Source organism: Homo sapiens, chromosome X (assembly GCF_000001405.40).
Source record: "Homo sapiens chromosome X, GRCh38.p14 Primary Assembly".
Classification (NCBI taxonomy): Eukaryota; Metazoa; Chordata; class Mammalia; order Primates; family Hominidae; genus Homo; species Homo sapiens.
Genome location: NC_000023.11, coordinates 718,508 through 779,455, shown reverse-complemented (window position 1 = coordinate 779,455; position 60,948 = coordinate 718,508). Strand labels below are relative to the sequence as shown.

At 45.3% G+C, this 60,948-nt stretch overlaps 7 annotated features.

Annotated features, from left to right (window-relative positions):
- Positions 12,626-12,792: a silencer, noted in NCBI's record as "fragment chrX:727399-727565 (GRCh37/hg19 assembly coordinates)". NCBI's record gives its function as "represses an EF-1alpha promoter that drives an FKBP-Casp9 reporter gene in an ReSE screen in K562 erythroleukemia cells {active_cell/tissue: K562}" and the evidence as "EXISTENCE:reporter gene assay evidence [ECO:0000049][PMID:32094911]".
- Positions 25,438-26,107: an enhancer, noted in NCBI's record as "CNE4 PCR-amplified transgene fragment". NCBI's record gives its function as "enhancer in day 2 and day 3 zebrafish embryo fin, cardiovascular system, brain, skin, muscle, notochord and ear" and the evidence as "EXISTENCE:transgenic organism evidence [ECO:0001131][PMID:21731768]".
- Positions 25,452-26,106: an enhancer, noted in NCBI's record as "CNE4 PCR-amplified reporter construct fragment". NCBI's record gives its function as "enhancer in ovo in chicken limb buds, and in human U2OS osteosarcoma cells" and the evidence as "EXISTENCE:reporter gene assay evidence [ECO:0000049][PMID:17200153, PMID:26631348, PMID:22791839]".
- Positions 25,721-25,820: an enhancer, noted in NCBI's record as "CRCNE00011095 PCR-amplified transgene fragment". NCBI's record gives its function as "enhancer in day 2 and day 3 zebrafish embryo skin, with some activity in fin, muscle and heart" and the evidence as "EXISTENCE:transgenic organism evidence [ECO:0001131][PMID:21731768]".
- Positions 25,742-25,827: a conserved region, noted in NCBI's record as "conserved region; CRCNE00011095 more deeply conserved sub-region". NCBI's record gives the evidence for it as "EXISTENCE:sequence alignment evidence [ECO:0000200][PMID:21731768]".
- Positions 44,853-45,354: an enhancer, noted in NCBI's record as "H3K4me1 hESC enhancer chrY:644837-645338 (GRCh37/hg19 assembly coordinates)". NCBI's record gives its function as "activates a minimal SCP1, AML or CMV promoter by ChIP-STARR-seq in naive H9 embryonic stem cells {active_cell/tissue: H9 hESC(naive)}" and the evidence as "EXISTENCE:reporter gene assay evidence [ECO:0000049][PMID:30033119]".
- Positions 50,286-50,786: an enhancer, noted in NCBI's record as "H3K4me1 hESC enhancer chrY:639405-639905 (GRCh37/hg19 assembly coordinates)". NCBI's record gives its function as "activates a minimal SCP1, AML or CMV promoter by ChIP-STARR-seq in naive H9 embryonic stem cells {active_cell/tissue: H9 hESC(naive)}" and the evidence as "EXISTENCE:reporter gene assay evidence [ECO:0000049][PMID:30033119]".

Here is a 60,948-nt window from a genome sequence, read left to right as displayed (position 1 = left end):
TCTATCTACCTAAGTATGTATCTACTACCATTATCTATCTATCTATCTATGATATTCTATCTACCTAAGTATGTATCTACTACCATTATCTATCTATCTATGATATTCTATCTACCTAAGTATGTGTCTATTACCATCATCTATCTATCTATCTATCTATGTATCTATCTATCTATCTATCTATCTATCTATCTATCTATCTATCTCCCTCTATCTACCTAAGTATGTATCTATTACCATCATCTATCTATCATCTATCTATCTTCTATCTACCTAAGTATGTATCTATTACCATCATCTATCTATGTATCTATGTATCTATGTATCTATGAATCTATCTATCTATCTATCTATCTATCTATCTATCGTCTTCTATCTACCTATGTATCTATTACCATCATCTGTCTATCATCTATCTATCTATCTATCTATCCATCCATCCGTCTTATCAGTTCTGTCTCTCTAGAGAACCCTGACTAATACATCCAGGTTTCCTGGAAGCTTCCCATGTTCTTCTTCCATAATCTTGTGGGTCCCAAGTCAAAGATAATTTAAATATATAGAGGCAGTCCAAAATGGAACACTGCCCTGTTTATCCTCACAATTTACTACAAGGAGCAGGTGGTTTTGGGAAGCAATGGATGGACAGCCTCCTATCCATTGCTTTGGTAAGAAAGGGTTTCTTGTGCTAGGATGCTAGGGATGGCTGACCATGGCATGTAGCACTGGAGGCATGACAGCTACAACCACATTGATTGCTCACGTCTATGCACAGATGGGGGAAGAGGACCCTTTACAGCATGCATGTGAAGTTGCATTCTAGTACAATGAACCATCAGAAGCCATGAAAGGCAGGCTTTGTAGGAACAAGTGGGTGAGGTGGCTCCTGGTTCCTGCAGAAGAAGGTGATGGGCTTTTCTGGACAATTCCATAGGTTGGCAGGGAACTGAAACCACTACTCAGGGATGAGCAGAAATGGTCCCTCGTCCCCTTGCTAAGGAGGTCAATTTGTCTAGAGTATCTTTTTGTTTGTTTGTTTTTGTTTTTTTGAGACTGAGTCTCGCTCTGTCGCCCAGGCTGGAGTGCAGTGGTGCGATCTTGACTCACTGCAAGCTCCACCTCCCGGGTTCAGGCCATTCTCCTGCCTCAGCTTCCGGAGTAGCTGGGATTACAGGCGCCCGCCACCGCGCCCGCCTAATTTTTTTTTGTATTTTTAGTAGAGACGGGGTTTCACCGTGTTAGCCAGGATGGTCTCCATCTCCTGACCTCGTGATCCACCCACCTCGGCCTCCCAAAGTGTGGGGATTACAGGCCTGAGCCACCGCGCCCGGCCAGTGGCTAGAGTATCTTATCCGTGGGAGCAGAGTGTGGGGGAGACTTGTGACTATGCTGTGAGGAGTGGGTTTCCAGTAGCTGGAGAGAGAGCAGTCTAGGGGTGGAGATGTGGCCACCTGTCAGGACTATGGCCTTCAAGAGCCGGGTGAGGCCAGCTCCTGCCATCCCTGTAGGGAGTCATCCTGAGAAGCCAACTGTCAGACTGAAGGTGGCATCTCTGTTCCTGCCATCTTCCTGGGGCTTCCTATAGACCAAATCCAGGGACACAGGAGTCCCACACACCCTTACCCTATAAGTCAGCCTGCAGCCACAGAGCAGGACTAAGGTGACCCTGGCTCTGGAGGAGCCCCAGACACTGAGCAGCATGTTAAGCTGATTGATCAAGGACTGATTGATTGATTCATGATTGATTATGGCACAGTGCTACTGGTGATGCAGAGAAGAAAACTATACAGTTGGTGTAGGTAAATAAGTGGCTCTCAGATGATTTTTAGGGCCGTGAAGCTTCTGTGTATGTCCAAACCCATAGGATGTAGAACGCCAAGACTGACCTCAGTGTAAACTACGTACAATGCCAAGAGTGACCTCAGTGTCAACTATCACCTTTAGTGAATAATAATCAATATGGGTTTATCAATTGCAACGCATGTCCTCCCTGAATTCAAGATGTTAATAATAGCAGAAACTGCTGGGAGAAAAATGAAGGGGATATAGGGGAATTCTTTATTTTCTGCCCTCCCTTTCTCTGAAACCAAAACTGCTCTGAAAAAACAAATCTATGCATTAAACAGCATATAGTCATCCCCCTTAGAGGACCTATGATCTGTTGCGGAATCTGAGGATAAAGCAATGACAATATGCCATAATTTAACACCTGTTTGATGGCAACAGTCAAGGTTCAGAGAAACCATGGAGATAGCTCAAGCTCCAACAGGTGTCAGGAAGAATTTCCCTCAAGAGCTGCCCTGGGGAGGTGGCATGTGTTCCGTGAAGAGAAATCAGCCAACACATCTCAGAGAAAAGAATGATGCCTGGGCAACCTCCAGCATGGCGGGTGCCATCTTGAGACTGTCTTCCCAGAAGGATAGCTGGAGACAGCTCCCGTCTCTCAGTAGCCCGTCTTTGGTTTCATGCCTCGAGGTTCAGCAACCCACGCCTGAATATGTAAGGTGCTTCCTACTGATCGGGATCAGTAATTTGTACACCCCAGCAGTAGACTTGAGCAGCATAGATCAAATTGAGAAAGAGGCTTACATGAGAGAAGAAATTCTCCAAAGATCACAGCTCCCTCTTCATCATTACAATAATATCTCAGTCCTCACCTTCAAAGCGCTGGACAGACTCTGACTAATCAATTAAACATGCTCTTATCTTTTCTGATTGGAGTCCTGCTAGGCAGGTCAAACTGGCAGGGCCACGTTCCTCTGCAATGAACAGTCTTTAAAGGAAAGGCAGACGTGGATATATTCTGAATTTCCTCCTTTAAAAGCGATATCAGCACAGTGAAGTCTGTGTCTTAGAAGAACGAGATTCTGTATTGAGGTTTGCTGTTGTTTTATCGTTTTATTTTTTTTTCCTTTTCGGATAAACAGATGATTTTTGGAGAAACACATTCCCACTATAGGGCTGGAGATCCAAGAAGACAATAGGTTACCTTTTTTTGTTTGTTTTTGTTTTTTGTTTTTCATTTCATTTTCTTGGATTGGTTTTGCAAGCTACAGAATGTTGCTTGAACTTTCTCCCCAGTCTTAAAGTCTCTGCAGCACACCAAGCTAGTTGCTTTCTCTTGCTGGTTAGACAGGTTTCTCTCTAGAGTGTGGTGACACCACCTCGGCTGTTCAGCTATAGACACAAAAGCCGAATCAGTGACGGCAACCGTCCGTCCTCTCAGCCGAAAGTTAAGCCTTTTCTTGGTTGCTTTGTCATTTTCTGTTTGATGTTTCATATGGCAGAGCACCGCACGTAGTAGGTACCTAAATAGCTTCACAATGTAAAAATTCTCTGGTCTTTCAAAGAGCTGCAGACGCTACTTCTTCCAAAAGGGATAAATGTATATCTGTGTGTGCTGTTGTTTTTTTCCTAGAGATTGGAAAACGGCTTGATATAGTGTATCACACAAATTACAACGTAGATTTTTTTTTTTTTTTTTGAGACAGACTCTCACTCTGTCACCCAGGCTGGAATGCAGGGGCGAGATCTCGGCTCACTGCAACCTCCACCTCCCGGGTTCAAGTGATTCTCCTGCCTCAGCCTCCCGAGTAGCTGAGACTACAGGCGCCCGCCACCATGCCCAGCTAACTTTTTGTATTTTTGGTAGAGATGGGGTTTCACCGTGTTAGCCAGGATGGTCTCGATCTCCTGACCTCGTGATCTGCCTGCCTCGGCCTCACAAAGTGCTGGGATGACAGGGGCAAGCCACCGGGCCCAGCCAATATGCTCAATTTCTAACCGCGGTATCTGTGAAGGGGACTTTACTTGGGAATAGGATCTTTGCAGATGTAAACACTCATTTATGCCTAGTGTTCCAATAATGGAACACTAGGCTTGTGGAAGTTATTGATATCCTATGGCTGAAGGTCATCACCAAGCTCTGATTGCAAAAATTCAAAAAACTTGCAACCTTGGGAATAAGTGGGTTAAGATGTAAATGACTAGGAGGTCATACTGGGTTAGGGTGAACCTTCAATTTAATGACTAGACTTCTCATAAACAAGACGAGAGAGTTCGTAAAAACACACACAGCTATCAAGACCATGAAGGTGACGGCAGAGATTGGAAAGACGCGTCTGCAAACCAAAGATGGCTGGGATCACCAGAACATAAGAGAAAGGCATGAGGCCAGGTGCAGTGGCTCACGCCTGTCATCCCAGCACTTTGGGAGGCCCAGGCGGGCGGATCACGAGGTCGGGAGATCGAGACCATCCTGGCTAGCATGGTGAAACCCTGTCTCTACTAAAAATACAAAAAGTTAGCTGGGCACGGTAGCAGGTGCCTGTAGTCCCAGCTACTCGAGAGGCTGAGGCAGGAGAATGGCGTGAACCCAGGAGACAGAGCTTGCAGTGAGCCGAGATCGTGCCACTGCACTCCAGCCAGGGCGACAGAGAGAGACTCTGTCCCCCCTCCCCAAAAAAAAAAAAAAAAAGAGAAAGGCATGAAATGAATATGCCATCATAGTTTCCAGAAGCAATCAACCCCAGGGACCCCTTCCTTCCAGCCTTCTGGCCTCCTCAACAAGCAGAGAATCTTATTTCTGCTGCTTCAAGTCCCCCAGTTTGGGGTCCTTTTTTTATGGTAGGCCCAGGGGACTCTTACAGAGATATATGTTGAGGCCACAGTGCTGGGGGCAAATGCGGTGTCCTATTGGTGAAGACCCCCTGGGTTGGCCACGTCCTCACAGGTACGCTCTCGGAAAAAAAGCAGGGGCAGCATCCACACAGTCGTCAAAAGCCCCTCAAGGCAAGTCAGACAGTAACAAAGAAGGAAGCAAGCCGTCTGATCTCATTAAGGCTGAGAGAGGGAGCTTGTGATATCTGCAGGAGCACCCTCCAACGCCAGCCCGTTCCCCTCTTTTCTCTCACACAGTATGAATAAAAACATGAAATTAGTTTTATGTCCGGAGAACAACCCCTAAGCCACTTGTAACTTATAATTATGATTTCTAAGCTGTTTGACTTGTCAGCATCAAGAAATTCACAGCCCGAGACTTCCTGCAGTTTATGGGCTCCGACGTTCTGGGCTCGCTGCGGAAAATTAACCATGAGTCTCTCATCTGCATTCTGATTTATGAACTACGGTGAGAAGCAGAAATTAGGAAAATGGACTCCCAGCTGCTGGAGTTGCCAAAGAGTTGGCCGGGAAGGATCTGTGGACATGTGTGGTGACTTTTCCAAAAGAGCAGAGATGACCGTGGGCTGTGTTCACCTTCAACGCAGCACACACACCGTCGTTTCAGAGACAGACGATCTTTCCAGGTACCAAAAAGCACAGTCAGGAGATGGAATCACATGGAGAACATGCACCTGCCATACCCACCCTGATCTTAGCTATGGACCTTCAAGCCTCTAAGTCAGCCTGTGTGTAGAAATAGAAATATCACCCAGTTCTTACCCAGCTGATGAGACAGGGGGACTCACCATGCACCTGCCCTTTCTGGATGAAAGTCCTGTTGCCTCTGAGGTTTCTTAACGTTTCTATGTTATAGGATTTCTGCAAAATTTGGGGTGGTTAGCACGCTGTGGAGTGCCAGGTAGCACTGCTCAAGGCCTGTTGCTTACCTATGACATCCCCTAACAGCCTCCACCTGTGGGCCAGGTACGTGCATCGTCAGAACCAGGCTCGGCTACTCACCAGCGGATGACCCCAGGCCCATTGCCAGACCGTTTCTATTAGCTTCCTCTATAAAATGATAGCCTGGCACTCAGAAGATAACAAGACTCTGAGAAATCAGGTATCCATCCGTCCACCAATCATCTGCCACTTTCTCCCCGTCACCAGCATGAGAAACCCATAATAGATCAATGTTCTCCATAGCTTAGGGAATCTTAATGGCCTTTCTTCCTTCCTTCCTTCCTCTCTCCCTTCCTTCTTTCTTTCTTTTTCTCTTTCTTTTCTTTCTTCTTTCCTTTCTTTCTTCTTTCTTTTCTTCTTTCTTTCTTCTTTTCTTTCTCTCTCTCTTTCTTTTGTCCTTCCTTCCTTCCTTCTTTCCTTCCCTCCCTCCTTCACTCCCTCCCTCCCCCTTGCCTCCCTTCCACTTCCCTCTCTCCTTTCCTTCTTTCCTTCTTTCTTTGTTTCTTTCTTTCTTTTTCTTTCTTTCCTTCCTTCTTTCCTCCCTCCCTCCCTCTCTCTTTCTTTTTTCTTTCTTTCTTCTCTTTCTTTCTTTCCTTCTTTCTTTCTTTCTTCTTTCTTTCTTTCTTTCTTTCTTTCTTTCTTTCCTTCTTCTTTCTTTCTTTCTTTCTTTCTTTCTTTCTTCTTTCCTCTTTCTTTCTTTCTCTTTCTTTTTTCTCTTTCTTACTTCTTTCTTTCTTTTTCTTTCCTCTTTCTTTCTTTCCTTTTTTTTTTTTTCAGATGGAGTCTCACTCTGCCACCCAGGCTGGAGTGCAGGGGCATGATCTTGCCATGCCCGGCCAATTTCTGTATTTTTAGTAGAGATGGGGTTTCATCATGTTGGTCAGGCTGGTCTCAAACTCCTGAGGTCAGGTGATCCACCCGCCTCGGCCTCCCAAAGTGCTGGGATGACAGGCGTGAGCCACCGCGCCCGGCCAATGCCCTTGTTTTCCTGACAATGATTGTGCTTTCATTATTTCCTCTTGAGCTTTTTCATCTTATGGATTCCATGATGTCATTTCATCTTATTCACTCGATCATGAATGGATTGTTGAAAGAATGGTTGACACTTCGTGGAACATCCTTGGCTGAAATGTGCCGAACAAGCCACGTACTCACTCCTTCATTCAACAACCATTCATTGAAGACCTCAAAGAGGCGGCTTATTCAGGCACAGATAGGAATAGCAAAGCCATCTGGGCACAGTGGCTCACGCCTGTAATCCCAGCACTTTGGGAGGCCGAGGTGGGCGGATCACGAGGTCAGGAGTTCGAGACCAGCCTGACCAACACGATGAAACCCCGTCTCTACTAAAACTACAAAAATTAGCTGGGTGTGGTGGCGGGCGCCTGTAATCCCAGCTATTTGGGAGGCTGAGGCAGGAGAATCACTTGAACCGGGGAAGTGGAAGTTGCAGTGAGTCGAGATCGTGCCATTGCACTCCAGCCTGGGCGACAGAGCAAGACTCCATCTCAAAAAGAAAAAAATAAAAAAATCTTAGTTCATTCTATTTTATGAACGAAGCAGAAGATTTGCATCTGAACATTGCCCTGAAACAGCTCTCAACCTCGCTGCATATTCAAGCGTCTCTGAGATGGCCTTGGGTTGACCCGTGCTGTGAAAGGTTCTTGGTGCGGTCATCACTCCTGCAATGGAAACTTCACGCTGTGTGGCCCCCAGGGCCTCTGTCAGCTCTCCGTCCCTCCTCAGCTACAGAAGCCGGCTTCGTCTGACCCCCGCCCTGTGATCCCAGATCCCTGAGTCAACCTCACCCAGATTCCCTCTCCTGACGATTTTGAAATAGTCATAGAGATTCGTGGTTGCTTTGAAGAGTGAGACTATATTCTGTGTGTTTGGAAATGCGGGGTGGGGTCTTCCATCCACTGTGGGGATCAGAGAGAGAGAGAGAGAGAGAGCAGTGGCTGGATGGTTGGCAGGGGGTGGGGGAGAGGGGGAGATTGAACAAGAAGCAGGGCTGTGATCAAAGAGGAGAGATGACAGGCAACCAACCATCAGTCAACCCCTCTTCCAATAGTTCAGGGATGCAGATGGCAGAGACGGGCTGGGGCTGGAGGCTGAAGACAGCCTTCTCGGCCATGCTCTGTCCGCCATTCTCCTGGCCCCAGCCCCTTGCTGAGCAAACGTCTGCTCTCTGACTAAGCAGGCATCACCTGGTGTCTCCATTCAGTGCAATCTGATGACAATGTTTTGAAATGAGACAGTGGTGATGGTGGCCCAACATTGGGAATGGACTTCGTGGCACTGAACTTTGCATTTTAAAGTTGTTAAAAGGTAAATCTTATGTTATGTGTATTGTGCCATAATACAAAAGAGACATATAGATGGATGATAGATGATAGATAGATGTATAGATAAAATAGATGAGAGATACATAGATGATGGTGATACTTGATAGATAGATAGATAGATAGATAGATAGATAGATAGATAGATAGAAGATAGAGAGATACATAGATAGATAGAAGATAGGTGATGGTAATAGATACTTAGGTAGATAGATGATAGATAGATAGATAGATAGATGATAGATAGATAGATAGATGATAGACAGATGATGGTAATAGATACATACTTAGGTAGATAGAAGATGATAGGTAGGTAGATAGATAGATAGACAAATAGATAGATGATGGTAATAGATACTTAGATAGATAGATAGATAGATAGATAGATAGATAGATGATAGATAGATGATGGTAATAGATACATACATAGGTAGATAGAAGGTAGATAGAAGATAGATAGAAGATAGATAGATAGATAGATAGATAGATAGATAGATAGATAGATGATGGTAATAGATACATAGATAGATAGATAGATAGATAGATAGATAGATAGATGATAGATAGATGATGGTAATAGATACATACATAGGTAGATAGAAGGTAGATAGAAGATAGATAGAAGATAGATAGATAGATAGACAGATGATGGTAATAGATAGATAGATAGATAGATAGATAGATAGATAGATAGATGATAGATAGATGATGGTAATAGATACATACATAGGTAGATAGAAGGTAGATAGAAGATAGATAGATAGATAGATAGATGATGGTAATAGATAGGTAGATAGATAGATAAATAGATGATGGTAACAGATACATACTTAGGTAGATAGATATATAGATACATGATGGTAATAGATACATAGATAAGATGAATAGATAGATAAGACAGATATGTAGATGATTGATGATAGATAAATGAGATAGGTAGATGTATGACAAGTAGATGACAGGGAGATGATTAATACATCATACATTCATAGGATAGATAGTGTTTTTTTCTTTCTTTCTCTCTCGCCCTCTTTCTGTCCTTCTCTCCCTCCTTTCTTCTTTCTTCTTTTCCTCCTTTCTTTCCTTTCTTACTTGTCCCTCCTCCTGTCCTCCTTCCTTCTTTTCCTCCCTTTCTTCCTCTCTTCCTCCCTCCCTCCCTTTTATCTTTTCCCTCTCTCCTTTCTTCCTTCCTTCCTTCCTTCCTTCCTTCCTTCCTTCCTTCTTTCCTCCCTCCTCCATGAACCAGTTCAGGACCCCACAGAGCAGCAATGTCCAATGTACCAGAATGGATCTTGTGAGAGATTTCACGTTTTCTTGTTGTTGTTGTTTTCCTTAAAGAAAACCCTTAAGATACACTTCACTTTGGGCCCCACCAAACTGACATCCGCACTGCCAGCCCAGCACAGCTGATGTGTGTTAAGACCTCCTGTGACTGGAGACCATTGTGGGGGGAGGGGAGGGAAGGGAGGGGTAGGTCCTGGAAGAAGGGTGAGTGATGGATAGGCCTGACTCCCCAAGGAACATTTGCATGGTAAATGAGGCATGCTTGTTAGCAGCAGGGAGGTCCCACAGGGCCCCTGGCAGGTGCAGTAGGATATCCTCAGGCTGGCTGGGGCCAATGTGAGGCCTCTCCACCATTTTTCTCCCGCTGCCCACCCCAAACATTCCAAACCTCAGGCTGGAAGCAATGGCAGAGGTTTTTGTTTTACACACCTGGAAATTTCTCAAAGAACCGAAAACAGAACGACCCTTCCATGGAACAATTCCACTCCTGGTTATCTATCCAAAGGAAAAGAAGTCATTCTATCAAAAAGACACCTGCAGCAGGGCACGCGGGCTCATGCCTGTCGTCCCAGCACTTTGGGAGGCCGAGGCGGGCAGATCACCTGAGGTCAGGCGTTCGAGACCGAGACCAGCCTGGCCAACATGGTGAAACCCTGTTTCTTCTTAAAAAAAAAATACAAAAAGTAGACGGGCTTGCTGGCACACACTTGTAATCCCTGCTACTCGGGAGGCTGAAGCAGACGGATGAGAAGTTATTTAATGGGTACAATATACACTATTTGGGTGATGGATACACTAAAATCTCTGAGTTCACCATTCTGCAATCTACACATGCAACAAAATTGCACTTAAACCCCTAAAATCTATAAAAATTTCAAAATAGATCGGGCACAGTGGCTCATGCCTGTAATCCCAGCACTTTGGGAGGCCGAGGCAGGTGGATCACCTGAGGTCAGGAGATCAAGACCAGCCCAGTCTCTACCAAAAATACAAAAATTAGCTGGGCGTGGTGGTGCATGCTTGTCATCTCAGCTACTCCAGAGGCTGAGGCAGGAGAATTGCTTGAACCTGGGAGGCAGAGACTGCAGTGAGCTGAGATCATGCCATGGCACTGCAGAGATAGAATGAAACTGTGTCTCAAAAATAAATAAATAAATTAATTAAAACACGCTTGCAAACAAGTAAATACATATCTGGTAGTTGTCAGTTGGATAAAAACAAGATCCCCCTTGAGAATTGACCCGATTTACTGTTTTCCTGGATTTGACTGAGGTCAGGTGTCTGGTCAAGATGGAGCTTAGGGGAACCACAAAGCAAAGAGGCATTTCACCTGGATTTCTTCCCAGCCAGTCGTGCATATAGACACTGCATGTGTGTGTGTGTGTTTGCATGGCTGCACACACATGTGAGAGCTTGTGCACTGCGTGTGTGTGTGTTTGCATGACTGCACAGACACGTGAGAGCTTGTGCGTGGCCAGAGCAAGAATCTAGCAAAGAGAAAATTAGCCTGTGCCAACTCCCAGGCATAAAAGTTTAACCACACTGTGTGTGCGTGCACATGTGTGGATGTGTGTGCGTGTACATGTGTGCACATAGACATGAGTGCTTCTGCATGGCCACAGCAAGAAGCTAGCAAAGAATAAATCTGCATATGCCTTCTCCCAGGCACGCATGTGTATCCACACTGTGTGTGCATGTGTGTGCATGCATGTATATGCATGTTTGCATGACTGCACACATGTGAAAGCTTGTGCATGGCTGGAGTAACAATCTAGCAAAGACAAAATCTGCATATGCCACCTCCCAGGCACACATATGTAACCACACTGTGCGTGCATGCACGTGTGTGGATGTGTGTGTGTGCGCATGTGTGCATGAGTGCACACACACGTGAGAGCTTGTGCATGGCCACAGCAAGAATCTAGCAAAGAAAAATCTGCATATGCCTCCTCTCAGGCATGCATGTGTATGCACACTGTGTGTGCATGTGTGTGTGTGTATGTTTGCATGACTGCACACTTGTGAGAGCTTGTGCATGCCTGGAGCAAGAATCTAGCAGACAAGAAATCTGTATATGCCTCTTCCTAAGACTGCATGTGTAATCACACTTTGCATGCACATGTGTGCATATGTGTGTGAGTGTGCATGTGTGCATGAGTGCACACACACGTGAGAGTTTGTGCATGGCCACTGCAAGAAGCTAGCAAAGAATAAATCTGCATATGCCTCCTCCCAGGCATGCATGTGTATGCACACTGTGTGTGCATGCATGTATGTGCATGTTTGTATGAGTGCACACATGTGAGAGTTTGTGCATGGCCACAGCAAGAAGCTAGCAAAGAAGAAATCTGCGTATGCCTTCTCCCAGGCATGCATGTGTATCCACACTGTGTGTGCATGTGTGTGTGTGCATGTGTGTGCATGTTTGCATGACTGCACACATGTGAAAGCTTGTGCATGGCTGGAGTAACAATCTAGCAAAGACAAAACCTGAATATGCCACCTCCCAGGCACGCATGTGTAACCACACTGTGTGTACGTGTGTGTGTGCATTCATGTATGTTCTTATGCACGCATGAGATGGCACACACACCAGGAACAAAAGAACCCTGCAGACAGAAGCCCACAGCCCACAGAGACGTTCAACAAATAGCCCCCAACCCACTCATTGCCACTGCCGTACAAATCAACTCCTGGGATCCGCCACCCCCCTCCCCGCTTCTTCCAACGGGACAAGGTCAAATGCTGTGTCCTCGTGGGCTATAAATGTGCTTTCTACAGAGCTGGCTTGCTCCCAGCCCGCCTAATGAACGCCTACCTGACATTTGTTTTCACAACGGCAAGCATCGCAATGTTCCTCACTCTAATCCCCTGCCTAATTCAATCTTTCTGCAGATCAAAATGCGCACACGGGTCCTGACAGATCTCTCAGTCACTTTCCATGAAGGACAGGGCTGCAGCCCTATATCAATTTGCCATTACACGGTCAGCCAGGGCCCGGGGAAAGGACAGGGCCTTTTCTGGCTGTCTTCCCAACGTCTCCCCCTGCTTTCTTTTCCATAATTCCTTTTTTCTTTTCTCCTTTCTTCTTTGTTTCTTTTCTTTCTCTTCTTTCTCTCCTTCCTTCCTTTTCTTTCTTTCTCTTTTCTTTCTTTCTTTCTCTTTCTTTCTTTCTTTCTTTCTTTCTTTCTTTCTTTCTTTCTTTCTTTCTTTCTTTCTTTCTTTCTTTCTTTTTTCCTTCTTTCTTTCTTTTTTTCTTTCCTTCTTCTTTCTCAGGGTCTTGCTCTGTCACCCAGGCTGGACTGCAGGGAAATGATCCTGGCTGCCTCACTGCAGCCTCCAACTCCTGGGCTTAAGTCATCCTTCTGCCTCAACTGAGTAAGAAGCTGGAACTACAGGTGCATGCCACCATGCCCGGATGTTTTTTAAAAAATTTTTATACAAAAAAAAAAAAATTAGCCAGGCATGGTGGTGGGCGCCTGTAGTCCCAGCTACTCAGGAGGCTGAGGCAGGAGAATGGCGTGAACCCGGGAGGTGGAGCTTGCAGTGAGCCAAGATCGCGCCACTGCAATCCAGCCTGAGTGACAGAGCGGTACTCCGTCTCAAAAAAAAAAAAAAAAAAAAAAAATTATAGACATGGGATCTTGCTATGTTTTCCAGGCTGCTCTCACACTCCAAGGCTCAAGCATTTTTTCTGCCTTAACTGCCTGAGCAGCTGGAACTACAGGTTTGTGCTACCATGCCTGGATAATTTTTAAAATTTTTTTATAGACATTAGGTCTTGTGATGTTTCCCAGGCTTGTCTGGAACTCCTGGGCTAAAGCAATCCTCCTGCCTTAACTGCCTGAGTAGCTGGGACTACAGGTTTGTGCTACCATGCCTGGATAATTTTTAAAATTTTTTTATAGACATGAGGTCTTGTGATGTTTCCCAGGCTTGTCTGGAACTCCTGGGCTAAAGCAATCCTCCCGCCTTAACTGCCTGAGTAGCTGGGACTACAAGTGCATGCCACCATGCCTGGGTAATTTTTTTTATAGCGATGGGGTCTTGCTATGTTGTCTAGGCTGGTCTCAAACTCCTGGGCTCAAGAGATCCTCCCACCTCAACTTTCCTTATAGCTGGAACCATAGACACTCACCACCATGCCCTGCTCATTTTAAAAAATATTTTGTGGCCGGGTGTCGTGGCTCACGCCTGTAATCCCAGCACTTTGGGAGGCCGAGGTGGGTGGATCACGAGGTCAGGAGATGGAGACCATCCTGGCTAACACAGTGAAACCCCGTCTCTACTAAAAATACAAAAAAATTAGCCGGGCGTGGTGGCGGGCACCTGTAGTCCCAGCTACTCGGGAGGCTGAGGCAGGAGAAAGGCGTGAACCCGGGAGGCGGAGCTTGCAGTGAGCCGAGATTGTGCCATTGCACTCCAGCCTGGGCGACAGAGCGAGACTCAGTGTCAAAAAATAAAATATATATATATATATATATATATATATATATATATATATATATTGTAGAGATGGAGTCTCCCTGTGTTGCCCAGGCTGGTGTCAAACTCCTGGAATCAAGTGATCCTCCCGCCTCGGTCTCCCAAAGTGTTGGGATGACAAGCGGGAGCCACCATACCCAACCTCCAAAGTTTTTTATTTTGTGTGTCTTCTGTCTGCCCCTTTCTTTCTCTCTTCCTCTCTCCAGCAGCAAATGTCTCATGTTTTTGTATTATTTTTATTATTTTGTTTATAAAATTGAGTTACAGCTTCACAATGGACCCCTCCCTGTGTTGGTTTGTCTTATTAATGGTGACTGAGTAAAACCCACCTGGCATGACAGGTGCCTGCCACCACACCTGGCTAATTTTTGTATTTTTAGTAGACACGGAGTTTCACCATGTTGGTCAGGCTGGTCTCAAACTCCTGACCCTGTGACCCACCCACCTCAGCCTCCCAAAGTGCTGGGATTACAGCCGTGAGCCACTGCACCCGGCCAAAAAAATACATTTTAGGGTAAAATATTTAGATTTCCTCCAGGTCCTGCTCTGTGTCACATAAGGGTACACCAGAGTCAGGCAGGAATTTGGTATCTTATTGCTGCCAAGAGTATGTTCTTGTGTCTTATGACCCCCTTTTTTAACCTTTATTTACCTTTTTTCAACATTAATGGTCAGCTGGGCCTAAACTCCAAGGGTGCCAGGTATAACAAGTGCTATCTGATCTCCATTTTCATCATGGCCAGCATATTAATCAGGGTTGGCTAGAGGGACAGAACTAATAGGATTGATTAATATATAAAAGCGAGTTTATTGGCCAGGTGCAATGGCTCACGCCTGTCATCCCTGCACTTTGGGAGGCTGAGACAGGTGGATCACCTGAAGTCAGGAGTTCGAGACCAACCTGACCAACATGGAGAAACCCCGTCTCTACTATAAATACAAAAAAATTAGGTGGGCGCGGTGGCACATGCCTGTAATCCCTGCACTTTGGGAGGCTGAGGCGGGTGGATCACAAGGTCAGGAGTTCGAGACCAGCCTGACCAACATGGTGAAACCCCATCTCTACTAAAAATACAAAAAATTAGCTGGGCGTGGTGGCAGGCGCCTGTAATCCCAGGTACTCCAGAGGCTGAGGCAGGAGAATCGCTTGAACCCAAGAGGCAGAGCTTGCAGTGAGCCGAGATTGCACCACTGCACTCAAGCCTGGCAACAGAGTGAGACTCCGTCTCAAAATAAAATAAAGGGGATTTTATTAGGAGAATTGACTCACCCCATCACAAGGTGAAAATCCCACAACAGGCCATCTGCAAGTTGAGAAGCCAGAAAGCCAGTGGTGAATCCCGTCCACATCCCAAAACATCAAAAGCAGGGAGGCCAACAGGGCAGACTTCGAGACCATCCTGGCTAACACGCTGAAACCCCGTCTCTACTAAAAATACAAAAAATTAGCCGTGCTTGGTGGCGGGTGCCTGTAGTCCCAGGTACTCAGGAGGCTGAGGCAGGAGAATCACTTGAACCTGGGAGGCGGAGCTTGCAGTGAGCCGAGATCGTGCCACTGCACTCCAGCCTGGGTGACAAGAGTCCCTGGCAAACCAGTGGTGCACATCCAATAGTCTAAAAACTGATGGAGCGTGATGGAGTCTATGGTCAAAGGCAGGAAGCATCCAGCGTGGGAGAAAGATGGAGGCCGGAAGACTCAGCCAGTCTAGTCCTCCCACCAACCTCTGCCTGCTTCTATCCTAGCCCAGCTGGCAGCTGATGGGATGGTGCCCACCCAGAGAGAAGGTGGGTCTGCCTCTCTCAGTCCACTGGCTCCAGTGTGAATATCCTTTGGCAAGAACCTCACAGACACAGCCTCAATGAATACTTTGCATTCTTCAATCCAATCAAGTTGACACTCAATATTCACCATCCCAGCCAGGAATCTAGTTTTTCTCTGGAGTCTCCTTGGTTAAGAGAGGGTCAGTTCAGGCCAGGCGTGGTGACTCAGACCTGTAATCCCAGCACTTTGGGAGGCCGAGGCGGGCGGATCATGAGGTCAAGAGTCCAAGACCAGCCTGACCAACATGGTGAAACCCCATCTCTACCAAAAATACAAAAATTAGCTGAGCGTGGTGGCATGTGCCAGTAGTCCCAGCTACTGGGGAGGCTGAGGCAGGAGAATCCCTTGAACCCGGGAGGCGGAGCTTGCAGCGAGCCGAGATTGTGCCACTGCACTCCAGCCTGGGTGACAGAGCAAGACTCTATCTCAAAAAAAAAAAGGTTCAATGGGTTCAAACCCTTAAGATTTCATTTTTGGCTTACACGATGACACAGAATATATTCCATCTTTAGAGAACTTCCAAGGTAATAATGCACAAATGCCTCATTCCCCTCCATCATCTGGATGTCACAATGTCTCTCACTCCACTTTTTGTCTTCCTCTTTTGTTTGTGTCTCTTCTTTTCTGCCCCTGTTTTCAGACTTATAATTAGACTGAAAACTTCTAATGCCATTTATGTATCCTCAAAAGTGATCCAAACACCTAAAACGACTGATATTCTGCCAGGCTCATCAAAGGAAAGATAATTCATGTTGGGGTTATACATTTTTCTTTTAATGATTTGATAACCATTTATGGATTAAGATTCAAAAGAATAATGACAATAAAAATCTTTTGCAGAATTCTTCTTAATTATAGAAAAAGTACTTCATAAATATTGAAATCTGTTCTTATCTGCGAATGCCCTGATTTTTCTATACTTGGACACACTCCGAACGCAATTATTTGGTGATTAATCTATTTTTTAAACTTTCTGTTCATTAGTCGTTTGATGAAAGTTTATCTAGGCAAAGATCACACAGAGTTAGTGTATAAGGAGAATAGAATATAGATCATCGTATGAACGGAAAAGGAAGACAAGAAAATGGCCTCATGCTGGCCTACTAAGGCTATATCTTTAGGGGACAAATGAATTCTCAATTTAGCATTTTGGCCACCTTCATTTTCCATCAGGAGGGATGAACACAGCTGACTCATTCATCATATAACCCCATTCATTTTCTTTCTTTCTAAAGCACTTATAAAATATAAATAGATAATGATATGTTGATAATGTAGAAAGAACAACCATTTATAATATATAATATATGATGTTATGGGTTGAAGAGGGGAATAATATATAATATTTAATGTTACAGGTTGAATAGGGGGCTCTCCAAAAAAAAAAAAATGTTGAACTCCAAAGCCCTACAACTAGGCAACGTCGTCTTATTTGGAAAGACAGTCTTTACCAATGCAGTTAAGTTAGAATGACATCATTCTGGATTAGGGTGGATCCTAAATGCAATGACAGGTGTCCTTCTAAGAGACAGAAGAGGAGACACAGACACAGAGGAGAAGGCCACGTGGAGACAGAGGCAGAGACTGGAGTGATGGGGCCTCAAGCCCAGGGATGCCTGGAGCCCCCAGGAGCTGGGAGAGGCAGGAAGGACCCTCCCCTAGAGCCTCCAGGAAGAACAAAACACAACTGCAATGGGTTGGGTGGTGACGTCCAAAAGATATGTCCATGTCCTAAGCCCAGGAACCTGGGAATGGGACCTCATTTGGAAAAAGGTTATTTGTAGATGTAATTAAGGATCTGGAGATGAGATAATCCTGGATTAGGATGGGCCCTAAATGCAATGGTAAATGTCCTTCTAAGAGACAGAAGAGGAGACACAGACACAGAGGAGAAGGCCACGTGGAGACGGAGGCAGAGACTGGAGTGAGGCGGCCACAAGCCAGGGATGCCTGGAGCACCCAGGAGCTGGGAGAGGCAGGAAGGACCCTCCCCTAGAGACTGTGGAGGGAGCACGGCCCTGAGATATCTTCATCTCAGAGTCATGGTCTCCAGGACAGAGAGAGAATAAATTTCTGTAGTTTTAAGCTCCCAGTATCTGTGAACGAGAACTTATTTGAAAATAGGGTCTTTGCAGATACAGTGAACTGAAGGAGTTTGAGATGAGGTTATCCTGGATTAGGCTGGGCCCTAAATGCAATGACAGGTGTCCTTCTAAGAGACAGAAGAGGAGACACAGACACAGAGGAGAAGGTCACATGGAGATGGAGGCAGAGACTGGAGTGATGAGGCCACAAGCCCAGGGACGCCTGGACCCCCCAGGAGCTGGGAGTGGCAGGAAGCATCCTCCCCTAAAGCCTGCAGAGGAAGTGCAATCCTGAGACACCTTCATCTCAAACTTCTGATCTCCAGAACAGAGAATATAAATATTTGTTGTTTAAGCTCCCCAGACTGTGGAAGGATGAGGGGTGGGGTGGAGAGAGGAAGAAGAACAAAAAAACAAGAAGAAGGAGAAGGAAAAGGAGGAGGAGAAGGAGGAGGAGGAGAAGGAGAAGTACGGGGAGAAGGAGGAGGAGGAGTAGGAGGAGGAGGAGAAGGAGGAGAAGGAGAAGGACAAGGAGGAGGAGGAGAAGGATGAGAAGGAGGAGGAGAAGGATGAGGAGGAGGAGAAGGAGGAGGAGGAGAAGGAGGAGAAGGAGAAGGACGAGGAGGAGGAGGAGAAGGATGAGAAGGAGGAGGAGAAGGATGAGGAGGAGGAGAAGGAGGAGGAGGAGAAGGATGAGGAGAAGGAAGAGGAGGAGAAAGAAGAGGAGGAGGAGGAGGGAAGGACGAGGAGAAGGAGAAGGAGGAGGAGAAGGAGAAGGACGAGGAGAAGGAGGAGGAGAAGGAAGAGGAGGAGAAAGAAGAGGAGGAGGAGGAGAAGGAGGAGAAGGAGGAGGAGGGAAGGACAAGGAGAAGGAGGAAAAGGAGGAAAAGGAGGAAGAGGAGGAGGAGGAGGAGAAGGAGAAGGAGGAGAAGAAGAAGAAGAAGAAGAGAGAGAAAGAGCCACATATGAGCTGGAGAGGGAACTACAGGGAGAGGCACCCACCACGTCCAGCACCTGGAGGCTGGAAAGAGCTAAGAGTGTTAGGGACATGGAAAAAGGAGCTGCAGAGTGGGCACACTGTGGGTGGGAGCCTGAGAAGTTTGCTACATCCCCATATCTGGGGCTCAAAGTCCAGGGTGGATTTATTCCATGTCCCGGGGAAGAAACAGAAGAAATTGAAGGTGAAGGTTGGAGATGGCGCTGGGCAGGTGAGCCCCAAATTGGGGCTTAGCCTGGAAGGGTTTTTGGTCTCATCTAGAAAATAACTCAAGAGTGAGCTGGTGGTGTTAGACACCAACTTTTTTTTATTATTATTATACTTTAAGTTCTGGGGTACATGGGCAGAAAGTGCAGTTTTGTTACATAAGTATACACATGACATGGCGGCTTGCTGCACCCACCAACCCATGATCTACATTAGGTATTTCTTCTAATGATATCCCTCCCCTAACCCCCCATCCCCTGACAGGCCCCAGTGTGTGATGTTCCCTTCCCTGTGTCCATGTGTTCTCATTGTTCAACTCCCACTTATGAGTGAGAACATGCAGTGTTTGGTTTCTGTTCCTATGTTAGTTTGCTGAGAATGATGGTTTCCAGCTTCATCCATGTCCCTGTAAAGGACATGAACTCATTCTTTTTGATGGCCACATAGTATTCCATGGTGTCTATGTGCCACATTTTCTTCATCCAGTCTATCATTGATGGGCATTTAGGTTGGTTCCAAGTCTTTGCTATTGTGAACAGTGCCGCAATAAAGACACGCATGCATGCGTGTTTATAGTGGAATGATTTATAATCCTTTGGGTGTGTACCCAGTCATGGGATTGCTGGGTCAAATGCTATTTCTGGTTCTAGATCCTTGAGGAATTGCCACGCTGTCTTCCACGGTGGTTGAACTAATTGACAGTCCCACCAACTGTTATGAAGTGGCAGTTCACAGCAGCAGCAGAGGTGCTGGTCTTTGCAGAGCAGGCTTACCCATGGGCACTGAGTCCAGAGTAGCAGCTCAGAGGCAGTTCCACAATCATATTTATCAATGCTTCCAATTACATGCAAATTAAGGGGCAGGTTTTGCAGTAATTTCTAGAAAAAAAATATACCCCCTTCTGGGTCATTGGGTCATTGCCATGGAAAGGAGCAGTAACATCTGGGTGTTGTCATGGAAATGGGACCAGGTGGGTGTGTCTTATTGTATTTGTAGCATGACATGGTACTGGTGGGTGTGTCCTTTCGTATTTGTCTGTTCTCATGCTGCCAATAAAGACATATCCAAGACTGCATAATTTATACAGGAAAGAGGTTTAATGGACTTACACTTCCACTTGGCTGGGGAAACCTCACGATCATCGCGCAAGAGCAAGGGACTTCTTACATGGCGGCAGGCAAGAAGAGAATGAGAACCACATGAAACAGATTTACCCTTCTAAAACCATCAGATCTCATGAGACTTATTCACTTCCACAAGAACAGTATGGGGGAACTGCCTCCATGATGAAATTATCTTCCACAACACATGGGAATTATGGGAGCTACAATTCGAGATGAGATTTGGGTAGGGACACAGCCAAACCACATCACTAATGGAGAGCTGCTTCTGCCCTAGACCTGCTTTAGCTAGTCCTCAACCTGGTCCAGTGTCTTAGCCCTGCCTCTGCGGTCATGTCCTGCTTCCTACCTTAGAGGCATGAGAATGACGTAATTTGACTTCAAAGAATATTAGCTGCTACGTGGAGAATGACTGGAAGAAGTCAAGGATGGGAGTTGAGGAGCACTTTGGGAAGCTGCCGTCTCGGTAGAGAGCATGTGGTGGCTGAAGCTTCAATGAGGGTAGCAGCATCCCAGGGAGAAGGGGAGGGAAAGCTAATGTGGACCTTTAATAATGCTTCTAGCTGCAGCCTCTACCTGAGATCATCTGTATCTGAGTCCTACACACTTCATTCTCAGCATTGTCTGGGTGTGCACGGTTCTACATTCACCCTGGGTGAAGACATCTATGACCCATAGGGAAGATCACCTGGATGCTTTCTTTTTTCTTTTTCTTTTCGTTTTTTTGTTTTTAAGACTGAATCTCACCAGGCGCAGTGGCTCACGCCTGTCATCCCAGCACTTTGGGAGGCACAGGTGGGCAGATCACAAGGTCAGGAGATCAAGACCATCCTAGCTGACACGGTAAAACCCCATCTCTACTAAAAGTACAAAAAATTAGCCGGGCTTGGTGGTGGGCACCTTTAGTCCCAGCTACTTGGGAGGCTGAGGCAGGAGAATGGCGTGAACCCGGGAGGTGGAGGTTGCAGTGAGCCGAGATCGCGCCACTGCACTCCAGCTGGGGGACAGAGTGAGATTCTGTCTCAAAAAAACAAAAACAAAAACAAAAACAAAAAAACAAAACTGAATCTCACTCTGTTGCTCAGGCTGGAGTACACTGACATGATCTCAGCTCACTGAAACCTCCACCTCCTGGGTTCAAGCAATTCTCTTGCCTCAACCTCCCCAGTAGCTGGGACTGCAGGTGCACACCACCAATCCCAGCTCATTTTTTTTTGTATTTTTAGTAGAGACAGGGTTTCACCATGTTGTCCAGGCTGGTCTTGATCTCCTAGCCTCAAGTGATCCACCCACCTCGGCCTCCCAAAGTGCTGGGATCAAGGTATGAGCCACTGCACCCAGCCAAAGATGCTTTAAGGTCGAGGTAACAAGGACTGTATCTACATATGATAAACCCAAGAATACTCCCTGGAAACTGGGCCAAAGAATCCATCATGGGAAGGATGTGATGTGGCCCCAGCAAAACATGGCTGGGTTTTTGTTGTACTCAGGTGAAGTTTCGGTTGTGAGCCATACCAGGAAAAGATATGGAGACATCAGATCTCATGCAGAGGAGGACAGGTCAAGTGTATTGAGTCCCTAGTCCTGTGTAGGATCTGGGCTGATGACGCCCTCCTCACCTTATAGATTCCTCACAACAGGGAGATTCCAGAAAACAGCCTTAGATATCAGCAAACTTCCCTTGACAATGTACTATATCACTCTCACCCTACAAAGTCCCTTTTGGTGACAGACACACTTAAGGTCATCTCCATGAACCATGGCAAAATAAGTGGTTAAATTTTCTCAGATGCGTTTCTGCTACCTTGATATGGATGTAGGTTGAGTACCCTAATCTCACTAAATGCTGTCTAGAGAGTGAATCTCCACAACTTTCATCTGCATAAGAAAGATATCTTATGATATGCTAATGATAAAGGTGGAATCCTTAATGAGTATTACAATTAAGGACAAATAATTAAATGCTTACCTTTTTTGGATTCTTTGAACATCAGCCTCAAAGCTGTCTGCACTGATAAAATATGGCATAGAAAAGACAGCTAGTTCTTCTCTTCCTGATATTTTGGCTTCAGTGACTATTTTGGGGGGCTCTGGGACTGTCCAACTCTACAGTGTTGTGGCCAAATTGGAAGAGTGGAATGAAAATGCAGGCTCTGGGCTGATGAGACCATTTTCACTTCATCTATTCCTCACACAGGGAAGGACAGGTCAAGTGTATTGAGGTCCTGATCCTGTGGAGGCTCTGGGCTGGTGAGACCTTTCTCATTTCATATATTCCTCACATGAGGAAGGAGAGGCCAAGCATATTGAGGTCCTTGTCTGGTGCAGGCTCTGGGCTAATGAGAACCTCTCACTTCATATCTTCCTCACACAGGGAAGGAGGGGCCAAGTGTATTGAGGTCCTGGTCCTGTGCAGGCTCTGGGCTGGTGACACCCTCGTGTCTTCATCTATTCCTCACATGAGGAGGGAGAAGTCAAGTGTATCGAGGTCCTAGTCATGTGTAGGTTCTGTGCTGGTGACACCCTCATCACTTCATGTATTCCTCACACAGGGAAAGAGTGGTCAAGTGTATTGAGGTCCTGGTCCTGGGCAGGCTCTGGGGTGGTGACACCCTCCTCACTTCATGTATTCTTCACACAGGGAAAGAGTGGTCAAGTGTATTGAGGTCCTGGTCCTGGGCAGGCTCTGGAGTGGTGACACCCTCATGACTTCATCTATTCCCCAGATGGGGAAGGAGAAGTCAAGTGTATTGAAGTCCTAGTCATGTGCAGGCTCTGGGCTGATGACACCCTCGTGACTTCATATATTCCTCACACAGGGAAAGAGTGTTAAAGTGTATTGAGGTCCTCATCCTGTGCAGACTGTGGGCTGGTGACACCCTCGTGACTTCATCTATTCCTCACATGGGGAAGGAGAAGTCAAGTGTATTGAGGTCCTGGTCCTGTGGAGGTTGTGGGCTGATGAGACCCTCGTCACTTCATCTATTCCTCACATGAGGAGGGAGAAGTCAAGTGTATTGAGGTCCTAGTCATGTGTAGGCTCTGGGCTGGAGACACACTTGTCACTTCATATATTCCTCACACAGGGAAAGAGTGGACAAGTGTATTGAGGTCCTCATCCTGTGCAGGCTCTGGGCTGGTGAGATTCCTCCTCACTTCATATATTCCTCACACAGGGAAAGAACGGTCAAGTGTGTTGAGGTCCTAGTCCTGTGCAGGTTCTGAGCTGGTGAGACTCCCCCTCATTTCATGGGTTCCTCACTCAGGGAATGAGAGGTCAAGTGCATTGAAGTCCTGGTCCTGTGCAGGCTGTGGGCTGGTGACACCCTTTCTACTTCATGAACTCATCACAGCAAGGAAGCAGTCTATTAAGGTAAAGTGTATTAAGTTCATAGTCCTGTACAGGTTGACCTGACCCTGTTTATATCATTTACTTCTCACAGATGACTTTATCAACCCTGGGTCACCTACGGTCCTGGGATTAACTCCACTACGGGTTGTTCCTTTCACCTCTCTACACCCTCAGAACACCTACCCCTGCTCTTCTCAATGACAGAGGAATTTCAGAGGCAGTTCAGCCACCAATAATCCATACACAAACAAGGTGACCTTTCAACTTCTTACATGTAATACCTTGAAGAAGAATGGAATTAATTATATTTCAGTGAAAATGACATTGTCCTGGACACTGTAAAAGTAGGCTGGGTGCAGCGGCTCACGCCTGTAATCCCAGCATTTTGGGAGGCCGAGGTGGGTGGATCATTTGAGGTCAGGAGTTCGAGACCAGCCTGGCCAACATGGTGAAACCCCATCTCTACTAAAAATACAAAAGTTAGCTCGACATAATGGTGCACACCTGTAATCCCAGCTACTTGGGAGGCTGAGGCAGGAGAATGGCGTGAACCCGGGAGATGGAGGTTGCAGTGAGCCAAGATCGTGCCACTGCACTCCTGCCTGGGCAACAGAGCTAGACTCCGTCTCAAAAAAAAAAAAAAAAAAAAAAAAAAAAAAAAAAAAGAATTGCCACTTGCCACTCCTGCGTATGACATTTTTTTGTTTTGTTTTTTTTTTTTTTGAGACAGAGTCTCACTCAGTCCCACAGGCTAGAGTGCAGTGGTGCGATCTTGGCTCACTGCAAGCTCCACTCCCAGGTTCACACCATTCTCCTGCCTTAACCTCCTGAGTAGCTGGGACTACAGGTGCCCGCCACCACGCCCAGCTAATTTTTTGTATTAGTAGAGATGGGGTTTCACCGTGTTAGCCAGGATGGTCCCAATCTCCTGACCTCGTGATCCGCCCGCCTCGGCCTCCCAAAGTGCCGGATTACAGGCATCAGCCACCCCACCCGGCCTGTCCACTGTTATCTAAACAGACTCACAGCTGCTTTTGAGCACCCTGCCCTATAGCAAAATCAAACAAACAAAAAATAATCCATCTCTAAATGCTATTCTAACCCATCTCTAAATTCTATTCTATCTGTCCTGCCTACAGGTAGAATATAATTTAGACCCAGGCTGGGTGCAGTGGTTCACGCCTGTTAGTCCCAGCACTTTGAGAGCCCGAGACAGGTGGATTGCTTGAACCCAGCCTGAATGACACACACAAAAACACCCAACTCTACCAAAAATACAAAACTTAGCCAGGCGTGGTGGCGGGCACCTGTGATCCCAGCTACTCAGGAGGCTGAGGCAGGAGCCCAGGGGGCAGAGGTTGCAATGAGCCGAGGCTGTACCACGGCAGTCCAGCCAGAGTGATAGAGCGAGGCCCTGCCTCAAAAAGAAAAAAAAAAGGAAAAAAGAATAGAATTTAGGCCTGGACAGACACTCTGTCCAGGTCTAAATGTCTACTCTTCCAACTGTAGAGTTGAGGGTACTTTTTGTACCACTCAGCCTGGATTCAAGCAATGCACCTGCCTCAGCCTCCCAAAGTGCTGGGACTGCAGGCATGAACCACTGCACCCAGCCTGGGTCTAAATTCTATTCTATCTGTCCTCCCTACAGTTACAATCAAAGTTAGAGATGGGTTACAATAGAACTTGGAGGCCGGGCGTGGTGGCTCACGCCTGTCATCCCAGCACTTTGGGAGGCCGAGGCGGGCGGATCACTTGAGGTCGGAAGTTCAAGATCAGCCTGGTCAACATGGCGAAAACCCGTCTCTACTAAAAATACCAAAAATTAGCCGGGCCTGGTGGTGGGCGCCTGTAGTCCCAGGTACTCGGGAGGCTGAGGCAGGAGAATTGCTTGAACCCGGGAGGCGGAGGTTGCAGTGAGCCGAGATCGCACCACTGCACTCCAGCCTGGGGGACAGAGAGTGAGACTCTGCCTCAAAAAATAATAATAATAATAAAAATATAGAATTTGGAGGTGGGTCATTTTCTCCAGGGCAGCTAGTCAAGCTGGTAGATACTGCTAGCTCGGCCTCGAGGTAGTTCAGGAGCTGGCAGTTAAGTCTCAGCTCCTGGACCGGGATGTAACCCCCTCTTAGTCCTGGTGTTCGGTCTCAGCTCCTGGCTGAGTTAATTGCTAGCAGGTTTACGAAGCATCTAATTGAACTGGACATCTCCGTGAGCTCTAACCGCCAGGCCGTTGCAAGACGTCCCGGACATAAGGCAGCCTGCAGGTTATTTAGTACGTGTGAGGACTTTGCATTTTTCTTTACCTTCCATGTGAAAATAGTTAACCGCAGTGAAACGTCCCAGCCCTGCACTTTGCAAAATGGTGAAATTAAGTTTTCCACGGAGCAGCCCGGGAAACAGAGTCTTCATTGATTCCGCAGAAAGAAACTTGTTCGTATTCAACAACGATAACCTTTTAGAAGGTTTCGAAAGCAAATCTGACACCCCATTAAAAGGCAAATGATTTTTTTTTCTCTCCACACAAGAAAAAGAAACGTTTAAAACACAGAAGGCTATTAATAAATAATGGGGCTCTTTTTTTTTTTTAATATAGGAAACCCTGACATCAAAGGGAAGCCGTAAACTGTATCGGAGGCGGCGTGTCGGACCCCGTGCCTTAATTGTCAAGGCAGCGAGGGTCTTGTTTTTATTAGTTGCGCAAAAGATATTTTATTGAATGTCAGGTTGTAATTTGATTTTAAAAGGAATAGAAAAAAGATGACATTTTCGAGTGCATAACACTGCAAAAAAAAAAAAAAAAGAGAGAGAGAAAAACTCTATTCACTCTAAATGCTAACTGCCACACAGAAAAATGCCATTACTCCAGAGAAATCTCTGCACCAGAAACCGTGAGCATTTTCAACGTACGCAGATACCGTCCCTCACTCATGTTCTGTGACAGTGGCCATCCTTAAAACAAGAATTAAAAAAAAGAATGGCGTATTTTGTATTCCCAAGGGGAGAATTTGCTAGAATTGCAAAGAAAAATGTACCTGCACCCGTGACTGTAGGATTTGCTTTTTGTAGACATCATTTATTCATACGTTAAGGTTTTTTTCTTTTTTGCAAACTTCCCTTCCAGAGAAACAGATTCAACAGGGGAAAGATAGGCCAAGCATGGTGGCTCACGTCTGTCATCCCAGCAGTTTGGGAGGCCCAGGTGGGTGGATCTCCTGAGCTCAGGAGTTCGAGACCATCCTGGCCAACATGGAGAAACCCCGTCTCTACTAAAAATACAGACATTACCTGGGCATGGTGGCGGGTGCCTGTAATCCCAGCTACTTGGGAGGCTGAGGCAGGAGAATCGCTTGAACCCTGGAGGCAGAGGTTGCAGTGAGCCGAGATGGCACCACTGCCCTCCAGCCTGGGCGACAGAGCAAGAATCTGTCTCAAAATAAATACGTAAATAAATCAATAAGAAGAAATTAATGTACTGACATGGTAAAGTCAAAACAAGAACTTGGCCTCTTGGTGTCCCGTGAAGGACTCTGAACGCCTTGATGATCCACAAGTGATAAGGAAGAGACGAAAACGAGACAGATCGAACTCTCCCAAAAATACAAAACTTAGCCGGGCATGGTGGTTCACGCACCTGTAATCCCTGCTACTTGGGAGGCTGAGGCAAGAGGATCGCCTGAGCCCAGGAGGCAGAGGTTGCAGTGAGCCGAGGTTGTAACACAGCAGTCCAGCCAGAGTGACACAGTGAGGCCCTGCCTCAAAAAAAAAAAAGAGGAAAAAAGAATAGAATTTAGGCCTGGACAGACATTCTGTCTGTACTAAATGTCTATACTCCCAACTGTAGATTGTAAATGTCTATACAAGTGTAGAGTTGGGGTCTTTGTGTATCACTCAGGCTGGATGCAAGCAATGCACCTGCCTCACCCTTCCAAAGTGCTGGGACTGCAGACATGAACCCCTGCACCCAGCCTGGGTCTAAATTCTATTCTATCTGTCCTCCGTACTTTTGCACCTGCTCAATAGGAATTCCCTGGCTGGCATTCTGAAATGGCTCAGAAAAGAGGGTCGTCCCAGCTCCGTGGGGCAATTGTCTTCTTGGCCGTGAAGTCCCTGGAAGGCTAACGCCCACACACACACAGCACCTGGAGTGGACGGGGTGTGCCTTTGGGGCTAACTTTGGCCTTCTGCCCACAGATGTGGGAGTTCATCTCTCAAACCGAATGGACATTTTTGTCCTTCTCATCTTTCTTCTGCGTTGTTAGAGTTGACTTCCCTGAGTGTGGAATGGAATTAAGCATGTGTTGCCTCTTTAGCTGGGTTCATGGAGGGGCTCTGATTCTCCATAGACCCCAAAAAGAGCTATATACCTTGTCTGCCCATGTGTTGACCACTCCCCGGAAACCAACAGGAGAGAGGACCACCAAGTCAAAACCAACCAGCTCTCCAAGGGGATCCTCGATTAGCGATCACCACCTGCCCCAAGGGGCTCCTTTACCTTAGTAGATAATTCCAAGAATGCTGCTGTGATGGTCATTTTCCTCTTTCACGTGCTTCTGCTATATCCAAATACATATATTTGGTAACAGGATTTTAAAAAATATATTTTAATATAAATTTATTTATTGTATACTTTTATTTAATATTTATATGAAGGAATAAATTTATTTAAATAAAGTTATTCCTTCATATAAATATTAAATATTAGTGTAATATATATTAATGAATAAATTTATTTAAATTTATTCCTTCATATAAATATTAAATATTTGTGTAATATATATTAACGAATAAATTTATTTAAATTTATTCTTCATATAAATATTAAATATTTGTGTAATATATAAATGAATAAATTTATTTAAATTTATCCCTTCATATAAATATTAAATATTTGTGTAATATATAATTAATAAATTTAATTCCTTAATAAAAATATTAAATATTTGTGTAAGATATAAATGAATAAATTTATGTAAATTAATTCATTAAGATAAATATTAAATAAATATTTGTGTAATATTTATATTAATGAATAAACATTTGTTTAACATTTATATTTAGTAAATTTATTTATTTAATATTTATATTAAATATATTAAATAAAAATTATTTGGGCTGGGCGTGGTGGCTCAAACCTGTAAGATTCCAGCACTTTGGGAGGCCGAGGTGGGTGGATCATGAGGTCAGAAGTTCGAGACCAGCCTGGCCAACATGGCGAAATCCTGTCTCTACTAAAAATACAAAAATTAGCAGGGCATGGCGGCAAGAGCCTGTAATCCCAGCTACTCAGGACGCTGATGCAGGAGAATCGCTTGAACCGGGAGGCGGAGGTTCAGTGAGCTGAGATAAAGCCACTGCACTTCAGCCTGGGTGACAGAGTAAGACACAGTCTCAAAAAAAAAAACAAAAAAAAAAAAAAAAGAAAAAAAAAAAGAAAAGAAAAGAAAGAAAAAAGAAAAAAGAAACCAGGAGTGGCTGAGTCACTACGAAGCATTCCTCCAACACCAGTTAGACCAGAGGTGGGCAAATCTTTTAAGTGAAGAGCCAGATAGTCAATATTTTCAGTTTTGTGGACCACACAGTCTGCCATGCAAGGATTTAGCTCTGCCCTTGTGGCAGGAAAGCAGCCACAGACGGTGTGCACAAGAATGTGTGTGTGACCATGTTTCAATAAAACTTTATTGACAGTAACGTGCAGGGGGCCGGATTGGCTTCGTTTGCAACACCCCCAATATGCTGGGTTATACTAAACTGTGAACCACTCCAACATTCTGCATCTGATCCTCAATGTATCTCTTTCACCTCTGCACTGCCCCAGCCCTTGGCAATGAATACAGTATCTTCTCACTGTTAAGATTCTGCCAGATATTTATTAATTTTGTTTAAAGAATCAGCCAATTGTGGTGGTTCATGCCTGTAATCCCAGCACTTTGGTAAACCAAAGCAGGAGGATTGCTTAAGGCCAGGAGTTTGAGGCCAGCCTGGGCAATATATAGCAAGACCCCATCTGCACAGAAAAAAAATTAAAAATTAGCCAGGCATGGTGGTGTGTGCCTGTGGTCTCAGCTGCTTTGGAGGCTGAGGTGGGAGGATCGCTTGAGCCCAGGAGGTCGAGGCTACAGTGAGCCATGATTGCACCAGTGCACTCCAGCCTGGGTGACAGAGTAAGACCTTGTCTCATAAAATAAAATAAAATAAAATATAAAATAAAATAAAATAACTTGATACGCCTGTTTCCCGCTGAACAAATTCATCTGTCTATCTTTCTTTCCTTCTTTCTTTTTTCTTTCTTCCTTTCTGTTTCTTTATTTTTCTTTCTTTTTTTTGAGACAGAGTCTTGCTCTGTCACCAGGCTGGAGTGCAGTGGCGTGATCTCAGCTCACTGCAACCTCTGCCTCCAGGGTTTAAGCGATTCTCCTGCCTCAGTCTCCCGAATAGCTGGGACTACAGGCACCAGCCATCATGCCCGGCTAATTTTTGTATTTTTATTAGAGATGGGGTTTCACCATGTTGGCCAGGATGGTCTCAATCTCTTGACCTCGTGATCCACCTGCCTCGGCCTCCCAAAGTGCTGGGATTACAGGCGTGAGCCACCACGCCCAGTCCCTTCCTTCCTTCCTTTCTTTTTTCTTTCTCTCCCTTTGTTTGTCTTTCTTTCTTTCTTTCTTTTTCTTTCTTTCTTTCTTTCTTTCTTTCTTTCTTTCTTTCTTTCTTTCTTTCTTTCTTTCTTTCTTTTTCTTCCTTTCTCTTTCCTGCTTGCTTGCTTGCTTGCTTTTCTTTTTCTTTCTTTCTTTCTTTCTTTCTTTCTTTCTTTCTTTCTTTCTTTCTCTCTGTGTCTCTTTCTTCTTTTTCTTTATTTCTTCTTTCTCTTTATTTTTTCTCTCTTTTTTCTCTTTCTTTCCTTCTTTCTTTCTTTCTCTTTCTTTTTTCCATCTTTCTGTCTGTCTCTTTTTTATGAATATAAAGACCTCTTTTTTTGAAAGAAGTCAAATCTGGGACTTCTGTATTACCATAACGACATAGATAATCACATTTTGTTCTGTTTCAGTGTTTTGTGCTAAAAATACCCCAGCTGCCCTATTTAATGAGGAAATGCAGCAGTGATCAATACTGATGTATTTCCGGAACAATGTGTTCAGGGCCTCAAGGAGCCTGGTTAATTTTAGGCACTAACAAATGAATAGAACATGTTCCAGTTAACTTAGTAGCAGCTTGGACCCAATACTTCAAGCCACAGGAGTTATTATAATCAGCATCTTTCTCTCTCTAATGCCAATAAGTGGCTATTCCAGGATACAATTTTCTGAAAAATCAAGCTGATGAGAACAGAAGCTACGACCACCACCTACGTGGGCACTCGTACCTGGGACATGATGAGTCATAGGATGTAGGCAATTGGTACCAGTTAGCCAGCATCCTTCTAGCAGGTGCCATGTGCTATTTTGATACAGTCATTATGTAAAAAAAAAAAAAGAAAAAAAAACTTATGGCTAGAAAATATCATCCACACACCTATTCTTTCTGGAAATGTCTGCCTTCTCATCTGGTATCCCTGCCTTTTCTTTTTGTTGTTGTTGTTTTTGGATAGTTTGTTTGTTTGTTTGTTTTTGAGACAGAGTCTCACTCTCTCACCTAGGCTGGAGTGCACTGGAGTCATCTCGGCTCACTGCAACCTCCACCTCCCAGGTTCAAGCGATTCTCATGCTTCAGCCTCCCAAGTAGCTGGGATGACAGGCGCCCACCACCACACTTGGCTTATGTTTGTATTTTTTTTAGTAGAGACGGGGTTTCACCATATTGGCCAGGCTAGTCTTGAACTCCTGAACTTGCGATCCACCTGCCTCGGCCTCCCAAAGTGCTGGGATTACAGGCATGAGCCACGTGTGCCCGACTGGACATTCACTATTTTTTTTTTTTTTTTGAGATGGAGTTTCACTCTTGTTGCCCAGGTTAGAGTGCAATGGTGGGATCTCGGCTCTCTGAACCTCCACCTTCCAGGTTCAAGTGATTCTCCTGCCTCAGCCTTCTGAGTAGCTGGGATTACAGGCACCTGCCACAACACCTGGCTAATTTTGTATTTTTTTAGTAGAGACAGGGGTTCACCATGTTGGTGAGGCTGATCTCGAACACCTGACCTCAGGTGATCCACCTGCCTCGGCCTCCCAAAGTGGTGGGATTACAAGCATGAGCCATGTGTGCCTGACTGGACATTCACTTTTTTTTTTTTTGAGATGGAGTTTCGCTCTTGCTGCCCAGATTAGAGGGCAATGGCGGGATCTCGGCTCTCTGAACCTCCGCCTCCCGGGTTCAAGCGATTCTCCTGCCTCAGCCTTCCGAGTAGCTGGGATTACAGGCACCTGCCACAACACCCGGCTAATTTTGTATTTTTTTGGTAGAGACAGGGGTTCACCATGTTGGTGAGGCTGGTCTTGAACACCTGACCTCAGGTGATCCACCTGCCTCGGCCTCCCAAAGTGCTGGGATTACAGGCATGAGCCATGGTGCCTGGCCTATCCCTGCCTTTTCTGAGGTCCCCCAAACAATGTGGCATTAAGGATTTTTATATCTGTCATCAATGAGAAATACAACTATAATTACAAGAGAGGTGGCCTCTTTGGTGGGCTTGGAAACAGCCTATGCTCACTGCCTGCAGGGGCAGGTGCTTGCATTAGTTTTGTTTAGGCTGCCCATGACAGGGGACTACAGACTGGGTGGGTTAAACCAGGGTCTCCCAACCCTTGCGCCACAGATTGCTACTAGTCAGTGGCTTCTGAAGAACCAGGTGCCACAGCAGGAGGTGAGCAGTGGACAAGCAAGCAAAGCTTCATCTGTGTTCCCAGCCACTCCCCATCTCTCCCATTACAGCTTGAGCCCCACCTCCTGTCAGATCAGCAGCAGAGGCATTTGATGCTCATAGGAGCACAAACCCTACTGTGAACCGTGCATGTGAGGGATCTAGATTTCACTGCATGCTCCTGATGAGAATCAATACCTGATGCTCTACTGTGTCTCCCATCACCCCCACAGGGGACAATCTAGTTGCAGGTAAACAAGCTCAGGGCACCCACCGATGCTACATTATGCTGAGATGGATAATTATTTCATTATATATTACAATGCAATGATAATAGAAATAAAGTACACAATCAATGTAATGCACGTGAATCATCCCCAAACCAGACCCCCTCCCCAGTTCGTGGAACAATTGTCTTCCGTGAAAGTGGTCCTTGGTGCCAAAAAGGCTGGGGACCGCTGGGTTAAACAGCAGACATTTATTTTCTCGTGGTTCTGGAGGCTGGAAGTCTGAGATCAAGGTGTGGACAGGGCAGACTCAGTGTCTGGTGAGGGCTCTCTTTCTGGTCTGCAAACGGCTGCCTTCTTGCTGTGTCCTCACACAGTGGAGACAGAGAGAGAAAGAGAGAGAGAGACAGAGAGAGTTCTGGGGTCTCTTCCCCTTCTCATAAGGACACAAATACCCCTATATCAGCGGCCCCCCAACCTTTTTGGTACCAGGGACCAGTTTCCTGGAAGACTAGTTTTCCATGAAATGGGGGTTGGGGAGGTGACTTTGGGATGATTCAAACACATTACATCTATCTATCTATCTATCTATCTATCTATCTATCTATCTATCTATCATCTATCTATCTGTCTATCATCTATGTGTCTATTATCTATCATCTATCTATCTATCTATCTATCTATCTATCTATCTATCTATCTATCATCTATCTCTGCCTGCCTATCTATCCGTCATCTATCTATCTAGATATCTATCTATTGATTTTTCTATCTGTCTGTCTGTCTATCTATCCTATCACCAATCTTCCCTGGAGTAAGATGCTCTGAGCACCCAGCAACCTTCCTGCTGCCAAGTGGGTCTCCAGATGCATTTGGAGAAGAAAAAACAGCCAAACATAGAATGTGGTTAGCTCTGGTAATTATTTCAGAAAGCATGGACACAAACCCTTCCATAGACTCATAGCTGCTAGGGAGGGAGAACTGCTGCTACCCCTGGCTGTAATTTTAAAATACCCATGAAAAACCAGAGGAGAAAACTGACTTCTCACCCATAACCCCATAGCAGTCATTCTTCTGAAGATACCAGCATATTTGCAAGCTTCTTGTCCAAATCAGGAAGAGCGAGGAAGACTATACTCAAGGGTTTTTTTACTCATTGGCTTAGTCAAGATTATTTTATCAGATTCTGTTTGTAGTACAGCAAAACCTCAAGATACAAGTGGGACAAGTGGGAGGAGGAAAAAGGAAGATGAGGAAAGGGGAACCATCATGTGGGCAGAAGCTGGGATGGCTCCAGGCGAAGGTGGTTTCAGGGGATAACTGCCACCAGCAATGGAGGTGGACGATGCAGAAGACAGTACCCCTCACCCCTTGAGTTCTGTTTTGCAAAGGGCTGATAGTTTTACTCAATTTAAGAATGGGAAATAGCCAGTCTTGCTCTGGATGAGGATGAGGAGGGTGGATCACGAGGTCAGGAGTTAGAGACCAGCCTGGCCAACATGGTGAAAGCTTGTCTCTACTAACCTCTCAACCTTCCTTACACTCTTATCCATCCACCTCCACGAACACTCCCAAAGAAAAAAGCGATGGGTCTCTTCTCTCCAATGGTGATACGCTTGGTTCCAAATTTGTCCGAGTTTCGAGCAACTTGAGGTGTTGTTGATTCAAGTAACTCTGGTGGTGTTTGCTGAGGACATCTGCCATCAGTTGATGGATCCCAGAAATCTTGAGTCTGAAAACCCTGAACTTCATCCACGTAGATTGTGGTGGCTCTTCTGGGACCATGTGGATGGCTGAGCCATGAACAGAGATGCATGCCCGGAGACCACCACAGTGAGGACACTAGGAGGTCATCCAAGCCCCATGCTAAGGTGTGAATATTTGTTCCCTCCAAAACTCCTGGGGAGACTTTATCCCCTACATGGCAGCATTGAGAGGTGAGTTATTTAAGAGGTGATTGGGCCGTGAAGGCTCTGCTCTTAGAGATGGATTAATCCAATCATAAATTAATGGATTAATGGTTTATCAAGGGAGTGGGACTAGTGGCTTTATAAGAAGTGGAAGAGAGACCTGAGTTAGCACTCTCGGCCCCATCACCATGTGATACCTGTGTCACCTTGGGACTCAGCAGTGAGTCCCCAATAGCAAGGAGGCCCTCACCAGATGCCGCCCCTTGACCTAGAATTATTGAGCCTCCAGAACTGTAAGAATAAATTTGATTTCTTATCATTTACTCAGTTTCAGGTATTCTGTTATCAGCAAGAAATACATCCCATTACCCAACATTGTCTATCGGACCTTTCTTAAGCACCAGGTATATAGTGAGGTGACATTGTAATGAGTGAATGAAACCATGACAAAGTAGAGATGTCTATATTCCTCAAGCATTCCAGAGAAACAGATTCAACAGGGGAAAGATAGGCCAAGCATGGTGGCTCACGCCTGTATTCCCAGCACTTTGGGAGGATGAGGCGGGTGGATCACGAGGTCAGGAGTTCGAGACCAGCCTGGCCAACATGGTGAAACCCTGTCTCTACTAAAAATACAAAACATTAGCTGGGCATGGTGGCAGATGCCTGTAACCCCAGCTACTCGGGAGGCTGAGGCAGGAGAATCATTTGCACCTGGGAGGCAGAGTTGTAATGAGCCAAGATCACGCCATTGCTCTCTAGCCTGGACAACAAGAGTGAAACTCCATCTAAAAACAGAAAAAAAAAAAAACAGAGAAGAGATAGATAAATGATAGATAGCTATGTAGAAGCTACAGAGACAGGGGATAAGTAGATGAATAATAAATAGATATATGATAAAAACATGATTTTCAGATGATAGTAGGGATAATAACAAATGATAAACAGATAATAAACAGATAGGTAGATAATATAATATAATAGATGATGATAGATAGATAGATAGATAGATAGATAGATAGATGATAGATAGATAGATGCTAGATTTATTATGAGAAAATAGGTCAGTTAAATATGGAAGCTGAGAAGTTCCTTAATCTACTGCTAGAAAGACAGAGATCCAGGAGAGCCAAGGGTCCCTAGTTCCAGTCTGAGTCTGAAGGCCTGAGACCCAGGAGAGCGGAGGTTGTGAGTTCCAGTCTGAGTGTGAAGTCCTGAGACCCAGGAGAGACGAGGGTGTGAGTTCTAGTCTGAGTCTGAAGGTCTGAGACTTAGGAGAGCTGAGGGTGTGAGTTCTAGTCTGAGTCTGAAGGTCTGAGACCTAGGAGAACTGAGGGTGTGAGTTCCAGTGTGAGTCAGAAGTCCTGAGACCCAGGAGAGCTGAGGGTGTGAGTTCTAGTCTGAGTCTGAAGGTCTGAGACGTAGGAGAACTGAGGGTGTGAGTTCCGGTCTGAGTCTGAAGGCCTGAGATCCAGGAGAGCTGAGGGTGTGAGTTCCAGTATGAGTCTGAAGTCCTGAGACCCAGGAAAGCCAAGGGTCCCTAGTTTCAGACTGAGTCTGAAGTCCTGAGACCCAGGAGAGCTGAGGGTGTGAGTTCCAGTCTGAGTGTGAAGTCCTGAGATCCAGGAGAGCTGAGGGTGTGAGTTCTAGTCTGAGTGTGAAGTCCTGAGACCCAGGAGAGCTGAGGGTGTGAGTTCCAGTGTGAGTCTGAAGTCCAGAGACCCAGGAGAGCTGAGGGTGTGAGTTCCAGTGTGAGTCTGAAGTCCAGAGACCCAGGAGAGCTGAGGGTGTGAGTTCTAGTCTGAGTCTGAAGGTCTGAGACCTAGGAGAACTGAGGGTGTGAGTTCCAGTGTGAGTCAGAAGTCCTGAGACCCAGGAGAGCTGAGGGTGTGAGTTCCGGTCTGAGTCTGAAGGCCTGAGATCCAGGAGAGCTGAGGGTGTGAGTTCCAGTATGAGTCTGAAGTCCTGAGACCCAGGAAAGCCAAGGGTCCCTAGTTTCAGACTGAGTCTGAAGTCCTGAGACCCAGGAGAGCTGAGGGTGTGAGTTCCAGTCTGAGTGTGAAGTCCTGAGATCCAGGAGAGCTGAGGGTGTGAGTTCTAGTCTGAGTGTGAAGTCCTGAGACCCAGGAGAGCTGAGGGTGTGAGTTCCAGTGTGAGTCTGAAGTCCAGAGACCCAGGAGAGCTGAGGGTGTGAGTTCCAGTGTAAGTCAGAAGTCCTGAGACCCAGGAGAGCTGAGGGTGTGAGTTTCAGTCTGAGTCTGAAGGCCTGAGACCCAGGAGAGCTGAGGGTGTGAGTTCTAGTCTGAGTCTGAAGGTCTGAGACGTAGGAGAACTGAGGGTGTGAGTTCCAGTGTGAGTCAGAAGTCCTGAGACCCAGGAGAGCTGAGGGTGTGAGTTCCAGTATGAGTCTGAAGTCCTGAGACCCAGGAAAGCCAAGGGTCCCTAGTTTCAGACTGAGTCTGAAGTCCTGAGACCCAGGAGAGCTGAGGGTGTGAGTTCCAGTCTGAGTGTGAAGTCCTGAGATCCAGGAGAGCTGAGGGTGTGAGTTCTAGTCTGAGTGTGAAGTCCTGAGACCTAGGAGAACTGACGGTGTGAGTTTTCGTGTGAGTCTGAAGGCCCGAGACCTGGAAGAGCTGAGAGTGTGAGTTCTAGTCTGAGTCTGAATGCCTGAGACCCAGGAGAGCCGAGGGTGTGAGTTCTAGTCTGAGTCTGAAGGTCTGAGACGTAGGAGAACTGAGGGTGTGAGTTCCAGTGTGAGTCAGAAGTCCTGAGACCCAGGAGAGCTAAGGGTGTGAGTTTCAGTCTGAGTCTGAAGGCCTGAGACCCAGGAGAGCCGAGGGTGTGAGTTCTAGTCTGAGTCTGAAGGTCTGAGACCTAGGAGAGCTGAGGGTGTGAGTTCTAGTCTGAGTCTGAAGGTCTGAGACCTAGGAGAACTGAGGGTGTGAGTTCCAGTGTGAGTCAGAAGTCCTGAGACCCAGGAGAGCTGAGGGTGTGAGTTCCGGTCTGAGTCTGAAGGCCTGAGATCCAGGAGAGCTGAGGGTGTGAGTTCCAGTCTGAGTCTGAAGTCCTGAGACCCAGGAGAGCCAAGGGTCCCTAGTTTCAGACAGAGTCTGAAGTCCTGAGACCCAGGAGAGCTGAGGGTGTGAGTTCCAGTCTGAGTCTGAAGATCTGAGACCTAGGAGAGCTGAGGGTGTGAGTTCCAGTGTGAGTCAGAAGTCCTGAGACCCAGGAGAGCTAAGGGTGTGAGTTTCAGTCTGAGTCTGAAGGCCTGAGACCCAGGAGAGCCGAGGGTGTGAGTTCTAGTCTGAGTCTGAAGGTCTGAGACCCAGGAGAGCCAAGGGTCCCTAGTTCCAGTCTGAGTGTGAAGGTCTGAGACCTAGGAGAACTGACGGTGTGAGTTCCCGTGTGAGTCTGAAGGCCCGAGACCTGGAAGAGCTGAGAGTGTGAGTTCTAGTCTGAGTCTGAATGCCTGAGGCCCAGGAGAGCCGAGGGTGTGAGTTCTAGTCTGAGTCTGAAGGTCTGAGACCTAGGAGAACTGAGGGTGTGAGTTCCAGTGTGAGTCTGAAGTCCAGAGACCCAGGAGAGCTGAGGGTGTGGGTTCTAGTCTGAGTGTGAAGTCCTGAGACCCAGGAGAGCTGAGGGTGTGAGTTCCAGTGTGAGTCTGAAGTCCAGAGACCCAGGAGAGCTGAGGGTGGGAGTTCTAGTCTGAGTTTGAAGGTCTGAAATGCAGTAGAGTTGATAGCGTGAAGACCCTAACTTAGCTGAAGGCCTGAGACCCAGAAGAACCGAGGCTGTAAGAGCCAGTCTGAAGACAGATGATGGAATGAGATGTCCCAGCTCAAGTAGTGTTGCAGGAGAAATGGAGCAAATCCTGTTGCACACCCTCAACAGAAGGCCTATCCTTACCAGTTTTAAAGCGGATGATGTTTCTTTTCGTGAGCCCATGAACTCAAATGCTAGTCTCCTCTAGAAACATCCTCACAGATACATCCAGAAATCATGTTTAACGTGTTCATTGCAAGACCTGATCAGACTGACTTATAAAATTCACCATTGTAGCATCCAAGCAATTGTCAGGGATGGCTGCAATGTGCTTCTTCCGGGTGCAGCATTCTTTTTTCATTTTTTTTTTTTTTTGAGACAAAGTCTTGCTCTGTCACCAGGGCTGGTGTGCAGTGACACAATCTTGGCACACTACAACCTCTGCCTCCGTGGTTCAAGCAATTCTCCTGCCTCAGCCTCCTGAGTAGCTGGGATTGCAGGTGCCTGCCACCACTCCCAACTAATTTTTTTATTATTATTATTTTTAGTAGAGATGGGGTTTCACTATATTGGTCAGGCTGGTCTCGAACTCCTGACCTCAGGTGATCTGCCCACCTTGGCCTCCCAAAGTGCTGGGATGACAGGCATGAGCCACCGTGCCCAGCCAGGACTGATTCCTTATATGTAACTGTACATTTTTTTTTTTTTTTGAGACGAAGTCTTGCTCTGTCACCAGGGCTGGTGTGCAGTGGCACTATCTCGGCTCACTGCAAACTCAGCCTCCCTGGTTCAAGCGATTCTCCTGCCTCAGCCTCCCAAGTAGCTGGGATTGCAGGTGCCCGCCACCATGCCCAACCATTTTTTAAAATTATTATTTTTAGTAGAGGTGGGATTTCACCATATTGGTCAGGCTGTTCTAGAACTCCTGACCTCAGGTGATCCGCCTGCCTTGGCCTCCCAAAGTGCTAGGATGACAGGTGTGAGCCACCACGCCTGGCTGGGTACAACGTTCCATCTTCCCCCTTCCTGCAGCTCTTCCCTGAGAACAGACACCTCTGGGTTTGATTTCTTGTTAAAACCCATTGGGATTAAGTCAACAGCATTTCACTTAATCCAATCTTCCTCCCTACCACGTACCCCAGGCGTGGAGCCCTCAGCCATCACCTCCAAGTGCCTTAGGCATCCCCATATATGTTTCTGTGGCCCCCACATTGTGTCCTGGTTTTCTAACCATCACCCCGTCATTCATTTCCCAAGCCAGGCTCTGGGCACAGAAAAACACCTCGGCGAGGATTAACAAGGAAACGGTTTTATGACGAGTCTTGGCGACTTCAGGGCTGAGGTGGGAAGAGGTGGGGGTGAGCTCTAAATTAAACCTACAGGGTTTGCTTTCTTTTTCTTTATTAGTGTGCACCCAATAGACTCTTTATTTTGCAAAATATATTGATTGTACCTTGACTCTTGGATAATGGGCTTCTCCAGTCTGTTACACGGATTAAATCAAGAGCAGTCAATGGTGCCCCTGGTAGTGACGAAGAATGCCTAACGTGTAGACAGATCGGCCACCCGTCCCTCCACGTCTGCTCTGACTTGAACTTCAGATTCATTTGCTTCAGGACAGCGAATCTTGCATTTACTTCAAGCCACACAGGAAGGCGACCCAGTCAGCAGAGTGGCCCCGGGATGCATGTTTGGAATGGAGTCCAATTCCATGGGAAAAATCCTGGGTTTGGCTCCTGGAGGCCTCCACACACTGCAGCTGCTGGTGCTAGTCAGTGGCTTCTAAGGAACCAGGTCCCACAGCAAGAGGTGAGCGGTGGGCAAGCAAGCAAAACTTCATCTGTGTTCACAGCCACTCCCCATCTCTCCCATTACGGCTTGAGCCCCACCTCCTGTTAGATCAGCAGCAGACGCATTTGATGCTCATAGGAGCACAAACCCTACTGTGAACCGTGCATGTGAGGGATCTAGATTTCACTGCATGCTCCTTATGAATGCCAGATTCCCCGTGGCTGGTGGCCTCCCGTAAGCCCATCGTGCCCCTGAATCTCCTTCTGCCTTTATTACGCTATGGTGTTTGCTGGGCAAACATGGACAGAGTATGCCAGGGGCCCCCGGATTCCCATGACAAAGTGTGACAGTCTCAGAGGTGGCCTTTGAGAGGGACGAGGGGTCTGACTCAGTGGGGAGGGGTCTCTCAATGGGAAGTCTCTCTGGGGAGGGTCCTTCGTGACTCTGGACAGTAAATATGAGATTCCTGGGCTGACCATGAGAGGAGCAGGTGAAGCACCTGTTCACGAATACACACGCAATACCGAGAGGCACTGATACACTCTCAATGCCACAATGCACACAATGCCACAATGCATTGATATACATTAAATGCTACAATTCACTGATATGCACTGAATTCCACAGTGCACTCATATGCACTCAATGCCACAATGCACTGATACACCCTCAATGCCACAATGCACTGATATGCACTCAACGTTTCAATGCACTGATACATGCTGAATGTCACAATGCACTGATACACACTCTATGCCACAATGCACTCATATGCACTCAATGCCACAATTCACTGATATAGATTAAATGCCACAATTCACTGATATGCACTGAATTCCACAATGCACTGATACGCACTCAATGCCACCGTGCACTTGTACACACTCAATACACACTAAGTGCCACAATGCACTGATATGCACTCAATATTATGATGCACTGATACATGCTGAATGCCACAATGCACTGATACACACTCAATGCCACAATGCACTGATACGCACTCAACATTACGATGCACTGATACGTGCTGAATGCCACCATGCACTGATAGGCAGTCAACGCTGCAATGCACTCATAGGCGCTCAATGCCACAATGCCCTGATATACATCAAATGCCATGATTCTCTGATACACACTCAATGCCACAATGTACTTGTATGCACTCAATGCCACAATTCAGTGACATAGATTAAATGCTATGATTTACTAATGTGCACTGAATTCCATGATGCTCTCATATGCACTCAATGCCACAATGCATTTGTACACACTCAATACACACTCAATGCCACAATGCACTCAATGCTACAATGCACCAATATATATTAAATGCCACAATGCACTGATATACATTAAATGCCACAAGGCACTGATATGCACTTAATGCTTCTAGGCATTCATATGCACTCAATGCCACAAGGCACTTGTACACACTCAATATACACTAAGTGCCACAATGCGCTGATACACGCTGAATGCCACAATGCACTGATATGCACTCAATCCCACAATGCACTGATACACAATCCCACAATGCACTCATATGCACTCAATCCCACAATGCACTGAAAGACACTCAATCCCACAATGCACTGATATATACTCAATCACATAATGCACTGACAGACACTCAATCCCACAATGCACTCATATGCACTCAATGCCACAATGCACTGATACGCACTCAATCACATAATGCACTGATACACACTCAATCCCACAATGCACTCATATGCACTCAATCCCATAATGCACTGATACACACTCAATCCCACAATGCACTCAAACACACTCAATCCCACAATGCACTCATATGCACTCAATCCCACAATGCACTAATACACACTCAATCCCACAATGCACTCACATGCACTCAATCCCACAATGCACTGAAAGACACTCAATCCCACAATGCACTGATATATACTCAATCACATAATGCACTGATAGACACTCAATCCCACAATGCACTCATATGCACTCAATCCCACAATGCACTAATACACACTCAATCCCACAATGCACTCACATGCACTCAATCCCACAATGCACTGAAAGACACTCAATCCCACAATGCACTGATATATACTCAATCACATAATGCACTGATAGACACTCAATCCCACAATGCACTCATATGCACTCAATGCCACAATGCACTGATACGCACTCAATCGCACAATGCACTGATACACACTCAATCCCACAATGCACTCATATGCACTCAATCCCATAATGCACTGATACACACTCAATCCCACAATGCACTGATATATAGTCAATCCCACAATGCACTCATACGCACTCAATCCCACAATGCACTCAATCCCACAATGCACTGATACACACTCAATCCCACAATGCACTGATACACCATCCCACAATGCACTCATATGCCCTCAATCCCAGAATGCACTGATACACATGCAATCCCACAATGCACTGATACACACTCAATCCCACAATGCACTCATACACACTCAATCCCACAATGCACTCATATGCACTCAATGCCACAATGCACTGATACACACTCAATCCCATAATGCGCTGATACACACTCAATCCCACAATGCACTGATATATAGTCAATCCCACAATGCACTCATACGCACTTAATCCCACAATGCACTCAATCCCACAATGCACTGATACACACTCAATCCCACAATGCACTGATACACACTCAATCTCATAATGAACTGATACACACTCAATCCCACAATGCACTTATATGCAATCAATACCATGATACACTTGTACACACTCAATACACTCTAAATGCCTCAACGCACGGATATACCATCAATGCCACTACACACTGATACACACCGAACGCCACAATCCCCTGATACTCATTGAATGCCACGAACAGGGCCATGGGGGGCACGTCCACAAATCAAGACCTTCAGAAACTGAAGTTGTGTGATCAAGTGCCATGGAGAAAACCCCCAAGGGAACTGCCTCTTGAGAAAGGTGAAGGAGGAGTCTCCAAGCAAAGGCTGGAATGCTGGTGGGTGGCCAGGGGAGGTCTGTGGGAACTGCATCATCCCAGCAGTCGGCTTGGACATCACCAGGACCTGGGGGTGAGGGTGAGTTTGAGGTGCTCAGAGCAGCAGAAACTCCAGGGAGGGAGAGTGGGGATGAGGAGATGGGGGCAGGAGGAGAGGAGAAGGTCTCAAAGAGTCAGGAATTTTCGGGGTCTTTTGGACAAGGTTGGTCTCAGGTCTTAGCCCAGGTGTCACGGACGGGTGTTGTAGGAATTACTGAGCAAGGGCCGGGGCTGAAGTCCAGCAACCAGATGTCCACAAGGATGTGAGTGGCTGGAGGAGGGGCTCTGTGTGGGACGTCGGAAGGGACTCAGGGGCCAAGGAGGGGGTTGGTATGACATTCAAATGGTGTTAAAAGCTGGTGGCAGAGACCTGTTTGAAGGCCTTCCCTTCTAATTGGGGGTTGCGGAAATGTTGGTTGAAGGACACAGAGCGTCAATTTGTCAGGAGGAAAAAGTTCAAGAGCTCCAATATATGGCATGGTGACTGGTAACATTGTATCCATTTACAGTGCAACAAGATAACATTGTTGATAATAATATACGTATTGTTGACTTAAAAATGGCTGAGTTGATGTTACTCTTTCTCACCACAAATCAATAGTAAGTCTCAGAGATAGGGCATTGGCTAATCAGCTTAATGCCACGAATTCTACAGTGTCAAAACCTCATGGCACACAACCTAAATATGTACAACTTTCAGTTGTCAGTTAAAACGTTAATGAGGCTGGGTGTCGTGGCTCACACCTGTAATCCCAGCGCTAGCATTTTGAGAGGCCAAGGTGGGAGGATCGGTTGAGGCCAAGAGTCGGAGACCAGCCTGGGCAACAAAGGGAGATCCTGTCTCCACAAAAGAATTTCAAAATTAACCAGGGGTGCTGGTGCATGCTTGTAATCCCAAGTTCTCGGGAGGCTGACGTGGGAGGATCATCGGAGTCCAGGAATTGGAGACCAGACTAGGGCACCAATTGAAACTGTGTCTCTACAAAAAAAACAAAAATTAAAATTAGCCAGGTGTGGTGGTGCATGGCTGTAGTTCCAGCTACTGAGGAGGCTGAGATGGGAGGATCGCTTGAGTCTAGGAGCTCAAGATCAGCTTGAGAAACACAGTGAGACCTCATCTCTGCTAAATGAATAAACAAACAAACAAACTAGCCAGGTGCAGTGGTGCACACCTGTAGTCCCAGCTACTCTGGAAGCTGAGGTGGAAAGATCACATGAGCCTGGGAGGTTGAGGCTGCAGTGAGCTGAGATTGCATCACTGCACTCCAACCTGGGCAACAGAGCAAGGACCCTGTCTCTTAAAATGCAATGCAATGAAGCCTGTAATCCCAGCACTTTGGGAGGCCGAGGTGGGTGGATCACGAGGTCAGGAGTTAGAGACCATCCTGGTCAACATGGTGAAACCCCATCTCTACTAAAAATACAAAAAATTAGCTGGGCGTGGTGGCAGGCACCTGTAGTCCCAGCTACTCGGGAGGCTGAGGCAGGAGAATGGAGTGAACCCAGGAGGCGGAGGTTGCAGGGAGCTGAGATTGCACCATTGCACTCCAGCCTGGGCGACAGAGCGAGACTCCATCTCAAAAAACAAAAGCAAAAACAAAAATGCAATGCAATGAAGTTTTATTTAAAAATAAATAGAAAAAGAAAATTAAAAGCCTCTCTTGAAGATCCCGAAGACCAGAAGCTAACGCCAGGCTGTGAAAACAGTGTCCCACAACACTCGTTTTATCTACACCAAAATAAGCTATGTAGGAAGAATCTGCAGGTCTTATTCCCCTCCCCAAGATACTCTGTAGATGCCCCAAAATGCTTCCCACCCGGGGCAGCTCCCCCACGAGCCGCCGCAGCCTCCAAGAAAGAAGTTTCTTCTCCACCTGCACCTGCGGATTCTCATCCCCCAGGTCCCCGTATCTCTGGCCGGTGCTGGCCGTGCTAGACACTTTCCGCAGCCCTGCAAAGCAAAACCTCAGGCAGATGCAAAACCATCATTAGGATGGCAGAGTCGTCCTCACGCAGAGTGAGCAGACCAGGGCGAGATCAAAGGCAGAGTCTCCGGTGGCGGCCTCGGGGGTCCTGGCCATGCCATCAGGAGGGCCCCCCCACTCTCTCTGGGGACCCTGCTGTGATCAGAGATTGAGCTCATGGGGGCCGGGCCGCTCTGTGACCGTCCCAGCCCCCGTTCAGGCTTTTGGGAGCATCTAGGAACTGCCTGCTTGCTGTTCATTGCAGTTAATTTTTTTTTTCCGCTTCCAATGCAGGCTGGTCCTTGCCTCTCTCTAATAGATCTAATTATCAGAAAATGCACTTTGCAATCAGTCCCACACAACACCGGCCTTCTCTTGCAGTATGCCAGCCAGCTGTTTTGAAAAGTACAGCTCAAATCTCTTTGCTGCCACATGTTGAAGCAGATGAAAGTAATTTTCTGCTCAACTGTCTATAAGTAATTAGGCTGCCATGTAAAAGGGGGTCTTTATGCATCCGTTTGGAATGAGGTACCCTCTGTGCATACGGAGTAATTATCAGCCATCCTCTTCCACAGTAAGGTACATCTTATGCATTTTACATGAGCGCCGGTTATTAACATAACCTGACGATCAAAAGCCCTCTGGATCGGCTGTCTTCCTTTTCATGTAACGGGCTGAAATTCCCCAGAAATATAATAATTTGAAAACGGGGCAATGGTGATTTGTTTCAGCTGTAATTTGTTAAGTTTTTTTTTTTCCTCCTCTTTGTTATTTGCCTAGTATAGACCAAGGGCTGCTGGGGGCTCCCATACACACAAACAAGTGTTCTGCCTGCCCGGCGAGGTGGGTTTTAATATGCAGAAGGGGTCTCGGGGCTGCAGACGCACAGATCGAATGCCTTCATCTTATTAATTAGGAGGTCAGGAGAAGAGTTGCATTTGGCTAAGTGAGTCCTGTGCAGAGAAGGACCATGGTTCCAAAAAACAGTTTGTAGACACCCCAACGAGACACAAACTATGTTTGTGCTTTTCAGATCATCCGAGTGGTGGGCGAAGAGGTTTGTGTGGAACCTTAGGACACCATCTTTATGTCATCTAATGCATCAGACAAACAGTGCTGGGAATTCCATGCCCATTGGCCGTTCTGTGCCAGCACGATGCCTGGACAGGTGGCACTCTGCGGGTGACAAGAAAATATAAGGTTAAGAGAAGTTTAATGTCCGGGCGTGGTGGCTCACGCCTGTAATCCCAGTACTTTGGGGTGCCAAAGTGGGTGGATGACTTGAGGTTCGGAGTTCGAGACCAGGCTGGCCAACATGGTGAAACCCTGTCTCTACTATAAATACAAAAATTAGCCGGGCTTGGTGGCGGGTGCCTGTAGTCTCAGCTACTCAGGAGGCTGAGGCTGGAGAATCGCTTGTCTATTTGGACGCCTGAGAAGACATTTATTGAAAATAATATTTTGAATGTATATCTGAGATGTTATTCATAGTTCTTTTTATTATTATTATTATTACTATTTATGGAGGTGGGGTCTCACTATGTTGCCCAGGCTGGACTGCAGGGGCACGATCTCAACTCACTGCAACCTCTGCCTCCTGGGCTCAAGCGACCCTCCCACCTCAGCCTCCCAAGTAGGTGGGATTACAGGCACACACCACCACACCTGGTGAATTTTTGTCCTTTTTGTAGAGACACGGTCTCACCAGGTGGCCTAGGCTGGTCTCAAAGCCCTGGGCTCCAGCGATCCTCCCACCTGAGCCTCCCAAAGTGCTGGAATTGCAGGCAGGAGCCACTGTGCCTGGCATTTCCCAGGTTCTTTTTTTTTTTTTCTTTTTTTTTGAGACAGAGTCTTGCCCTGTTGCCCAGGCTAGAGTGCAGTGGCACAATCTTGGCTCACTGCAACTTCCGTCTCCCAGATTCAAATGATTCTCCTGCCTCAGCTTCCCACGTAGCTGGGATTACAGGTGTCTGCCACCACACCCAGCTAAATTTTGTATTTTTAGTAGAGACGGGGTTTCACCATGTTGGTCAGGCTGGTCTTGAACTCTTGACCTCGTAATCCTCCCGCTTCGGCCTCTCAAAGGGCTGGGATTACAGGTGTGAGCCACTGTGCCCAGCCTGCTCCAGGTTCTTAAAGGCCAAATGGCCACTCCAACTAGTCAAGCATAAACTGCCAGGGAGATTGGAATTTTCTAAAGAGTCCCTGCAATTTTTTTTGGAAAAAGCATCACAAGGAAAACTTGGCCAGAGGGATTTTTTTGGATATGAAGACGATGCCAAGGAAAGATAAGGCTAAGATAAGTTTAATGGCCGGGCACAGTGGCTCACACCTGTAATCCCAGTACTTTGGGACTCCGAAGTGGGTGGATGCCTTGAGGTTAGGAGTTCGAGACCAGCCTGGCCAACATGGTGAAACCCCGTCTCTACTATAAATACAAAAATTAGCCAAGCATGGTGGCGGGCACCTGTAGTCCCAGCTACTTGGAGGCTGAGGCAGGAGAATCGCTTGAACCCAGGAGGTGGAGGTTGCAGTGAGCCGAGATCACAGCACTGCACTCCAGCATGGGTGACAGAGCGAAACTCTATCTCAAAATAAAAAAGTCCGTCTTTATCTGCAATTCTCTTTGTAAATTATTTTACCCCTGCTTACCTGAGACAATATCTATAAACACAGAAAGTAGATTCGAGGTCACCAGGGGTTCAGAAGTGGAAATGGGGGTGACTGTTTAATGGGGTTCAGGGTTGCCTTTTGGGGTGACGAGAATGTTCTCGGACCAGAGAGAGGTGACAATTCTATAACATTGTGAATGTACTATCGGCTCCTGAACTGGACGCTGTAAATTGGTTACTTGTATGGTATGTAAATTTCACTACCATAAAATCAAACTAAAATTCTGCCCAGTGAATAATATATATTTAGCCCTTACCTTATACCATGAAGAGGCGATGGGTACAATTCAAAAACAGCCGTCGTTGGAAGCAAAGTCCAGTTTAGAGCGGGAGTTTTTCTCCACCCCTCTGCATTCATTCGACAGAAAAATGCTCAAGTCCCAGGAGGGGTCAGGCACAGCTCCAGGGCAGCATTCTAGAAGGGACACCCCCTAAGGTCTCCGTGAGAGAGATGGGAGGTTCCAGAAAAGACTGAACAGGCACAAAGAAGCAACCTTCGAAAAAGGGAGCAGAGACTGGGCGCAGTGGCTCACACCTGTCATCCCAGCACATTGGGAGGCCGAGGCGTGTGGATCACAAGGTCAGGAGTTTGAGACCAGCCTGGCCAACATGGTGAAACCCCGTCTCTACTAAAAATACAAAAATTACCTGGGCGTGGTGGCACACACCTCGTGTAATCCCAGCTACTCAGGAGGCTGAGGCAGGAAAATCGCTTGAACCCGGGAGGCGGAGGTTGCAGTGAGCCGAGATCGCACCCCTGCACTCCAGCCTGGACGACAGAGAAAGACCCCATTGAAAGAAAGAAAAAGAAAGAAAGAAAGAAAGAAAGAAAGAAAGAAAGAAAGAAAGAAAGAAAGAAAGAAAGGAAGGAAGGAAGGAAGGAAGGAAGGAAGGAAGGAAGGAAGGAAGGGAGGGAAAGCTGAAAGAAAGAAAGAAAGAAAGAGACAGAAAGAAGGAAAGAAAGAAAGAAGAAAGAAAGAAAGAAAGAAAGAAAGAAAGAAAGAAAGGAAGGAAGAAAGACAAAGAAAGAAGGAAAGAAAGGAAGGAAAGAAAGGAAAGAAAGGAAAGAAAGGAAGAAAGGAAGAAAGAAAGAAAGACAAAGAAAGAAACAAAGAAAGAAAGAAAGGAAGGAAGGAAGGGAAAGGAAAGATGAAAGAAAGAAAGAAGAAAGAAAGAAAGAGAAAGAAAGAAAGAAAGAAAGGAAGGAAGAAAGAAAGGAAGAAAGAAAGAAAGACAAAGAAGGAAAGAAAGAAAGGAAGGAAAGAAAGGAAAGAAAGGAAGAAAGGAAGAAAGAAAGACAAAGAAAGAAAGAAGGAAAGAAAGAAAGGAAGGAAAGGAAAGAAAGAAAGGAAGAAAGGAAGAAAGGAAGAAAGAAAGACAAAGAAAGAAAGAAAGAAAAAGAAAGGAAAGAAAGAAAGGAAAGAAAGGAAGAAAGGAAGAAAGAAAGACAAAGAAAGAAAGAAAGAAAAAGGAAGGAAAGAAAGGAAAGAAAGGAAGAAAGGAAGAAAGACAAAGAAAGAAACAAAGAAAGAAAGAAAGAAGGAAAGAAAGAAAGGAAGGAAAGAAAGGAAAGAAAGAAAGGAAAGAAAGGAAGAAAGAAAGACAAAGAAAGAAAGAAAGAAAGAAAAAGAAAAAGAAAGAGAGAAAGAATAAAAGGGTAGCAGAGACTGCTGCAGCTCCTAGGCGTTACAGCTGACGGCAGCTGGACAGATTTAGCTGGACACAAAAATCCCGGGAAAAACGCCACAACACTCTGGCCCTGACTTCTGACCTGGGCGTTGGCGGGGCTCAGCCCGTCTGTTGTGAGTTCTGCAGGACCCCATGTCTCACGTGTATTAAATGCCCAGCTGACCTCTGACTGGGGCGTTAGCAGGGTCTGGTCCCATCTGGGATGAGTATTGAATGTTCACGTCCACTGTGTGTACCTGACCTGTGCCCAGGATGTTAGCAGTGCCTGGACATGTCTGTGGTGAGTTTTGCAGGGAACCCGCATTCCCTGTGCATTAAATGCCGCCGTCTGCCGTCTATACCTCAGCTAAACTGGCCTGGGTGTTAGCAAGGACCAGGACTGTCTGTGGTCAGTTCTGCAGGGAGCCCACATCCCCTGTTCCCATCTTCTGTGTGCACCTGATACTCACCAGGGTGTTAGCAGGGCCTGGTCCCATCTGTACCTGACCCAGTCTGACCTGGGCGTTAGCAGGACCTGGGCTTGTCTGTGGTGAGCTCTGCTGGGAGCCATCGTCCCCTGTGCATTGAATACCGGCGTCCACTGAATGCACCTGACCTGTGAGTGGGATGTTAGCAGGGCCTGGACCTGTCTGTGGTGAGGTTTGCATGGAGTCACGTCCCCTGTGCATTGAATACCGGCGTCCACTCTCTGCACCTGACCTGCGACCGGGGCGTTAGCAGGGCCTGGACCTGTCTGTGGTGAGGTTTGCAGGAAGACACGTCCCCTGTGCATTGAATACCGACGTCCACTGTCTGCACCTGACCTGCGACCGGGGCGTTAGCAGGACCTGGACCTGTCTGTGGTGAGGTTTGCATGGAGTCACATCCCCTGTGCATTGAATACCAGCGTCCACTGTCTGCACCTGACCTGTGACTGGGATGTTAGCAGGGCCTGGGCCTGTCTGTGGTGAGGTTTGCATGAAGTCATGTCCCCTGTGCATTGAATACCGGCGTCCACTCTCTGCACCTGACCTGCGACTGGGGCGTTAGCAGGGCCTGGACCTGTCTGTGGTGAGGTTTGCATGGAGTCACGTCCCCTGTGCATTGAATACCAGCGTCCACTGTCTGCACCTGACCTGTGACCGGAGCGTTAGCAGGGCCTGGGCCTGTCTGGGGTCAGTTCTGCTGGGAGCCCACATCCCCCCTGCATTAAATACCAGTGTCCACTGTCTGCACCTGACCTGTGACCGGGGCATTAGCAGGGCCTGGGCCTGTCTGGAGTCAGTTCTGCAGGGAGCACATGTCCCCTGTGCATTGAATACCAGTATCCACTGTCTACACCTGACCTGTGACCGGGGCGTTAGCAGGGCCTGGGCCCGTCTGTGGTGAGGTTTGCATGGAGTCACGTCCCCTGTGCATTGAATACCGGCGTCTACTGTCTGCACCTGACCTGTGACCGGGGCGTTAGCAGGGCCTGGGCCTGTCTGTGGTGAGCTCTGCTGGGAGCCCACATCCCCTGTGCATTGAATACCAGCGTCCACTGTCTGCACCTGACCTGTGACCGGAGCGTTAGCAGGGCCTGGGCCTGTCTGGGGTCAGTTCTGCTGGGAGCCCACATCCCCCCTGCATTAAATACCAGTGTCCACTGTCTGCACCTGACCTGTGACCGGGGCATTAGCAGGGCCTGGGCCTGTCTGGAGTCAGTTCTGCAGGGAGCACATGTCCCCTGTGCATTGAATACCAGTATCCACTGTCTACACCTGACCTGTGACCGGGGCGTTAGCAGGGCCTGGGCCCATCTGTGGTGAGGTTTGCAGGGAGACACGTCCCCTGTGCATTGAATACCGGCGTCCACTGTCTGCACTGGACCTGTGACTGGGGTGTTAGCAGGGCCTGGGCCTGTCTGTGGTCAGCTCTGCTGGGAGCCCACGTTCCCTGTGTGTTGAAGGTTTTCATCCTCTATCTGTACCTGACACTCACCAGGGCGTTAGCAAAGCTGGGCTCATCTTTTTGCGGGTGCGTTTGATCTTCCTTAGTGAACGCTCACGTCTCCTCTTCTGAAGCTTGCCTGAGATTACGTCGGTCGTGGTCATCATCCATAGAACCTCCTCCTGGTCCCTCCTGCTTTTCTCATAGAACAAAGTAGGGCTGCCCCACAAATCTAAATAAATAAAAGAGAAAGGAACTCAGAAGACAATCTCTCCAGGGCTCCCTCTACCTGCAGGACGGGGTGATGCCGAAAACGTGTCTTCCCGCGAATTTGCAGCGTCCAGCTCAGCCCAGGGGCAGCGCAAGAGGGAGGGGCCCACATCACCCTGGACTGTGTCCATCATCTCCCTTGGCTGCTGGCCAGGCTCAGAACAACAAGGAGAGCTGGCCTTGGCTCTCTCGTTGCCTCTTTTATATGGGACCAGGCCCTGCCTTCCAGGTGGTGTCCCCACTGTCCTCAATGCTCAGTCATCAGAAACACTGCAACCTTGGGGAACTCAAAAGGAAAGGTGTGGTGTCCCCATGGGGATCCCTGCCCCAGCCCAGTACCCCTCATAGCAATAGCCAAGGGCAGCGCATCTCCATCAGCTCCAGGGAAGGGATGGAGGCCTTGGAGGTCGCCCTCCCAAATGCACAATGGCAGAACATACATTTCCTTTTGTACAGGTGTATTAGTCACGGTTCTCTAGAGAAGAGAACTAAAGGAGAGACATAAATATATATACTATGAGAGACAGAACTCTTATTTATATATATATATACACTATTAGACGTATATATCTATTCTGTATATATACATTCTGCAGTTATATATAGTTATATATATAACTATACATATATTATATATCACTATATATAGTTATATATATAACTATACATATATTATATATATCACTATACATAGTTATATATATAACTATACATATATTATATATATCACTATATATAGTTATATATAAATATATATTTAAATATATATTATATATTATATATAGTTTATATATAGTTATATATAAATATATATATTTAAATATATATTATATATTATATATAGTTTATATATAGTTATATATAAATATATATTTAAATATATATTATATATTATATATGTTTATATATAGTTATATATAAATATATATATTTAATATATATTATATATTATATATAGTTTATATATAGTTATATATAAATATATATATTTAATATATATTATATATTATATATAGTTTTAACACTATATATAGTTATATATTTATATTTAACACTATATATAGTTATATATAGTTATATATAACTATATATATTTAAATATATATTATATATTATGTAGTTTATATACAGTTATAGTTTTAACATTATATGTATATTACTATGTAGTTATATATAGTTTTATATAGTCTTATATATAGTTTTATAGTGTAGTTTTATATATAGTTTTACATAAAACTATATATGTAGTTTTACATATATAAAACTATAACTATATATTTTTACATATATGTATAGATATGTAAATGTAACTATATATGTTACACATAGTTTTATATGTTATAGATATATATTTATATATAGTTTTACATATATGTATATATAAATATAACTATATATAGTCATATATAGTTTTATATATGTAAAACTGTATATAGTTATACAGTTTTATATATAAACTATGTAGTTATATATAGTTTATATATAAATATCTATATATAACACTATGTATCATTCTATATATAAAACTATATATATAGTTCTCTATCTATCTTTCCATCTATCTGTCTATCTTTCTATCTATCTATCTACCTATCTTTCTATCTTTCTATCATCTATCTATCTATCTACCTACCTACCTATCTATCTTTCTATCTATCTATCTAAAGGAGAGTTTATTAAGCAGCATTAACTGACATGGTCACAAGATTCCACCACGGGCCATCTGCAGGCTGAGGAGTAAGGAGCAGCAGTCCAAGTCCCCAAGGGGAAGAACTTGGAGTCCGATGTTCGAGGGCAGGAAGCCTCCAGCAATGGGAGAAAGATGTAGGCTCGGAGGCTAAGCCAGTCTAGCCTTTTCACGTGTTTCTGCCTGCTTTATATTCTGGCCCTGCTGGCAGCTGATGAGATAGTGCCCACCCAGATTAAGGGTGAGTCTGCCTTTCCCGGCCCCGTGACTCAAATGTTAATCTCCTTTGGCAACACGCTCACGGTGACACTCAGAATCGATACTTTGCATCCTTCAATCTGATCCTGTTGACACACAGTATTACCCATCACAAAAGGTGTCTCCCTCCCATACCAGGAAGAGGAGCATGGCTCTTTTATTTTATTATTTTTTTTTTGAGACGGAGTCTGGCTCTGTCACCCAGGCTGGAGTGCAGTGGCGTGATCTCGACTCACTGCAAGCTCCGCCTCCCAGGTTCACACCATTCTCCTGCCTCAGCCTCCCGAGTAGCTGGGACGACAGGTGCCCGCCACCACGCCTGGCTAACTTTTTTGTATTTTTAGTGGAGACGGCGTTTCACTGTGTTAGCCAGGATGGTCTCGATCTCCTGACCTTGTGATTCACCCCCTTGGCCTCCCAAAGTGCTGGGATTACAGGCGCGAGCCACTGCGCCTGGCCGAGCATGGCTCTTAATTATTTCAGATGACACGTGTCATGGAGAAGGCATCAAAGCTGATGAAATCACCCTTATCTTCCATTTCTTTCCCAAAGATATGTAGCTTCCCACAATGTACCACCCCTGGAAGTCCATAATTTTTTTTCCCTTTGCCTAGGTAATCCTCCAGGAATTCATCATCCTTTGTTAAGATGGTATATAAAACCCTGCTTATGTACCATCAGGTGTTCAGACCTCAGGTGGGGAGGGTACCTGTAGGTGGTGAGGTGTTCAGATCTCGGGTGGGGAGGGTCACTGCAGGTGGTCAGGTGGTCAGATCTTGGGTGGGGAGGGTCTCTGCAGGTGGTCAGGTGTTTAGATCTCAGGTGGGGAGGGTCTCTGCAGGTGGTCAGGTGTTTAGATCTCAGGTGGGGAGGGTCCCTGCAGGTGGTCAGGTGTTTAGATCTCAGGTGGGGAGGGTCCCTGCAGGTGGTCAGTTGTTTAGATCTCAGGTGGGGAGGGTCCCTGCAGGTGGTCAGGTGTTCAGATCTCAGGTGGGGAGGGTCACTGCAGGTGGTCAGGTGTTCAGATCTCAGGTGGGGAGGGTCCCTGCAGGTGGTCAGTTGTTTAGATCTCAGGTGGGGAGGGTCTCTGCAGGTGGTCAGGTGTTCAGATCTCAGGTGGGGAGGGTCCCTGCAGGTGGTCAGGTGTTTAGATCTCAGGTGGGGAGGGTCACTGCAGGTGGTCAGGTGTTCAGATCTCAGGTGGGGGAGGGTCACTGCAGGTGGTCAGTTGTTTAGATCTCAGGTGGGGAGGGTCTCTGCAGGTGGTCAGGTGTTTAGATCTCAGGTGGGGAGGGTCCCTGCAGGTGGTCAGGTGTTTAGATCTCAGGTGGGGAGGGTCACTGCAGGTGGTCAGTTGTTTAGATCTCAGGTGGGGAGGGTCTCTGCAGGTGGTCAGGTGGTCAGATCTCAGGTGGGGGAGGGTCACTGCAGGTGGTGAGGTGGTCAGATCTCAGGTGGGGACGGTCACTGCAGTTGGTGAGGTGTTCAGATCTCAGGTGGGGAGGGTCCTGCAGGTGGTCAGTTGTTCAGAACTTGGGTGCAGGACAGGTTACTCCAGTACCACCTGGCTACTTCTTAGCCCCAGCTCCTGGATCACAGGTAGATGCTGGCACCTGTCCTGTGACCTCGCAGTACAAAAAGGAAGAAGGAATTTGACGGTTTTGACTGGTCCTGACAGATCCCAGCCTCAGGCCAGGCCGACCTCCCTCAATCCACCTTTGCAACCAGGTTCAAGAGCAGAGAGGCAGCTCTTAGCTGACTTCCCACAATGGCAGAATCAATTGTGGATGCTGCAGCAATTTTCTGCCCTACAAAGATCAACGATATCCACCCTTTCTCTTCTCAACCTTCTCCCAGACCCAAAAATCCAGACTCCAAAAAATATCCTTCTCTACATGAGCACATTCCTTTGAAACAGAGACACCAAGTAGGGAGGCTGAACCATTTTTATGGATCACAGGGAACCTCGAACCAGAGGAAGACAAAAGCATTTTTGTCTCTAAACAGCTTGGTGGTTTCTCAAAAGGCTAAACATGAAGCTACCCTAAAGCCGGCCATTCAACTCCTGGGTACGTACCAAAAAGAACTGAAAACGGATGTTCAAACAAAAACCTAGACACAAATGTTCATAGCAGCATGACTCACAATGACCCAAAGCTGGAAACAACCCAGGAGTCCATTGGCAGTTGAACGGGTAAACAGAATATGGTCCATCCAGACAGTGGAATATTATACAGCCATGAAAAAGAACAAAGCTCTGACACTGGCTGAAGTGTGGAAGAACCTTGAAGACATCATGCTCAGTGACAGAAATCGGACATCAAAGGACAAATATTGGAGGATTCCATTACATAAACGTGTCCAGAAGAGGCAAATCCAGAGAGACAGAAAGCACATTGTGCAGAATCATGCCATGTGGTGTCAAAAACAGAGAATAGAAAGCACATTGGAGCTTCCCGGGAAAGGGGGAGGGGAATGGGAGTGACTGCTTAAAGGGTACAGGGTCACCTTTTGGGTACTGAGAAGGTTGTGGTACTAGATAGAGGTGGGGATTGCATGATGTTCTGAATGTCCTCAATGCTCCTGAATTGAGCACTATAAAATTTCATGTTATGTGAATGTCATCTTAATTTTTTAAAGGGAGAGAGAGCTATATACTTACCACCCATTGGAAGCTAAATGTGCCACACAGAATCACTGAGCATGTTTAGGCAGGCAAGAATAAGAAATTATATATATAATATATTTATATTATACTATATATATAGTATACAATATATAGTATGCTAATGTATATATATTTATATTATACTGCATAGTATATAATATACAGTATACTAATGTATATATAATATATTTCCATTATGCTATATAGTATATAATATATAGTATACTAATGTATAAATAATATATTTATATTATACTATGTATAGTATATAATATATAGTATACTAATGTATATATAATATATTTATATTATACTATATATAGTATATAATATATAGTATACTAATGTATATATAATATATTTATATTATACTATGTATAGTATATAATATATAGCATACTAATATATATAATATATTTATATTATACTATGTATAGTATATAATATATAGTATACTAATGTATATATAATATATTTATATTATACTATGTATAGTATATAATATATAGTATACTAATGTATATAATATATTTATATTATACTATGTATAGTATATAATATATAGTATACTAATGTATATAATATATTTATATTATACTATGTATAGTATATAATATATAGTATACTAATGTATATAATATATTTATATTATATTATGTATAGTATATAATATATAGTATACTAATGTATATATAATATATTTATTATACTATATAGTATATAATATATAGTATATTAATGTATATACAATATATTATATAGTATGTACATATATTTATATATAATATATAAAGCTGTATAATATATAATTATATGATATATAGCTTAAAATATTATTACAATATATCATATACAATTATATATTGTATAGCTTTATATATTATATATTATATGTTAATATATTATAATATATGATATAAAAGATTGTATATTATTTGAAGGTATATAATGTATAATATATGATATATATTATAACATATATTATATTATATATTATATACCTAAATATATTATATTATTATAATACAATATATAATTATATATTATGTAGCTTAATATATTAAGTATTATATTAATATATTGTATACATTAATATACAATATAATATATGTTATATAATATATTATGTATTTATATATTGTATACATCAATATATTATATAATACATTTATATATTATATACATTAATATACATTATATATTATATACATTAATATAATATATATTTGTATTATATAATACATGTATATATTATATATACATTAATAAACTATGTAGTGATATATTTACATGTTATATATTATAGATACATTAATATACTATGTAATAATATAGTATATAATATATATTCAACGACTATGTATAAGAAACTATATATAGAAATATATATAGAAACTATATAGTATATATGTATATATACCAGTATACTGTATATATACATTATATACTGTATATATACAGTATACTGGTATATATACAGTATACTGGTATATATACATATATACTGTATATATACATTATATATGTATAGATAATATATAACATGTAAATATATCACTACATAGTGTGTGTGTATACATATATATAAAAATATATATATATTTTCTTATATATAGTTCAGTGGCATTTGGTGATTTTTTTTTCCCATTGAGCAAACTCCGTGTATATCTTTGCCTAAAAATAAGTTGCTCAAATTTATAACAAGAGATATAAACAGATTAACCTACGACACTGGACCCACTTGCCTGACACACACACACACACACGCACACACACACACACACACGCAGGTGACCCCAGGTTGGAACTTTTCCCAAAACTGACGTTCACAGTGTCATAGGTTGAGTCAAGTCCTGTTGTTGATAATCAGGTGTGGGGCAGGGAGTCACCCCCAGGCTGCCCTGGCACTTCCATTGTGTGGGTTACGATCACTGCCGCCACCTTCTAAAAGAGACGCGGGCAGATCACGTAGGAACCTGGTAAAGCTCACGGCTGTGGCAGAGACCCACAATTCAGAACCAATGCACTCCAGCCCGGGTAGTGATGGCTCGGCCATAGCAAGTAGGGTCATACGATAATATGAACCGTTCTGCTGGGGATCTTTCTGGCTTCCCCAAATCGACTCTTTCTCTGCACAAACTCCACTCTTTCCCCAAGTAGCTGACATTTAGCACAAGTTGGACCAAAAGCTGTTCCCAAATCCTTCTTATCCGCCTTTACAATGTATGTCAGCAGAGACCATCAGCAAAGGGGAAAAAAAAATACAAGTTGATTTTACACTCACACACACACACACACACACACACATATACATACACACGATAATGAGATCCAAGCTTTTAAAGGCAATAATTATACCATTTCCAAACACCCCCATCGCGACAGCCCCGCGATGATCAAAATTCCTTTCCTCCAATTTAAAAAGAAAATTTCTCTCTGTGGAGATGGCCAACACAGACGTTACATGTTCTGCGACCCAGAGTTCCACTTCATGGCAAAGGTGATGAGGATCGCTTGCTCCCTGATGGATGACTGTGAGGCTGTTTCACTTATATTGACCTTGTAATAAATAATCAGGTCATGTTACAGCAATTTATTTGCTTGGCGGAATGGCTGTTACATGGTGGTTCAAATTATGATGATGGGGAGTGGCCACTTGGCCCCTAATGGCAGGCTTGGTAAACATCCAGGTCTTTCCCTGCTATTGTTCTGATAAAATGGTTAAGAAGTCTAAATCCTTAATAGCTGCAAAGACAGAAAAAGAGAGGAAGAAGGCGATTAGGTTAGACCCTTAAATCCTCTCAGCCATCTGACTGATGGCCGTGGTCCAAATGTCCCAGAAAGAAACAGAGGTCACAATTGTATTTTTCTGACCCCTCATCTGGTTCCATTTGTTTTTCTTCCTCCCTTAGGATTGAGACGGGGTTTCTCCACGACTTTGGAATCCGGTTTATGGGAGGACTTGATGCAGATGAAGTAAAATGGTTCTTCCATGAGACATCGGCATGAATTTGGCAGGTGGGCAAGTTCTGTGTCTCTACTCAGTACAAACCATGCAGGCTTGAAGGTAATATTAAGAAGACAACGTTAGGGAAGTATGCCAACCTCTTTGCAGAAAAGAACTTCTCCTGAAATGTAAAAAACTGCAGAAAAAACAAACCAGACTACCAAAAGGGGATGTTTTAGCCATTCTCTGCTCTCACTAGGGGGAAAAAAAAAGAAAAGCTATCATTGGGCACTTTTCCAAATAAAACAAAATTTCAGTCAAAATATTTAGCAGTAGGGTGCACTTGGTCAAAAGAAGTCGACTGTTGACCCGGTGCGGTGGCTCATGCCTGTCATCCCGGCTGACGCCTGTCATCCCAGCACTTTGGGAGGCTGAGGCAGGTGGATCACCTGAGGTCAGGAGTTTGAGACCAACCTGGCCAACATGATGAAACCCCATCTTTGCTAAAAATAGAAACTTCAGCTGGCCGTGGTGGTGTGAACCTGTAATCCCAGCTACTCCCGAGGCTGAGACAGGAGAATTGCTTAAACCCAGGAGGCGGAGGTTGCAGTGAGCTGAGATGGTGCCATTGCATTCCATCCCGGGCCACAGAGCAAGACCCCATCTCAAAAACAAAAAACAAACAAACAAACAAACAAAGAAGTCAACTCTTTTAAAAACATTGGTGGAATGAACAGAAAAACGTGAAATAGCAATGACTCCATAAGAGATGCCCCAATTTAATTAGCCTTCTTAAAACTAAAGTGTGGCCAGTAAAACTCGTAAGTGGAATCTCGGTTAATCAAATGTGTCAAGTGAATCAAATAACCCACTTCTTTATTTAATCACATGAGGTTCCATCTGTCATATTATACTAAGAAGGTGTGGCATATTAAAATATTAATTATCTGGTGGGAGTGTAAATTAGTTCAACCATTGTGGAAGACAGTATGGTGATTCCTCAAGGATCTATAACTAGAAATACCATTTGACCCAGCCATCCCATCACTGGGTATATACCCCAAGGATTATAAATCATTCTACTATAAAGACACATGCACACGTATGTTTATTGTGGCACTGTTCACAATAGCAAAGACTTGGAACCAACCCAAATGTCCATCAATGATACACTGGATAAAGAAAATGTGGCACATAGACACCATGGAATACTATGCAGCCATAAAAAAGGATGAGTTCATGTCCTTTGCAGGGACATGGGTGAAGCTGGAAACCATCATTCTCAGGAAACTCACACAGGAACAGAAAACCAAACACCGCATGTTCTCACTCCTAAGTGGGAGCTGAACAATGAGAACACATGGACCCAGGGAGGGGAACATCACACACCGGGGCCTGTTGGGGGGTGGGGAACTGGGGGAGGGAGAGCATTAGGAGAAACACCTAATATAGATGACAGGTTGATGGGTGCAGCAAACCACCATGGCACATGTATACCTATGTAACAAACCTGCCCGTTCTGCACATGTACTCCAGAACTTAAAGGTATAATAAGAAAAGAATTGGGGGGGCACCCAATATTCAGTCCATAGTAGACCTGTAGGCTCCCAGAATACCCAGGTGTCTTGCTTTCCTGCTTTATCCTCCAACTTTGGAGAAAGCGTAGGGTGAAGGAAGTAGTCCTTGGGAACCCAGGAAAGCATTCGGACCTGGCAGAACTCACTTCCTGGTGCCCCAATTCCAGTTTCTTACCCAGACGTTCATTGCATCCTAGCTGCTTGGTTCAGAACCGATACTCACTACTGCCCCTCAATACCCTACCCTAGCCTGGAACTGAAGACCCCAGGCAGAAGTTTGCCACCACCATACGAAGACCATCTTGATGTCTCCGGAAGAGAAGGATGTGCCAATAGGTTGTCATTTTCTAATATTTTAATTTTTTTAGTAGTTTTAGGTTCATCACAAAGAAGGCAGAGAGATTTTTCCATCTACCCTCCACCTCACACACATGCACAGCCTCCTCCATTATC